The following is a 72089-nucleotide window of genomic DNA, read 5'->3' on the forward strand; positions in this document are numbered from 1 at the left end:
TTTCTAAATCAAACCGCGGAAATAAACCTCGTCAGACCAGATACCCGGTCGAGTATAGAGTATACTCGGTCGAGTATTTCCATACTCGGCTGTTTTGTGTGGATTTTACGCAAGGCAAGATCAGGTCAGGGTTGATTTAGGTAGGGTTAACTAGCTCTATATGGTTTATTAGTTAGATTATCAAGGCAGAATATAAAGATATAAAGATGATAAAAATAACAATAACAAGACAAAGAATTTTATACGTGGAAAACCCTTAAATGGGAAAAAACCACGGGCAACAAGCCAGGAGAGGATTTCACTATTGTATTATATGTTTAGCACAATGGGACGTAAGTATGTAAGATTTGTATATGAATATTGTCTGCTATTTCTCGTCTTGTATATCTCCTCAAATGATTTCGAAATGCTCTTTATATAGGCACTAGCTGAATGGCTGCTTGATCCTGGCATTAATGCGGAATATTCTACTTAATGACCCACAGTAATTCTCAATATTACGTCCTTAATTGCTGCATTAATTACGAGATCTTCATATTCAATGCTGCGCGTATATTCCTCTTGTAATATAAGCTCCTGGTCTGATATCTTTCTGATATTTTGACCGTTATCCTCTCCATGGCCTGGCGCCTATCTTCATGTGTACTGATAGTCTGACACCCTGGCAGCCTGATAGTCAGGTTGAGGTGATACATTGATTCAGGGATATCTGCGGATTTCCAGGCCTAATAATTGCCCCCTTATTTCCTTATCTTCGATGTGTCAGGACAAAAGATAAGGATATAACTTTAATCTCTGGAAAATTACTCAACGGTTGAATCATGCCTAATCAGTTCCTGTAACGGCTACTTTCTTCAGTTTATGACGCGTGTAGTTTTTACTGCAACCTCTTCAATGATTATCCATCCACTTGCGGTTGAAACCCTAATTTAATCTACTATAAATACTTATTCACTTCATTAATTTAATCTCCATCAGAATAACCACCTTTCTTCTTTCTTAATAATCTTCCTCCTTAATCTTCAGTTTTTTAATCTTCAATTAACTTTTCATAATCTTTCAATAATGGCTGCGAAAAAGAAATCTACCTGGGCGGTGACTCCCTGGGACTCCTCCTCCCCAAAATCCTGAGGAAACCTCTTCTGAAAATTTGCCTCCTTCTTCTGTTGCACAATCTTCTGTGGCTGATAATCCAAGTGATTCTCCTCTGGAGATGATCTCAATTTTTCATGGCGATTTCTAGTTTAAGCCTACAAAGGCTTTGAAAGATGACCAGTCTCTTGCAAACCGTTTGAAGCTTGAGTTCGAGAAGGTGCTGAAGGATAAGGGGATCATCCCCGCTGATGGTGAAGTCTGGATCCCTGAGAATTCTCCTATCAGGGCTGACTGGGCGTGTCCTGGTTGGTTCTGTATTCATGACTGGGCTTTCAGGGCAGGTTGTAAGCTTCCTTTCTCCCCTATTATGGTTGAGGTTATCAAGGATATTAGTGTTCCGTCTTATCAGTTGATGCCCATGGTGTGGAAGGTGGTCTGTTCTGTTGAATACCTTTGTAAGAAACACAATATCTCATTTTCTCTTAATGATCTGAAGGCTTGTTATGCTGTCAAAACTAACAGCCCTGGCCGTATAAGTTTTAAAGACAGGGCTTCCACTACTCCCCTTTTGAGCAATCTGGATAGCGGCTATGATAAGAATTGGGCTGCTGGATACATGTTTGTCAGGACCAATTCTGTGGGTCCTGATCTGGCGTATTTAAATTACGAAGCTTGTGTTGCTGGTGAGTTTTTTTATCTTTGCTCTTATCCTGCATGTTTTTTTCGTTAGTAAAAATAAAATGAAATTTATAATAAGTCATACCTCTTACGCATGCAGTTGATGATTGGGTTACTGAAACTGAGTATCCCACTGCAAATATTTCTGCTTTCCTTGCTATTCCTCCTTTGGAGAGGTCTTGGCCTCTCTGTTGTGAGGCTAGCCATCTTCCTCGCTGTTTGAAGGCTGATGGTACTGCCAGGGTGGCTAAACCTTCAAGGGATGTTAGTGCTTTTACTTCAGGCAGTAAGTCCATCTTGTCTTCTTTTTTCTTCTTATTCTGGTTTCTTTGGTGATGCTTAGTTTATATTGCTAATGTAACACCCCCATACTCCAAGTGCCTTACCAGGACCACTCAGGTATGAAGACATTACCATCTCGGTTACCCGAGGCAATGATAATCAAATAAACAATGAAGAAACAACGTTTAAATATAAATACTTAGCGAAGAGTTACAATTCTCAAAACCAAACCAAATGTGTAATACATGTCCTCAAATCGATTGTTCTAATCGAAATGTAAATAACTAATAAGCTACAGCGGAAGACTCCTATCATCATGTCGTGGCAATCCCAGCTATCCCAGTACTCATCTCAATACCTACTCAATATCTGCTCACCATCCCCGAATGGATCACCGCAGGTTTACAAAACAACACCGAGGTCAGTACTAATCACACAATTCAATATATACTAACAATAAGATAAACAGACAGCTTAACTGTCACACACACACAATCACGCCAAATCCAATCATCTCAATCATCGATCCCTTTGGACCACCGCCAAATGGGGGACCGCAGCCGTACCCACAAAATCCCCGCTCCACATAGTGAGCGATAACCCTGTCCATTAATGTGCACATCCCTTATGTGGCGGGTTCCATGAGAAGCGAAACTAGGGCGTGAAGCCACCCGCAAGTGACCCCACTCGCCCCGAGGCCACGCCTCGCGAACCATAGGCAACGATCACAACCACAATCACAATACAATTACTATATTAAACAACCAAACACAACACATCAACCAATATCCCATTATGGGACTAATAGTGAGTAGGAAATCCTACCTGGTAAGCACACAATCAGACGGTCTCTACTGCTGAATCAAAAAGCTTCCTCTATGAACCCTCCTCCTATCATACAACATATAAAGGCTACCGAATCAAATACTACACATAAACCCCCAAATCTCTAAATTAGGGTTTAACCAAATCAAAGGAAAGACAATAAAAAGGGTACATAGATCTTACCCTCGACGCAAGGAACTCAACGGTATAACCAACGACGAGAACTTACCTTCCAAACTCCGGGGATTGCTAATTATGCGATTAGGATGATGAACTTGCTTGCTTTCTCTCTTAAACAGTAATTTAGGTTTTGCAAAAGTGATTTAGAATAATGACGATAAAGCTTATATACCTTACTCGCATAATTAACAAAACCCGAGAAAACTCCCCGTAAAACCGGACACTCGATCGAGTACCCGAGGTGCTCGATCGAGTACCCCCTTACTCGATCGAGTACCCTAGCTACTCGAACGAGTACCCAACAGGTCAGAAACTTTTCCAAAACGCAACTCACCCTTACTCGATAGAGTAAGGCCTACTCGATAGAGTACCCCAAGACTTATAAATACGGAGTATTACAGTCTTCCCTCTTTAAAAGGAACTTCGTCCCCGAAGTTCAAACCACTACTAAACAAAGGTACTCCCATAACATTCCCGACTCCACAACCAAAACAAAATTCAACATAAAACGTGTTACTAACCCAACTCATCCCGACACAACATACAAAAAGGGTATGAAACTCTTAAAAACTGTTCGCGATCATCTCCTACCCCCCTAAAAGAAACAAGGTTACGTCCCCGTAACCATACATACCTGATCAAAAAGGAAAGGGTAACGCTCTTTCATAGCCTCCTCTGGCTCCCATGTAGCTTCCTCGGTCTCGTGGTTAGACCAAAGGATCTTGAGCAGAACTGTCTCACCACTCCTAGTCTTTCTAACCTTTCGGTCAAGAATCTGCTTAGGCACCTCAAGATATGATAAGGACTCATCTAGCTCTAAGTTCTCGGCCTCTAATACATGTGACGGATCACTCACATACTTCCGCAGCTGCGATACATGAAACACATTATGCACTCTCTCTAATGCAGCTGGTAAAGCCAGACGATATGCAACTTCCCCAACTCGCTCTAAGATCTCATAAGGCCCGATAAACTTGTGACTTAACTTGCCTTTCTTCCCAAATCTCATAACCCCACGCATAGGAGACACTTTCAAAAGAACTTTGTCCCCCACTTGAAACTCTATGTCCCTGCGATGTAGGTCTGCATAACTCTTTTGCCTATCTGAGTCGCCCTCATCCGTTCCCTGATCATCTTAATCTGTTCCACCATCTCATGCACCATCTCTGGTCCTAAAACCACTGCCTCAGCACTATCGTCCCAACAGATTGGACTCCTACATCTCCTCCCATATAAAGCCTCAAACGGTGCCATACCAATACTAGTGTGATAGCTGTTATTATAAGAAAATTCTATCAAGTCCAACCTTTGTTCCCAGCTACCACCAAAGTCCATCACACAAGCTCGCAACATATCCTCAAGAGTCTTGATTGTTCTCTCAGTCTGTCCGTCTGTCGCAGGATAAAATGTTGTACTCATCTTAAAAGTTGTTCCCAACGATTCCTGCAACTCCTTCCAAAACCTCGATATAAACCTCGCATCTCTGTCAGACACTATGTCGTTAGGGACTCCATGTAACTTAAGCACGTTCTTTCGATAGGCCATAGCTTGATTGTGCCTTAGTCCATGTATCTTTCATTGGAACAAAGTGAGTCGACTTGGTCGGTCGATCCACTATTACCCGGATCATGTTGTTACCTTGTTGACTCTTTGGCAAACCCACAATGAAATCCATGGAAATGGATTCCCACTTCCACTCAGTCACCTCTAAAGACTGAATCTTCCCTTGTGGTCATCATTTGTTCCCCTTTAACTCTCGGCATGTCAAACAACGAGACACAAACTCAGCTGTCTCATTCTTCATCCCAGGCCACCAAAACGTTTTCTTCAAATCCTTGTACAGCTTGTCACCACCCGGATGTACTGAGTATGGTGTACAATGCGCCTCTGTCATGATAGTCTTTTTCAACTCCTCATCATTAGGGACACACCACCTACCATCGAACCTCAAACTACCATCTGTATGAATAGAAAATCGGGACACCTTTGTCCCTTTCTCTACTCCGACTCTCCACTCCACTATCTTAGGATCCAACGCTGTTTACCTCGAATGTCATCATAAAACTCAAGATGTACTGTCATATCACCCATGGCGTCTCCTTTCTGCATCATATGTATCCCAAACCTTGCTACCTCATCTCTCAGCCTCATCAAAGATAGAGTTGCACACAGAGAATGTACACTCTTCCTAATCAAAGCATCAGCAACAACATTAGCTTTCCCTTCATGGTAGATGATTTCCATGTCATAATCGCCAATCAACTCCATCCACCTCCTCTGTCTCATGTTCAACTCCTTTTGAGTGAAAATGTACTTGAGACTCTTGTGATCAGAAAATACCTTAAAGATTGCTCCATAAAGGTAATGTCTCCAAATCTTGAGAGCAAACACTACCGCACCCAACTCCAGATCATGAGTAGGGTAGTTCTCCTCATAAGGCTTCAATTGCCTAGAAGCATAGGCAATCACTTTACCGTTCTGCATCAACACACATCCCAACCCATTCTTTGAGGCATCTGTATAAACCTCAAAGTTCTCGGTCCCTTCAGGCAATGCTAAGACAGGAGTTGTGGTCAAACGCTCCTTTAATGTTTTGAACGCCGTCTCACAACTCTCATCCCAACGAAACCTGTTCTCTTTCCTCATCAACGCTGTCATAGGTCTAGCTATCTTGGAAAAATCTTTCACGAACCGTCTGTAGTATCCAGCTAAACCCAAGAAACTCCTAACCTCAGCAACATTCTTTGGTGCTTCCCACTTTGTCACTGCTTCTATCTTTGCGGATCCACTGACTACCCCATCTTTAGAGATCACATGCCCTTTTTAAAAGCAACTTTCTCTAACCGGAACTCACACTTGGATAGCTTAGCATACAACTCATGGTCCCTCAAAGTTTGCAACACGATCCTTAGATGCTCCTCATGCTCCTCCCTAGTCTTGGAGTAGATTAAGATATCGTCGATAAACACCACTACGAACTTATCCAAAAACTGTCTAAAGATCCTATTCATCAAATCCATAAACACTGCCGGTGCATTAGACAACCCAAACGGCATCACCACATACTCATAATGACCATACCTTGACGTGAAAGCCGTCTTTGGTATGTCCACTTCTCTAATCTTCACCTGATGGTACCCGACCTCAAATCAATCTTAGAAAAGACTGATGCACCACTCAACCGATCAAACAGGTCATCTATCCTTGGCAAAGGATACTTGTTCTTCACCGTCACTCGGTTCGACTCCCGTAATCTATGCACAACCTCGGACTCCCATCTTTCTTCTTCACGAAAAGAATTGGTGCTCCCCACGGCGATACACTAGGTCTAATGTATCCCTTCTCTATCAGATCATCCAACTGCTTTCTAAGCTCCTCCATCTCCTTAGGACCCATGCGGTACGGTGCCTTAGAGATTAGCCCGTCCCCTGGTTTCAACTCTACCGTGAAATCTATCTCTTCCGGCGGCAACCCGGAATCTCCTCTGGAAAAACATCGGCAAACTCTCCAACCACTGGTATCTCATCCACTGCCGGACTCTCTATCCGGTCATCTCTCACATGGCACAAGATCAAAGGACATCCCTTCCTCAGATAAGACTTCAAGGTGACAGCTGCAATCAACTTAACTTTGGGTTTGACTAGAAACCCACGATAAGACACACTAACGCCCTTAGGACCTCTTAAAGACACTTTTTTTGATGACAATCTATCTTAGCTTTATACTTTCCTAACCAATCCATCCCGACTATCATCTCAAACCCGTCAAAAGGAAACTCTAGCAAGTCTACAGGTAGATCAACTTGCCCAACTATCATAGATACATCTCTAAACAACCTCCCACATGATACAGACTCACCCGAAGATATAAAAACTTGCTCACTAACAGACTCATATACCCTCAAACCCAACCGCTTAACATGACTTGAAGATACAAACGACTGAGAAGCCCCCGAATCAAACAAAACAAAGGTATGAACACCATTAACAAGAAAAGTACCGGTGATAACGTGAGCATCCTCCTCAGCTGCTTTCTTCTCCATCATGAATAACTTTCCACTCGTCTTCTGTCCACCTCCCTGGACAGTACTGGCTGAGGTGGTCGGCTTAGCACCTGACCCTTGATTGTTGTTGTTGTTCGTCGGTGGTTTCTAATAAGAATTACCGCCGTTGCGGTTGCCTCCACTGTAACTCGACTTCCCGGTTTGGCCATGATCCGGTAGTCTGGTTGCATTTGCTCGCATAGCTCTGCGCAGGTCTCTGGAAAGATCCCGGTGCACTTGTGCACTCATGCCTCTTGTGGCCCACACCACCACAGCTATAGCAGGTCACACCCCAACTACCACTAACACTTCCACGGCCACGCCCAAAGGAAGCCCCAAAGATCGAACCCCGACCTTAAGAAAACCCCTTATCGATTGTGGTTGCCTTTCTTGTGATTAGATTGGACACCACCCTCGCTCTCAGACTTCCTCTTCTCACCACCTGACCTATCCTAAGCCATCTCCACCAACCTCTCAGCTTTCCCAGCCCTCTCATAGGCTTCCTTAACATCAGTAAGGACTCCCACGGGTAACTTATCCATAATCTTAGAGGTCAACCCTCTCTCAAACCTCAATGCCAAATTCTCTTCACTCAAACCCATATCCTCAGCATACCTGGACTTATCATTGAACTGCCTGTAGTACTCGGCCACAGACATCTCAGCGGTCATCTTAAAACTGTCAAACTCTTCTCTCAACTTACTCCTCACATGCTCCGGTACAAACTCCTTTCTCACAGCCCTACGAAACTCCTCCCAAGGTATAGCAGGTAAACCTTGGTTTGTATATATCTCCTTAGCACTCACTTTCACTGTATCCCACCACTTGCCACCGCCTCCCTCGGATAGAACGCGCACTGTCCACTCTCATCTCATCAGGACAGTGAACCAAATCTAGTATGTTCTCCATCTCTCTAAGCCAACTATCGAGAAGGTTAGGCTCCCCAACTCCCTTATACTCTTTCGGGTTAAACCTCGCTATATAGAGGCTGATTTTAGAATGATCAACCTCCTTCTCCTTATCCTTATCCTTATCTTTCCTCACAGTCTTTAAAGCCTCAGTGAGAGCATCCTGATGCTCCAACATCTTAACGATGTCATCGATGTTCATAAGCTCAGCTCTCGCATACAAAGCGGTCTTCTTGGGCGGCATCTTGAAACTATATATAAGAAAGGGCAGACATAAACACACGTACTAAACCTCAAAACACGAAAACACGCTGCCCAGAACCTACTCGATCGAGTTCCCATACACACTCGATCGAGTAACGGGCTACTCAATCGAGTTCCCAACATACTCGATCGAGTACCCAAACATCAGACCCCAAACAGACCTTCTGATCTCTAACATACTCGACCGAGTAGCTAGGCTACTCGATCGAGTGACCCCCTACTCAATCGATTACCCCTAGTTACTCGATCGAATACCCAAAAACACGATTCTGGACTCAAAATCGTCAAAAACCCACCCGATCGAGTCAGTCCCACTTGATCGAGTCATGCTAACTCATAAAAGCTACCCGCATGCTATATCATATGCTAACATGCTAAAAACTTTATAAAACCACATATTATATCATAACTAAGCATATAATGCTACGCATCCTTTCGTACGATCTACGAGATCACTATATCATGTTATTAAATGCCACTTTATAAACATCCAACCTGTTATCACTCCAACAACAAGTCTACATATTTCATTAACCTTTCTTTCACATTCTCAACCTTCTACTTCAAACATCCAACAAGGAACACACTTCATCACATTCTTACACAAGCTGACCAAGCAACACATACGACCTTGACATACACCCCTCCATGTGACCGGTTCAAAATTGTAGGGCAAGTTCGCGACTTTAGGACGTCTCCCAAGCCTTTGCATTAGCTCCTACAACTTTTACCCCGGATTCATTTTAATTGACTCCCTATGTTCATTAGGTTCATTGGTTACAGGTTTCAGGATCGTCGCTCTGATACCATTCGTAACACCCCCATACTCCAAGTGCCTTACCAGGACCACTCAGGTATGAAGACATTACCATCTCGGTTACCCGAGGCAATGATAATCAAATAAACAATGAAGAAACAACGTTTAAATATAAATACTTAGCGAAGAGTTACAATTTTCAAAACCAAACCAAATGTGTAATACATGTCCTCAAACCGATCGTATTCTAACTGAAATGTAAATAACTAATAAGCTACAATGGAAGACTCCTATCATCATGTCGTGGCAATCCCGGCTATCCCAAGACTCATCTCAATACTCGCTCAATATCCGCTCACCATCCCGAATGGATCACCGCAGTTTACAAAACAACACCGGGGTCGACTAATCACATAATTCAATATATACTAACAATAAGTTAAAGATGACTTAAGCGTCACACACACACAATCACGCCAAATCCAATCATCTCAATCACCGATCGTCCACTGGACTAGCCCCCGATGGGGGACCGCAGCCGTACCCACCAAATCCCCGCTCCACATAGTGAGCGATAACCCTGTCCATTAATGTGCACATCCCTTCTGTGGCGGGTTCCACAGAAGGCGAAACTAGGGCGTGAAGCCACTCCCGCAAGTGACCCCACTCAGCCGAGGCCACGCCTCGCGAACCATAGACAACGATCACAACCACAATCACAATACAATTACTATATCAAACAACCAAACACAACACATCAACCAATATCCCATTATGGGACTAATACTGAGTAGGAAATCCTACCTGGTAAGCACACAATCGACGGTCTCTCTCTTTGAATCAAAAGCTTCCTCTATGAACCCTCTTCCTATCATACAACATATAAAGGCTACCAAATCACATACTACACATAAACCCCCAAATCTCTAAATTAGGGTTTAACCAAATCAAAGGAAAGACAATAAAAAGGGTACATAGATCTTACCCTCGACACAAGGAACTCAACGGTATAACCAACGACGAGAACTGACTTTCCAAACTCCGGGGATTGCTAATTATGCGATTAGGATGAAGAACTTGCTTGCTTTCTCTCTTAAACAGTAATTTAGGTTTTGCAAAAGTGATTTAGAATAATGACGATAAAGCTTATATACCTTAATCGCATAATTAACAAAACCCGAGAAAACTCCCCGTAAAACCGGACACTCGATCGAGTACCCGAGGTGCTCGATCGAGTACCCCCTTACTCGATCGAGTACCCTAGCTACTCGATCGAGTACCCAACAGGTCAGAAACTTTTCCAAAATGCAACTCACCCTTACTCGACAAAGTAAGGCCTACTCGATAGAGTACCCCAAGACTTATAAATACGGAGTATTACAGCTAATGTAGTGTTTCATGTTGTAGCTACTAGGTCATCTACTCGCCTTGCCAGGTTTGGTATGGCTGACCTCTCAGCCAGGTTGCCTAAGATTAAGGAAGAAAGCTCCCAGAAAGTGGAGATGCTGAGCCTGTTATTGATCTGACCGAACAGCCTGATGCTTCTAAGGTTACTGCCATTCCTGCTGCCTCTGCTGAAACAGGTTCAGTAGCCCAGAAAAGAAAAATTGAAGACGTTGATGTATCTGCCCTAGTCAGGGAAGTGAAGGCCAGGGTGGATAATATGGAGGCTGCTAGGGTGAAGATCAGGGATTATGCTGCTTCCAACTCAGACATTATGCTTACTCTTGACCCTGTTGAAGCTGCTACTGAGGCGGTTGTTTTGGTGGATCACTCAGTCAGCCTTTTGGCGGGTGCCTTGGCTGCTGTGAAGGAGGTACGCTATCTTTATTTTTATGAGTATTTTGTTTATTTTGTTTGGTAATTTTATTATTGGGGTATAATATTCATGTTATTTTTTCAGTTTTTGGTCAGGGCGCTACGCCCTGTCTCCATAACGCCTATCAGGCTACTTCTTTGGTAGCCAGGATTGATTTGATGAGATCAGATTATGATAGGCTGAAGTCTGAACTGGATTTCACATGGGTGATCCGTCGCCAAAGTGCGACTTGGTGAGGGTGCAGGCTGAGAAGGATGCTGCTAAGGCTGAGGCAGATTCGAGTAAGCGGCTCTTGGAGGAAGCTTTGGACAGGAATGAAGAGCTCACCCAGGAGAGGGATGACCTAGACTTCAAGCTAGATGATGCTTCCCTTTATTTCTATATTAAGGGGAAGGTTGCTGCCATGTCAGAGCCTGTCGAGGCCAGGGCAAAATGGAACCCTGAAGTTGAGATGGCTTTTGCTGCTTCAAAGTATCCTGGCCTGCATAACATGGGAAATGAATAGGAGGTCGATTCTCCAGGGGAGCAGGACGTTTGGTCGTGTTCCCTCGTGGGGTTTAGTTTTCAGTACTTGTCGTTAGGAGCACCTAGACCAAAACACAATTTATAACTTTACCAACAACTCTACAATTAGTAAAGAGGCAAGTAAAGGTCGGATCCCAAGGGACGGGAATTGAGATGAGATTTCTATTGCAACTAGCGGTGTCCAAGGGTGTCACAATTGGGGTTTGAAGTAGAAGATCACTAAACTAAAAAGCAATGAAAGTAAACAAGCAAGATGAATAAAAAGGGATGTAAACAATTGATAAAAAGGCACTAGGGTGTCATGGGGTCATAGGGGATTCTTGGGAATTGATCAAACAAACATATTCTCAAGTTAAAAGCAAGAAATTATTGTTGTGATGGATCGAGTTGGTTTATATCTTACAATCCTAGGAAAGTTTGGGTCCCGGAGACGAATCGATTAGATTGTACAACACCTACAAGTCGACTTAATATTCCCTACTCAACAATATGCATGGTCTAATGAGACTCGAGTTGGTTTATGTCTTACAAGTCTCATTGAAAAGATAGATGATGGGTAAAAAACGCAAGGATTCATAGGCTCACATTTCATCAAACATAACATGTGCATAAGTTGAGATCACAACAAGCAAGCAAATAAACTATGAAAGCATACTAATTTAAGCATGAATCATTCCCCATGTTGGTTTCCCCTAATTACTCATTAACCCTAGCTAAGGAAACTACTCACTCATTATCATGTTGAACATGCTAGCAAGGTTGTCAATCATACCAACAAAGTGAAACATGATGAATAAATGAAAGTGATTAACAATAATTAAAAAGGGATTAAGAGAATTATACCTACGAATGATTCCAATAATAAGGCAAAGAATAAAAGAAGTACTTGATGCTTGATTGGAAGGTTGTCAATCTCCCAATAATAACCCAAATAATCTTCAATTACCCAAAATAAAGGATGAACAAGAGAGAGATTATGTTAATAAAACTTGTATTAAAACTTGATTAAACGTTGATTACAAGATAAAAGAGAGATTTGATTGATATTAACTACACTAAAGATTGCTAAGAAGAACATGCTCTTCTAATTAGACTAATGGGGTATTTATAGTGGGGATTAGGTGCATGAACTAGGGTTAACTAAGGGCTTAAATGAGGATTAAGTCCCTTGTTGAGGAATCGCCGGTCTCTTAGGGAGACTTCGGTCTCTAGGGAGACTCCGGTCTCTAGAAAAAGATGTGCATCCTTCCTTGAAGCTTGTAGAAGACGAAATGGGACTGTCTGGGAATCCGGGCGTCTTTAGCACGGGACGGGCGGATTTGGCAGCATCTGGACGGGCGTCCAGAAGGGAAAGACGGGCGTCTTTGGGTGGTTTTGCCCGGGCGTCCAGCTAAGCAAGACGCTCGAATTGTGGGGTGGTGGACGGGCGTCTTCTAGGCAATCCGCACGGATTGTCAGGCAGTCTCGATCCTTCTTCTTTTCTTCCTTTTTCTTCATAAAATCCTTGAGGATTTCCCCGGGGATGCAAGGATCTTTTCTTATCATTGCCCATCTACTATAGTATGTATAAAGGCCTTTTAATCTTGTCTCTCCTTGATACTTGGTCATTGAATTCAATCAATTTAGCCTCATTTTGCCATGAAAATGCAAGGTTTGCACTCCTTTCCTACCAAGGACACAAAACCTCAAAGAATATGCAAAACAAAGAACTAAAGACAATAAATGACCCAACTATGCACTAAAAAGCATGGGAACAAGGCTAATTCAGGGACTAAATATGCTCTAATTATGGTCACATCAAATATCCCCAAACCAAACCTTTGCTCGTCCCGAGTAAAGAGGTGACAAAGACTAGGACCATTATTTAAACTAACCTAATAACATAGCCGATATGAGACAATTAGCGGGTCTCACTCCGCCCTTTCAACTCACAACAAGACAACCATGAGGTAGGATGCCTTATTGCAAAGCAAGGTGGGTCTTGCCAAAATGGCTACACATCCAAACATTAAGCACACAAAATCAAGTAATGGATGCATCTAAAAAAGAATAGCCACTTTCCTCATCTATGTGGCGGAAATTATCTACAAGGGAAGCAATTCAAGGGTACACATTCCTTCATAGATGCAATTTCTTCAAACTACTAAGCCTAGAAGGATACCAATAAATCACCTCCAAGTTGTGTCAAGCTAGGGTACCTTTATCCTCAATCGTTAAATGTTTTTGTCAAGAGTAGACTCCCTATGGCATTAGAAACACTGAAGGATCACGGAATTCCCCCTCTTGCCTAGACAAGAAGAAGGGTCGCCCCCCCTCTACCATGCACAAAAATGGATACGATGGATAAAGGGATCGATAGTAATTGAGTTTCATTTGGGAGTTTGCTTTTGTTGTTGTTTTTCCCCCCAATTTCTTGTGGCATTTGACATTTGAGAACACTTTCATACCATTTCTTTTTTATTTTTGGCATTTCAACACTTGACAACTTTCAACTTTTCTTTGCATTTCTTTTGAACATTTTCAAAGTCACCCCATATATAGTGAGGGTGCCTTATATTTGAAGCTTTAGGAGTTCTATTTTTGCTCCTCTTTTCATTTGATGCATTTTTTTGCAAACTTTCTTTCACTTTTCATTTCATTGAACTCAAATTGATTTCTTTTTGTGGCCATTCCCTTTGATGACAAAAATGTGGTAGAACATGGATGATGGATGGATGCATGGTTTCAAGGGTCACCTTGGAATAAACGGTAGCCAAGGAGTTATCACACCACAAGGTACTCTTGACAAGGCCTTAATCCATGGGTCAAAGGATACTAGCATGACACATCCTCGGGTGTTTTACAAGTATTCTAACAAGCAAAGTCTTAAGAAGAAAAAGCATCTACTAGGGCCTATATACACTTGTCAAGCTTCCCAAGTAGACGGTTTCACAAAATTTTTCTAACATGCAAACTACATGCCATGATGCAACTAACATATATACATCCTAATGCAAATGATTCTACCAACTAATATGACATATAAACTAAATGCAAGTCCTAAGTTCACATCGTTATACCGCATCAATCAAAATAAAGCCACATAGTCATTAACATAAAGAGGAAAAAGGAGATTGGAAAGATCATACCATGCGGTCTTCAATATCCTCATGTCTTGGATGTGGCGTAGTCGATCAATATGAACAAGGATAAAACAAACACAATATATACAACAATATATACATGACTACACTACAAAGGAAATGAACTTGTTTTTGGATTTTCAAAATTTTCAAATTTTTATGGTTTTTCGAAATTTTTTTGATTTTTTTGGATTTTTGAATAGAAGCTAAGTTATAATTTCCCATCCCCACACTAATATGGTCATTGTCCTCAATGGCCAAAATGATGGGAAATTATGCAAACATGATGCATGATTTCTATACTAAATGCAAGCTACACTAATCTATACTACATGATGCATGTGTTTTTGTTTATGACGGAGAGCGTAATTTAGATTACCTCGCGTTGCGTATGCATGTACTTCCCCAAACCGAGATAGACATTATTTCTAATGTCCTAAAGTTGGGGTAGTTCATGCACACAAGATGCAATGCATGAAACTAAATTTGTCATTTTGGATTTTCAAAAGTGGGAACAATGAAATAAGAACACCTCAATGGGGCCGAGGTGTTAGTCCTCTATGTTGCTATGACTCTCCAACCATGATCAAGATAAATAAATAAAATAAAGAAAGAAGTAGACAAACCTCAAGAGGATAGGAGCCTCCAAAGCTTGCTAGTCTTCCACCATATCATCATTGTCATCATCTTCCTCAATAGAAGTTGACTCATCACCACTTCCTTCTTCACTTCCTTGCTCACTTCCTTCATCATCCTCTTCTTCTTCATCAATGCTATCATCAACAACCTCATCACCGACAACCTCATTGTCACCCGGAATCTCACCCCTAGATGCACTTGGAAAGAAGACTTCCCTATCCGCCCAACTAGGCAAAGGACATGAAGGATCAAGTAGTCCTTGCCTAGCTAAATGAAGGAGGGGTGGATATTGGGCTAAATATGCATCTTCCCGATCCTTAAAAGCTTGTTTATGCATCTCTTGCATAAGTAGAGTCATGTAGTCATTACTAGCCTTAACACCTTCGGGTTTGAACTCTTGATACTTGAATGGATAGGGTGGTGTGACAATGGAAGAGGAGGGCATTTCAATTTCACCCCTTTGTTGACGGATGATGTATTCGGCTTCTTTTGAGAGGGGAAGAAGGTAGTTGGTCCGATGGACACTCAAACGACATATCTTGGAAGGCAAAGTAAAAGATCTAGCCTCATTGGTGAGCCACCCATATTTGGTGTCAAGAGGGTTATGAGTGACCCACTTGTACTTGTTAATCATGGCATCCATGTCAATGAGATGACCCCCTTTTTTCGCCACATACTTGCTATCCTTTTTGAAATTCGGAGCAATGTACTTAGCCAAAAGAGTGACTAGACCTCCATTTACAATAAAAGTGGTGCCTTGCTTTCCACAATCAACATTTAGCCATCTTTCCACCAAAAGCCTTAGAGAATTGTAAAGCTTGGTGAATTCCCTTCCAATATTTAAGGCCGACTCAAGTAGAACACAATCGAGCTTGGTAAAGTGGTTAGTGTCTTTTCTTGCAATGATAGTATTCCCGATGACCTTGTGCCACACTCTAATGCCCGGATGGTGGACTAATAGAGCGCGGCTAGCATGATAGTTCTCAAATTTCCTCCCGGAAATCGCCTCCCAAAGAGGAGCGGGGTCATACTTTTCGGGATTCTTGTAATAACTAGGTGAATCACTAAGACCCAATGCTTTACCCAATTCATCAAAGGTGATGCGCCTACTCACATTAGCAAGGCGGAACTCGATGTTTTCTCTAGTCTCTACCTTAGTAACTTTCAAAGAACTCAAGAATTCTATGGTAAGGGAGGGGTATGTCAATTCTCTTGTAGCAAACAATTTTCCCAACCCCATGGCTTCAAAGAAGGCTTTTGTTTGTTCAAGGACATCCAATTTTTTCAAGGCATCTGCACATATGAATTTGGTGGATAGAAAGGATTTTCTAGCATACTTGGCAAATGTATCCCTATGGGAGTAAGAAATGAAAATTACCTCCGGATAGTTTGATAATTGAGCAATTTCCGGAGTCGTTGATGTTGTTGCTTCCAAGGGAGGTTGTTGTTGTTGAACTTCCAAGTTTGAACTAGCTACCACAATAGCCAATAAGGCTTTCTTTGCTTGAAGACTCTTTTGTCTTGTTGAGAGTGCCTTTGCCTTAGGTGCCTTTGTTGATCCTTTTGTTCTTGCCATTGATGATTTAACGGAGAAATGAGTGAAAATCTTCAATTTCCAAGTATACCCAAATCAATTTTAAGATGAAAGGCTCTGCCTTTATAATTTCAAAAATCGACTCAAAAGTTGAAGATTTTGGTGCTTGGTTTGATTTTTGTTGGAAGATGAGTGATTAATTGTTGTTAAAAGGAAGTTTGGATTTGATTTTGTTGAATTTGGTTGAGGAAATCTTGTTTTGGTGATGGAGAGGATGAGGGTTTTGAGTTTTGGGGTTTATGGGTAGTGTTTTGAATGAAGGAATGAAGAAATGAATGTGGGATGGGTATTTAAAATACCCGAAAATTTCAAAAACTGCAGGGGAAGACGAGGGTCTTTCCTTCGGGACGCTCGGATTCTGCCTTTTTTTGGTTCAGGATTCTCGCCTAATGACGGCCGTCTTTCAGCAAAGACGCTCGGATTCTTTGATTGCAGGACGAGCGTCTTCTGCTGAAGACGGGCGGATTCTCAGACAGTGAGCTTTCTTGTTTTTCACAGGTAAAAAGACGGGCGTCTTTCCTTCCAAGACGGGCGGATTTCTGAAGACGAGCGTCTTCTCTACCAGGACGCTCGTGAAAGAAATGTAGATCTTTATACATACTAACATACTCATATATGTCTAAATTAATTTGTCATAAAATTAAATACGGATTTTATGCATGCAAACAATATGATAAAATAGAGGAGAAATCATGTTCTTACATTGGTGATTTCGGTTTTATTGGGCACAAAAGAAATATCCTTTTCTTTTGTTCTTGAGCTTTCCTAAGATGGAAGAACAAGATCCAAGTGTAGGATCTCTCCTTAGGATTAATACCCAAAGCTTTCTCTTAATTAAGATTAATATTATGAGAACTAGTACAATATTAATCTAGTAAAATTGACCCAAAAATATTATAATACTCTTAATATTTTCGGTTTATAGAGAGAAGAAGAAGAGATTTATTTTTCTCTCTAGAATACTAATTTTTGGATGAGTGAATGAATGAATGATAATTTACAACATTTTGTATATTATTAGGTAAAAATTATAGAAAAACCATGATGGGTTTTTGTCTTCTCAAAACCGTGTAAGAGGAGGGATTTTGGGGAGCCAATGCATGGAAACATTGTTCTTCACAATAAACAATAGGGTTGCATGGCTAGTGACTAGGGTAATCATCATGCCCTCCACTAATTACAATCAACATATAATTAGCTTAAAAACCCTCTAATTTTCGGCCCACTTGATAATATGGATTCCATATTATTTTTGTCAATTGTCAATATGTCACATGTCATATGTGACATAAATTTGTTATGTATTTTTAACATATTAAAAATCAACGTATTAATAAAAATACGTCACATACAAAAATCGACTTAGTAATTTCACAATTACTTGTGCCAAAATATTTTACCATTTATAAATCACAACAGATTGTATTTATAATAATTCATTCAATTTCGATTGTTTCTTTAAACAAAAAATTCATCCGAGTAATGATACAATTCAATTACTCAGACCGTATCTCATTTAATCACATTTCAATTTGATACGTAAATTTTACTTCCAAAATCGTCCGTCAATTTTCAAGTAATTTAATTAACTCGTAACATTATACGATTAATTAAATAATCAATTAAGAGTGTTGCCCTATAGGTATGACCTAGGGGGTCAACTGATCACCACCGTCGCACGACAGTAATGTCAAACTCTAGTCAGCCAATCATTACCGATATATGTTGACCAGTTGACAGTAACAATATTACTTCCCAATTGTATTCTTTATAATGAGATTTAAACATGTGATCATCATGATCAACAGTCGTGATCGCATTATTGTCGGAGGACACATATTCCAACAATCTCCCACTTGTCCTCGACAAGTGTGCGTCACCAATTCTCTTGTCCTATTACTATCTCCCACTCAATGCAAGGTGTCTTTCAGGTCGTACTTGCAAGTGATCATATCGAGAGTGGTTTCCTCGATCTGGAGAATAACTGATTGACCGGACTTATCTATCATAGATACTTTCCGAGCGTGGCCACGCATTTCCAGTTCATTACTCCTCGAGTGGCCCTGAGATATTGTTATAACCTGACTAGGGGTGGACAATTCCTATCGCACTCATTCCCTTCGACTAGCCACAGCCATCATAACCCAAAATATGCCCATTTGACCCCATTTACGAAGGTCGTAGTAACACAAATCAAAGTTAATCTGAAACTGTGCCATCTTAGGTGAATAGTCTTTAGTCAAAAGAATCGACTCATTCGAATACTATAGTAGCTCTCGCCACGACCAAGCTATATAAATTTGCCAGAACTCTATAAGCGGTCATTAGGCCCGACAAAATGTTCCTAACAGTCTGCCTATGTGATCGACTAGTCATCTCACATGACTCTATGGCACTTGAACTTGCCATCAATCGCATCACACTCTAGTCACTTCGAGACGTCACCTCATACAAGTAACTATGGGCAAATACAATGTTAATCCATGTTCACTTTAACGGGGTTCAATTGTCTCCACAACCCGTTTGGATATAACAATGTACAAGGTGAGTTAATAATAACTCAAACGACAAATGTCGACATCACACTCGGGTAGTCAATATCATATTACAACCTTGTGATGTATATCATAAGTGTAAACACTTATTGATTGCAATAGAAGTTTAACATCCCATGTGTCCATGTGTTCAAACTTCTTACACTTGCAATCTCCTTCACATTCATGTTCCCTCTCATAGCATGAATCTTACCAAGTACACATCAAGGTTCCCGACCTTGGTTTCGGTTCTTTAACTTGAAAGAACTTTCTTATCGACTATCACATAACGACTAAATTTGTGATGAATGATACAACTTGTACCGATCAAGTATTCCATCCACACACAATGCACTAGGTATATGTTTTGTAGAATCTTGTAACAATTGACAAGATTATTAGCTTAGCACTTCTCACAAGTCCTAGCTTAACTAGGAAAGATTATTTTTGAATAACCTCTTATTCAACCAAGCATCTTTCCAAAACTTCTCATTTCTCTTTCTGGGCTTGAAAGAATTGGGATTCTCATAAATCCTCATATGTGCTCGGATTTTCTTTAATATGTGCAACTTCTTGACACACAATGGAACATTCCGTCAAACACTGAAATCGCTCATCGGATTCTTCTTGAGAATTCATGACGTTTCTATTATGGCTTACCATCCATCATCATGCTCTTATGCATATGATTCATAATTGGACATGTACATGATTATTCTAATGGCGGAAACATTAGTTACAAATAATCATGAGATCAACCGTTCATAGGTTCAATGAACGACCATGACTGCTAATGGCAATTCCATTTTCTTCTACATGAATAACCTATGTGAATGTTGATACGATGTGTATCTCTTAATACTAATCCAACATCCCTTGATGTAATTGGATTCATCATAGTCCATGTTCATCCAGAATTGAAAACTCAAATGCTTCTTTGTGAAGAAGATATTGGCTCGTCATTCCTTAATGAGTAATGAGTTTTATACATTCAAGGATGATAGCTCCCACTAAATTACATGTCTTCACATGAGAATTTCCTAACTCCCACTCAATTCTACATATTTCGAAATTGACTTCTCAATCGAAACTTTTATTAAGAATTGAAATATAAATTGCATTGCCAAGTTATTAGGATAAAACCATATATGTTCCATCATATCCTTTCAAAATACCTATTTTGAAGTGGTCTCATCTCAACCTTATGTAAAGAGATTTTAAATCTCCAACACACTCATGTCATAATGATGTGTAGTAATGTCATTATTCAAATATAAACAATGTCTAGAATACGTCCTTCGCAAATACCCTTTTGGAAAGAGGTTTAACCATTCCATAGTGAGGTTAAGCAATGACATTTGCGTGGTTAAAACTTTGGTCATTGAAGATATCGGTATATCAATCTTTGCAACTCGATCATAACTAGTATGTTACTATGATTCATTTAGGCTCTTAAGTAAATCTCAAGGTTGAAACTATTGGTCAAATGTTTCATAAACTTAGTCAAAAACTTGTTAAGACTTTACATTAGTCATTTTTCTTCCAAAACTTTCTTTTGGTCTCCTCGTGTAGTTATCTTGAGAATATTCTCTTATGATTATTACACTTGGTCTCTTTAGTCATATAGAACTAACTTGAGACCATAGATCTCATCTATTCGGCATAAGTTATAAGAATAAATATACCTTCATTCAAATCATTCTCTCTTGCGTAGATCTTCATATACACAAGTACACAATTTTATCTTGCCTTGTGTGTTGTGTCCTCATTTTTCTCATCTATTCAGCATAAGTTATAAGAATAAATATACCTTCATTCAAATCATTCTCTCTTGCGTAGATCTTCATATACACAAGTACACAATTTTATCTTGCCTTGTGTGTTGTGTCCTCATTTTTCTCCTACTCTATCTTTAGAATAAATACACTAAACATTCAAAGATAGCATATGAGACACAAATTAATGATGTTGAAGTATAAGGAGAACTATCTCATAGATAGACTAATGGTTATTGATTTATATATGTGTACTTGGTGATTGACATACCTTTAAGAGAGTTCATAGACTCAAAATCGCTTCATAAATGATCATACACAAGCCTTAAGCATGTGGACATATAATGAAACCCGTCATTATATTTGTCTATTAGATCACTTTAAGTGACTAATCTTATGTTTCAAAGTGCAAGCATTTAAAGATGAATTTTAGAACATAAAGGATAAATGATAAAACGGGTGACTTGGGTTGCAAACCAAGTCACCATCATCCAAAATACAAACCATTATCCAAAATACCTTTCCATGTCAAACATGGAAACTTAAAGTTCTAAAAAACCAAAACATAATCTTAAATTAAGACAATGAAAAGCAAAGCTCCATAAAAGCTATCCTTAGCTTCTCCATGGTTTCTTATGCTTGCTTTTCCTTTCCCTTGTCTTTGCTTGGTGGAGGCCCTATTTACAATAAAAAGGGAGATACATTATCACAACTTTGCATCATAATACCATAGTTGAATTTAGAAACATAAAAGAAGGTTAGTCATTTACCTACTGGAGTGATCTTTCCAGCTTTGATATCACCAAGGTATTTGGAACAATTTCTTTTCAAATGTCCCATGCCATTACAATAATGGCATTTATCAAGAGGACCCTTCTTGACTTTTGAGGTGCTAGCTTCATTAGGCTTAGCTTTGGTGAATGTGGGAGCTAGCTTCTTGCCCTTTCTCCCATTCTTCTTGAACTTCCCTTTACTCTTAGTGCTTATGTTAAGCACATCCTTGGGAGGGTTCACATTTAACTCCATGTCCCTCTCGGCTTGCACAAGTAACTTGTGCAACTCCTCAAGAGACACATCCTTGTCTTGCATGTTGAAATTCACCCGGAATTGCACATATGCCTTGACTTTGGACAAGGAGTGTAGAATCCTATCTACGATGAGTTCTTTGGGGATTTCAACCTTTTGAATTTTCAAGGTCTCGACAAGCTCCATGAGTTTGAGCACATGAGGGCTAACCTTTTGGCCCTCTTTGAAGTCGAGATCAAAGAATGCCACGGCCGCCTCATATTGGACGATCCGCGGAGTTTGTGAAAACATGGTCACAAGTTTGGAGTAAATCTCATTAGCATTGCCCATTTTAAAGGCTCTCCTTTGGAGGTCCGCCTCCATCGCAAATATTAAGACATTTTTCATTGCGGCGGACTCCTTTTGGTAAGCCTCATATGCTTCCCTAGTGGCCGCGGTGGACCTAGTGGATGGTTCGGGTGGAGAGGCCTCGGTAAGGTAACGAAGCTTGTCGTCACCTTCGGCGGCTAATTTGAGTTGGGCATCCCATTCGGAGAAATTTGACCCATTCTTTTCAAGTTTACATCGATCCATAAAGGATCGGAGCCATGACGAACTAGCGAGAGGTGTGGCATTAGGAGTTGGTGTTGGTGTTGCCATTTGTTATGAAAAAGAAGTGGTCTACAAAACAAAATATAAGGAGTAAAACAATTGTCGTTTTAATAATAATACTCGTAAAATGTATGATTTAAACAAGTTTTATGCATTTTTCTAGTGACCTCTACCCAACTAGATAAATGATTCCAAGACCCAAATTCATATCGACTTAGGCACGGTGGGGCCGATTCATCCTTTATCAATACAACTTGGTGGATTAACGTTTAATCGATTCTACTTTTAGAACTCTTGGTCGATAATATTACATTAACAATTATCTTTAGCCCAAAACACATCCGACAAGGGCACGGTGGGGCCGATACATCCCTTATCAAAAACTTTTGTTGAGTTCAATCCAAATTTCGAATAAATGTGTCCATGATCCAAACCCATATTAACTTGGGCACGGTGTGGCCGATACATCCCTTATCAACATGAATTCGGTGGATTAACATTCATCACCCACTTCCCCTACGTAACAAGGTTTGTACCCCGGTGGGGCCGAGCGCACTCCCTCGCGAAATAGGTTTTCATGGTTTCTACTATTTGGTAAGGCTATGTCTCAATTAATTGTTTTAGCGAGAGGCCATGTCAATTTATTATCTATCACGTTTTAAGTGAACTAAAGCGGTGAACTACGATAATTCGAATTGAGACGGTCGATAAACTCGATAAAATAAGGATGCATGTTTTAGTTATGGCGATTTAGCGATGCATGTGACATAAAATAAAATGCAAGCATAAAAATAAATAAATCCTAGTATGGCCTTTCCTAAAATAGAAAAACTATTTAACTATTACATATTCGGAAACCAACTCCATTGATCCCTTGAACTTCGGTTGTGGCACGCATCTCGAGGTAACACCGTCTTTATGTATCGCCATTCTTGAAGAAATCCGTCTTTGGGAACTCCGGAATGAATAAAATTACATAATAAATTACATAATTTCCTATTATACATTTGTAACTAAAATAAAATAAATCTATTAAATTACAAAACGGTGATACGAGATCACAATAAAAATTACAACCGAATCGATATTCCCATACATTTCGGGAAATACCAATTAAAAACTAAGGCCATACTAAGTAAAATTACATAATTCAAAATTACATAAATTAAAATTATGACAATCATAAAGGAAAATGCAGCATTATAATATGTATGAACATGCCCAATTTTATGCTAAATCGCCTTTAATTAGCCAATATCGTATATTACCTTCGGTTTTTACGATTTGCGTGATTTCAACATTTTTATAATCACAAAAATACATAAACTCATATTTATGCATAAGTTAATTACCCTAACCTCTTAGGACTCAAAATTTAGTCTTCACTAATTATTTGACCATAATTAACCCATATTTTATAAAATTGTTCATAAATGGACCAAAAATTACAAAAATAAGCTATTAAACTTCAAATAAATCACAAAATTTCAAATAAATTCAAAATTTGAAATTTAAACTCATGAACATTCTGGAAAAATACCATGACACTCATAATATTCAAAATCTTAGGTTAAAAATTTCGAAATTTTTCCGGAAAAACAATGTTGCGGTTTATCGATTTTTAATAAAATAATCATAAAAACATGGAAAAATTATTTTCATTAACTTTTCAATTTTAGATCTGAAAAAGATAATAAAATCCAACATTAGACGTTTTTCCTAAGTCATAGATTATGTTATATTAATTTTTCACTAATAATGTCACTATTTATGCTATTTTTCTTCAAAAATCCATAAATCATGCAAAAAGACTTCTTTATAGCCAATTATTTTACACACATCTTCTAAAATTGCATGTGACGATATATTAATTTTCTATGACCATATTCGAAATTTAACTCATATTAACCTATTTTTCACCTAAATCCGAATTTAATAATGAAAAATTCATTTTTCGAGCATAACAAGTCCACAAATTATGAAAATTTACAGGTTATCTCAAAATAATATATGTGACAACATATCCAAAAATCAACTGAAAATTCGAAGTATAGCTAATTTTAGACCAAAAATTACATTTTTACTCATAAAATCATATTTAAATGCCATTATTGTATAATATGAACAATAAAAATCCGAAAAATTAACCAAAATATCCTAAAACATTTTAGGACCAGAAATATTAACATGCATGGATTAATTTCGTGATATCTCATAATAACACAAATTTTACAAGTTTTATTTGTTATTCTTATAACTCGGAAAAACTTTTAACCGATTTGCATGCAAACAACCGTGGCTCTTGATACCGATTGATAGAAATGTAGATCTTTATACATACTAACATACTCATATATGTCTAAATTAATTTGTCATAAAATTAAATACGGATTTTATGCATGCAAACAATATGATAAAATAGAGGAGAAATCATGTTCTTACATTGGTGATTTCGGTTTTATTGGGCACAAAAGAAATCTCCTTTTCTTTTGTTCTTGAGCTTTCCTAAGATGGAAGAACAAGATCCAAGTGTAGGATCTCTCCTTAGGATTAATACCCAAAGCTTTCTCTTAATTAAGATTAATATTATGAGAACTAGTACAATATTAATCTAGTAAAATTGACCCAAAAATATTATAATACTCTTAATATTTTCGGTTTATAGAGAGAAGAAGAAGAGATTTATTTTTCTCTCTAGAATACTAATTTTTGGATGAGTGAATGAATGAATGATAATTTACAACATTTTGTATATTATTAGGTAAAAATTATAGAAAAACCATGATGGGTTTTTGTCTTCTCAAAACCGTGTAAGAGGAGGGATTTTGGGGAGCCAATGCATGGAAAAATTGTTCTTCACAATAAACAATAGGGTTGCATGGCTAGTGACTAGGGTAATCATCATGCCCTCCACTAATTACAATCAACATATAATTAGCTTAAAAACCCTCTAATTATCTTTAGCCCAAAACACATCTGACAAGGGCACGGTGGGGCCGATACATCCCTTATCAAAAACTTTTGTTGAGTTCAATCCAAATTTCGAATAAATGTGTCCATGATCCAAACCCATATTAACTTGGGCACGGTGTGGCCGATACATCCCTTATCAACATGAATTCGGTGGATTAACATTCATCACCCACTTTCCCTACGTAACAAGGTTTGTACCCCGGTGGGGCCGAGCGCACTCCCTCGCGAAATAGGTTTTCATGGTTTCTACTATTTGGTAAGGCTATGTCTCAATTAATTGTTTTAGCGAGAGGTCATGTCAATTTATTATCTATCACGTTTTAAGTGAACTAAAGCGGTGAACTACGATAATTCGAATTGACACGGTCGATAAACTCGATAAAATAAGGATGCATGTTTTAGTTATGGCGATTTAGCGATGCATGTGACATAAAATAAAATGCAAGCATAAAAATAAATAAATCCTAGTATGGCCTTTCCTAAAATAGAAAAACTATTTAACTATTACATATTCGGAAACCAACTCCATTGGTCCCTTGAACTTCGGTTGTGGCACGCATCTCGAGGTAACACCGTCTTTATGTATCGCCATTTTTGAAGAAATCCATCTTTGGGAACTCCGGAATGAATAAAATTACATAATAAATTACATAATTTCCTATTATACATTTGTAACTAAAATAAAATAAATCTATTAAATTACAAAACGGTGATACGAGATCACAATAAAAATTACAACCGAATCGATATTCCCATACATTTCGGGAAATACCAATTAAAAACTAAGGCCATACTAAGTAAAATTACATAATTCAAAATTACATAAATTAAAATTATGACAATCATAAAGGAAAATGCAGCATTATAATATGTATGAACATGCCCAATTTTATGCTAAATCGCCTTTAATTAGCTAATATCGTATATTGTTGGAATATGTGTCCTCCGACAATAATGCGATCACGACTGTTGATCATAATGATCACATGTTTAAGTCTCATTAAAATGAATACAATTGGGAAGTAATATTGTTACTGTCAACTGGTCAACATATATCGGTAATGATTGGTCGACTAGAGTTTGACATTCTTGTCGTGTGACGGTGGTGATCGATTGACCCCCTGGGTCATACCTAAAGGGCAATACTCTTAATTGATTATTTAATTAATCGTATAATGTTGCGAGTTAATTAAATTACTTGAAAATTGACGGACGATTTTGGAAGTAAAATTTACGTATCATATTGAAATATGATTGAATAAGATACTGATCCGAGTAATTGAATTGTATCATTACTCGGATGAAATAATTGTTTAATGTAACAATTAAATTGAATGAATTGTTATAAATACAATCAGTTGTAATTTATAAAAGGTAAAATATTTTGGCACAAGTAATTGTAAAATTACCAAGCCGATTTTTGTGTGTGACGTATTTTTGATAATACGTTGATTTTTAATATGTTAAAAATACATAACAAATATATGTCACATGTGACATGTGACATATTTACAATTGACAAAAATAAAATGGATCACTTGTTAATCCATGAATGCCGAAATAAAGGGGTAGTGGAAGCTAATATTGTGTTTGTTTAATTATTATAAGAACACAATGATTACCTACATTCCTAGCCATGCAACCCTAATATTCTTGTGAAGACAAAAGTGTTCATGCATTGGCTCCCCTAAAAGCCCCCCATTCCACCCGGTTTTTTATGTGAAAACCATCATTGGTTTTTCACATAATTTTACCTATTATTACACTAAAATGTGTTAGTGATATTCATTCAACTTATTATCCAAAAATTAGTATTCTAGAGAGATAAAAAGCTCTCTACATCTCCCTCCATAATACCGAAATATTTATGTGTTTATAAATATTTTGGGTCAATTTTCTACCTTGATTAATATTATAACTAGTATTTGTAATATTAATTATATTAAGAGGAGCCTTGGGTATATTAAGGATGTGCTTAACATAAGCACAAAGAGTAAGGGGAAGTTCAAGAAGAGTGGAAAGAAGGGTAAAAAGCAAGCTCCCACATTCACCAAAGCTAAGTCTTGTGAAGCTAGCACCTCCAAAGTCAAGAAGGGTCCTCTTGATAAGTGCCATTATTGTAATGGCATGGGACATTGGAAAAGAAATTGTTCCAAGTACCTTGGTGATATCAAAGCTGGAAAGATCACTCCAGTAGGTAAATGACTAACCTTCTTTTATGTTTCTAAATTCAACTATGGTATTATGATGCAAAGTTGTGATAATGTATCTCCCTTTTTATTGTAAATAGGGCCTCCACCAAGCAAAGACAAGGGAAAAGAAAAACAAGCATAAGAAACCATGGAGAAGCTAAGGATAGCTTTTATGGAGCTTTGTTTTTCATTGTCTTATTTTAAGTTATGTTTTGAATTTTTAGAACTTTAAGTTTCCGTGTTCGACATGGAAAGGTATTTTGGATAATGGTTTGTATTTTGGATGATGGTGACTTGGTTTGCAACCCAAGTCACCCGTTTTATCATTTATCCTTTTAATGTTCTAAATTTCATCTTTAAAATGGTTGCGTTTTGAAACATAAGATCATTCACTTAAAGTGATCTAATAGACAAATATAATGACGGGTTTCATTATATGTCCACATGCTTAAGGCGTGTGTATGATCACTTATAAAGTGATTTTGAGTCTATGAACTCTCCTAAAGGTATGTCAATCACCAAGTACACATATGAAAACAATAACTATTAGTCTATCTATGAGATAGTTCTCCTTATACTTCAACGTCATTAATTTGTGTCTCATATGCTATCTTTGAATATATAGTGTATTTATTCTAAAGATAGAGTGGGAGAAAAATGAGGACACATCACACAAGGCAAGATAAAATTGTGTACTTGTGTAAATGTAGATCTACGCAAGAGAAAATGATTTGAATAAAGGTATATCTATTTACATAGTATGCCGAATAGATGAGATCTATGGTCTCAAGTTAGTTCTATATGACTAAAAAGACCAAGTGTAGTAATCATAAGAGTATTTTCTCAAGATAACTACACGAGGAGACCAAAAGAAAGTTTTGGAAGAAAAATAACTAATGTATAGTCTTAACAAGTTTTTGACTAAGTTTATGAAACAATTGACCATTAGGTTCAACCATGAGTTTTACTTAAGAGCCTAAATGAATCAAAGTAACATACTAGTTATGATATTAATCAAGATTAAGTTGCAAAGATTGATATTCCGATATCTTCAATAGCCAACGTTTTAACCACGCAAATGTCATTGCTTAACCTCGCTAGGAAATGGTTAATCCTCCTTCCGAAAGAGTATTCCGAAGGACGTATTCTAGATATTGTTTATATTTGAATAATGACATTGCTACACATCATTATGACATGAGTGTGTTAGAGATTTAAAAATCTCTTTCCGTAAGGTTGAGATGAGACCACTTCAAAATAGGCATTTTTGAAAGGATATGATGGGAACATATATGGTTTTATCCTAGTAACTTGGCAAAGCAATTTATATTTATATCCTTGACAAATTTCGATTGAGAAGTCAATTTCGAAATATGTTGAATTGAGTGGGAGTTAGGAAATTCTCATGTGAAGACATGGAATTTAGTGGGAGCTATCATCCTTGAATGTATAAAACTCATTACTCATTAAGGAATGACGAGCTAAATACCTTCTTTCATAAAGAAGCTTTTGAGTTTTCAATTCTGGATGAAAATGGACAATGATGAATCCAATTACATCATGGGATGTTGGATTAGTATTAAGAGATATACATCGTGTCAACATTAACGTAGGTTATTCATATGAATGAAAATGGAATTACCATTAGCAGTCATGGTAGTTCATTGAACTTGAGAACGGTTGATCTCATGATTATTAGTAACTAATGTTTCCGCCGTTAAAATAATCACATACATGTCCAATTATGAATCATATGCATAAGAGCATGATGATTGATTTGTGAGCCATAACAGAAACGTCATGAATTCTCAAGTAGAATCCGATGAGCGATTTCAGTGCTTGACGGAATATTCCATTATGTGATAAGAGGTTGCACATTTTGTAGAAGATCCGAGCACATATAAGGATTTATGAGAATCCCAAATCTTTCAAACTTGAAAAGAGAAATGAGAAGTTTTGGAAAGATGCTTGGTTGAATAAGAGGTTTTCAAAAACAATCTTTCCTAGTTAAGCTAGGACTTGTGAGAAGTACTAAGCTAATAATCTTGTCAACTATTACAAGATTCTACAAAACATATACCTAGTGCATTGTGTGTGGATGGAATACTTGATCGGTACAAGTTGTATTATTCATCGCAAATTCGTTCGTTATGAGATGATCGATAAGAAAGTTCTTTCAAGTTAAAGAACCAAAACCAAGGTCGAGAACCTTGATGTGTACTTGGTAAAATTCATGGTATGAGAACATGAATGTGAAGGAAATTGCAAGTGTAAGAAGTTTGAACACATGGACACATGAGATGTTAAACTTCTATTGCGATCGATAAGTGTTTACACTTATGATAAACATCACAAGGTTGTAATATGATTTTGACTACCCGAGTGTGATGTCGACATTTGTCGTTTGAGTTATTATTAACTCACTTTGAACATTGTTATATCCAAACGGGTTGTAGAGACAATTGAACCCCGTTAAAGTGAACATGGATTAACATTGTTTTGCCCATAGTTACTTATATGAGGTGACGTCTCGAAGTGACTAGAGTGTGAGGCGATTGATGGCAAGTTCAGTGCCATACGGTCATGTGAGATGACTAGTCGATCACATAGGCAGACTGTTAGGAACATTTTGTCGGGCCTTATGACCGCTTATAGAGTTCGGGCAAATTTATATAGCCTGGTCGTGGCGAGAGCTACTATAGTATTCAAATGAGTCGATTCTTTTGACTAAAGACTATTCGCCTAAGATGGCACGATTTCAGATTAACTTTGATTTGTGTTACTACGACCTTCGTAAATGGGGTCAAATGGGCATATTTTGGGTTATGATGGTTGTGGCTAGTCGAAGGAATGAGTGCGATAGGAATTGTCCACCCCTTGTCGGGTTATAACAATATCTCGGGGCCACTCGAGGAGTAATGAATTGGAAATGCGTGGCCACGCTCGGATGGTATCCGAGTGGATAAATCCGGTCAATCGCTTATTCTCCGGATCGAGGAAACCACTCTCGATATGATCACTTGCAAGCACGACCTGAAAGACACCTTGCATTGAGTGGGAGATAGTAATAGGACAAGAGAATTGGTGACGACACTTGTCGAGGACAAGTGGGAGATTGTTGGAATATGTGTCCTCCGACAATAATGCGATCACGACTGTTGATCATAATGATCACATGTTTAAGTCTCATTAAAATGAATACAATTGGGAAGTAATATTGTTACTGTCAACTGGTCAACATATATCGGTAATGATTGGCTGACTAGAGTTTGACATTACTGTCGTGTGACGGTGGTGATGATTGACCCCTAGGTCATACCTAAAGGGCAATACTCTTAATTGATTATTTAATTAATCGTATAATGTTGCGAGTTAATTAAATTACTTGAAAATTGACGGACGATTTTGGAAGTAAAATTTACGTATCATATTGAAATATGATTGAATAAGATACGGTCTGAGTAATTGAATTGTATCATTACTCGGATGAAATAATTGTTTAATGTAACAATTAAATTGAATGAATTGTTATAAATACAATCAGTTGTAATTTATAAAAGGTAAAATATTTTGGCACAAGTAATTGTAAAATTACCAAGTCGATTTTTGTGTGTGACGTATTTTTGATAATACGTTGATTTTTAATATGTTAAAAATACATAACAAATATATGTCACATGTGACATGTGACATATTTACAATTGACAAAAATAAAATGGATCACTTGTTAATCCATGAATGCCGAAATAAAGGGGTAGTGGAAGCTAATATTGTGTTTGTTTAATTATTATAAGAACACAATGATTACCTACATTCCTAGCCATGCAACCCTAATATTCTTGTGAAGACAAAAGTGTTCATGCATTGGCTCCCCTAAAAGCCCCCCATTCCACCCGGTTTTTATGTGAAAACCATCATTGGTTTTTCACATAATTTTACCTATTATTACACTAAAATGTGTTAGTGATATTCATTCAACTTATTATCCAAAAATTAGTATTCTAGAGAGATAAAAAGCTCTCTACATCTCCCTCCATAATACCGAAATATTTATGTGTTTATAAATATTTTGGGTCAATTTTCTACCTTGATTAATATTATAACTAGTATTTGTAATATTAATTATATTAAGAGGAGCCTTGGGTATAAAGCATAGGGAGAGATCTTACACTTAGATCTTTATTCTTCCATTGGAAAAGCTCAAGAACAAGAGAGATAGGTGATCTCTCTTGTGCCCTAATAGCCGAAATCTACAATGTAAGGACATGATTTCTCCTCTATTTATCTTATTGTTTGCATGCATAAGATCCGTTTTAATTTTATGACAAATTAGTTTAGACATATATGAGTATGTTAATATGTATATGAATCTACATTTCCTTCAATCGGTATCAAGAGCCACGGTTGTTTGCATGCAAATTGGTTAAAAGTTTTTCCGAGTTATATGAATAACAAATAAAACTTGTAAAATTTGTGTTATTATGATATATCACGAAATTATTACATGCATGTTAATATTTCTGGTCCTAAAGTGTTTTAGGATATTTTGGTTAATTTTTCGGATTTTTATTGTTCATATTTTATAATAATGACATTTAAATGTGATTTTATGAGTAAAAATGTCATTTTTGGTCTAAAAATAGCTATACTTCGAATTTTCACTTGGTTTTTGGATCTGTGGTCACATATATTATTTTGAGATAACCTGTAAATTTTCATAATTTTTGGACTTGTTATGCTCGAAAAATGAATTTTTCTTTATTAAATTCGGATTTAAGTGAAAAATAGGTTAATATGAGTTAAATTTCGAATCTGGTCATAGAAAATTAATATGTTGTCACATGAAATTTTACAAGATGTGTGTAAAATAATTGGCTATAAAGAAGTCTTTTTGTATGATTTATGAATTTTTGAAGAAAAATGGCATAAATAGTGACATTATTAGTGAAAATTAATAAAAACATAATCTATGACTTAGGAAAAACGTCTAATGTTGCATCTTATCATATTTTTCAGATCTAAAATTGAAAAGTTAATGAAAATAATTTTTCCATGTTTTTATGATTATTTTATTAAAATTGATAAACCGCAACATTGTTTTTACGGAAAATTTTCGAAATTTTTAACCTAAGATTTTGAACATTATGAGTGTCATGGATTTTTTCCAGAATGTTCATGAATTTAAATTTTTAATTTTGAATTTATTTGAAATTTTTGGATTTATTTGAAGTTTAATAGCTTATTTTTGTAATTTTTGGTCCATTTATGAACAATTTTGTGAATAAAAGTTAATTATGGTCAAAATTATTAGTGAAGACTAAATTTTGAGTCCTAAAAGGTTAGGGTAATTAACTTATGCATAAATATGAGTTTATGCATTTTTGTGATTATAAAATGTTGAAATCACGCAAATCCGTAAAAACCGAGTAATATACGATATTGGCTAATTAAAGGCGATTTAGCATAAAAATTGAGCATGTTCATACATATTATAATGCTGCATTTTCTTTATGATTGTCATAATTTTAATTTATGTAATTTTTGAATTATGTATTTTACTTAGTATGGCCTTAGATTTTAATTGGTATTTCCCGAAATGTATGGGAATATCGATTCGGTTGTAATTTTTATTGTGATCTCGTATCACCGTTTTGTAATTTAATAGATTTATTTTATTTTAGTTACAAATGTATAATAGGAAATTATGTAATTTATTATGTAATTTTATTCATTCCGGAGTTCCTAAAGACGGATTTCTTCAAGAATGGCGATACATAAAGACGGTGTTACCTCGAGATGCGTGCCACAACCGAAGTTCAAGGGACCAATGGAGTTGGTTTCCGAATATGTAATAGATTAATAGTTTTTCTATTTTAGGAAAGGCCATACTAGGATTTATTTATTTTATGCTTGCATTTTATTTTATGTCACATGCATCGCTAAATCGCCATAACTAAACATGCATTGTCTTTTTATCGAGTATATCGACCGTGTCAATTAAAATTATCATAGTTCACCGCTTTAGTTCACTTAAAACGTGATAGATAATAAATTGACATGACCTCTCGCTAAAACTATCAATTGAGACATAGCCTTACCAAATAGTAGAAACCATGAAAACCTATTTCGTGAGGGAGTGCACTCGGCCACACCGGGGTACAAACCTTGTTACGTAGGGGAAGTGGGTGATGAATGTTAATCCACCGAATTCATGTTGATGAGGGATGTATCGGCCCCACCGTGCCCAAGTTAATGTGGGTTTGGATCATGGACACATTTATTCGAAATTTGGATTGAACTCAACAAAAGTATTTGATAAGGGATGTATCGGCCCCACCGTGCCCTTGTCGATGTGTTTTGGGCTATAGATAATTGTTAATGTAATATTATCGACCAAGAGTTCTAAAAGTAGAATCGATTAAACGTTAATCCACCGAGTTATATTGATAAAGGATGTATCGGCCCCACCGTGCCTAAGTCGATATGAATTTGGGTCTTGGAATCATTTATCTAGTTGGGTAGAGGTCACTAGAAAAATGCAAATAACTTGTTTAAATCATACATTTTTACGAGTATTATTAAAACGACAATTGTTTTACTCCTTATATTTTGTTTTGTAGACCACTTCTTTTTCATAACAAATGGCAACACCAACTCCTAATGCTACACCACTCGCTACTTCATCTTGGCTCCGATCTTTTATGGATCGATGTAAACTTGAAAAGAATGGGTCAAATTTCTCCGAATGGGATGCCCAACTCAAATTAGCCGCCGAAGGTGACGACAAGCTTCGTTACCTTACCGAGGCCTCTCCACCCGAACCCTCCACTAGGTCCACCGCGGCCACTAGGGAAGCCTATGAGGCTTACCAAAAGGAGTCCGCCGCAATGAAAAATGTCTTAATATTTGCGATGGAGGCGGACCTCCAAAGGAGAGCCTTCAAAATGGGCAATGCTAATGAGATTTACTCCAAACTTGTGACCATGTTTTCACAAACTCCGCGGATCGTCCAATATGAGGCGGCCGCGGCATTCTTTGATCTCGACTTCAAAGAGGGCCAAAAGGTTAGCCCTCATGTGCTCAAACTCATGGAGCTTGTCGAGACCTTGAAAATTCAAAAGGTTGAAATCCCCAAAGAACTCATCGTAGATAAGATTCTACACTCCTTGTCTAAAGTCAAAGCATATGTGCAAATCCGGGTGAATTTCAACATGCAAGACAAGGACGTGTCTCTTGAGGAGTTGCACAAGTTACTTGTGCAAGCCGAGAGGGACATGGGGTTAAATGTGAACCCTCCCAAGGATGTGCTTAACATAAGCACAAAGAGTAAGGGGAAGTTCAAGAAGAGTGGAAAGAAGGGTAAAAAGCAAGCTCCCACATTCACCAAAGCTAAGTCTTGTGAAGCTAGCACCTCCAAAGTCAAGAAGGGTCCTCTTGATAAGTGCCATTATTGTAATGGCATGGGACATTGGAAAAGAAATTGTTCCAAGTACCTTGGTGATATCAAAGCTGGAAAGATCACTCCAAAGAGGTAAATGACTAACCTTCTTTTATGTTTCTAAATTCAACTATGGTATTATGATGCAAAGTTGTGATAATGTATCTCCCTTTTTATTGTAAATAGGGCCTCCACCAAGCAAAGACAAGGGAAAAGAAAAACAAGCATAAGAAACCATGGAGAAGCTAAGGATAGCTTTTATGGAGCTTTGTTTTTCATTGTCTTATTTTAAGTTATGTTTTGAATTTTTAGAACTTTAAGTTTCCGTGTTCGACATGGAAAGGTATTTTGGATAATGGTTTGTATTTTGGATGATGGTGACTTGGTTTGCAACCCAAGTCACCCGTTTTATCATTTATCCTTTTAATGTTCTAAATTTCATCTTTAAAATGGTTGCGTTTTGAAACATAAGATCATTCACTTAAAGTGATCTAATAGACAAATATAATGACGGGTTTCATTATATGTCCACATGCTTAAGGCGTGTGTATGATCACTTATAAAGTGATTTTGAGTCTATGAACTCTCCTAAAGGTATGTCAATCACCAAGTACACATATGAAAACAATAACTATTAGTCTATCTATGAGATAGTTCTCCTTATACTTCAACGTCATTAATTTGTGTCTCATATGCTATCTTTGAATATATAGTGTATTTATTCTAAAGATAGAGTGGGAGAAAAATGAGGACACATCACACAAGGCAAGATAAAATTGTGTACTTGTGTAAATGTAGATCTACGCAAGAGAAAATGATTTGAATAAAGGTATATCTATTTACATAGTATGCCGAATAGATGAGATCTATGGTCTCAAGTTAGTTCTATATGACTAAAAAGACCAAGTGTAGTAATCATAAGAGTATTTTCTCAAGATAACTACACGAGGAGACCAAAAGAAAGTTTTGGAAGAAAAATAACTAATGTATAGTCTTAACAAGTTTTTGACTAAGTTTATGAAACAATTGACCATTAGTTTCAACCATGAGTTTTACTTAAGAGCCTAAATGAATCAAAGTAACATACTAGTTATGATATTAATCAAGATTAAGTTGCAAAGATTGATATTCTGATATCTTCAATAGCCAACGTTTTAACCACGCAAATGTCATTGCTTAACCTCGCTAGGAAATGGTTAATCCTCCTTCCGAAAGAGTATTCCGAAGGACGTATTCTAGATATTGTTTATATTTGAATAATGACATTGCTACACATCATTATGACATGAGTGTGTTAGAGATTTAAAAATCTCTTTCCGTAAGGTTGAGATGAGACCACTTCAAAATAGGCATTTTTGAAAGGATATGATGGGAACATATATGGTTTTATCCTAGTAACTTGGCAAAGCAATTTATATTTATATCCTTGACAAATTTCGATTGAGAAGTCAATTTCGAAATATGTTGAATTGAGTGGGAGTTAGGAAATTCTCATGTGAAGACATGGAATTTAGTGGGAGCTATCATCCTTGAATGTATAAAACTCATTACTCATTAAGGAATGACGAGCTAAATACCTTCTTTCATAAAGAAGCTTTTGAGTTTTCAATTCTGGATGAAAATGGACAATGATGAATCCAATTACATCATGGGATGTTGGATTAGTATTAAGAGATATACATCGTGTCAACATTCACGTAGGTTATTCATATGAATGAAAATGGAATTACCATTAGCAGTCATGGTAGTTCATTGAACCTGAGAACGGTTGATCTCATGATTATTAGTAACTAATGTTTCCGCCGTTAAAATAATCACATACATGTCTAATTATGAATCATATGCATAAGAGCATGATGATTGATTTGTGAGCCATAATGTAAAACGTCATGAATTCTCAAGTAGAATCCGATGAGCGATTTCAGTGCTTGACGGAATATTCCATTATGTGATAAGAGGTTGCACATTTTGTAGAAGATCCGAGCACATATAAGGATTTATGAGAATCCCAAATCTTTCAAACTTGAAAAGAGAAATGAGAAGTTTTGGAAAGATGCTTGGTTGAATAAGAGGTTTTCAAAAACAATCTTTCCTAGTTAAGCTAGGACTTGTGAGAAGTACTAAGCTAATAATCTTGTCAACTATTACAAGATTCTACAAAACATATACCTAGTGCATTGTGTGTGGATGGAATACTTGATCGGTACAAGTTGTATTATTCATCGCAAATTCGTTCGTTATGAGATGATCGATAAGAAAGTTCTTTCAAGTTAAAGAACCAAAACCAAGGTCGAGAACCTTGATGTGTACTTGGTAAAATTCATGGTATGAGAACATGAATGTGAAGGAAATTGCAAGTGTAAGAAGTTTGAACACATGGACACATGAGATGTTAAACTTCTATTGCAGTCAATAAGTGTTTACACTTATGATAAACATCACAAGGTTGTAATATGATTTTGACTACCCGAGTGTGATGTCGACATTTGTCGTTTGAGTTATTATTAACTCACTTTGAACATTGTTATATCCAAACGGGTTGTAGAGACAATTGAACCCCGTTAAAGTGAACATGGATTAACATTGTTTTGCCCATAGTTACTTATATGAGGTGACGTCTCGAAGTGACTAGAGTGTGAGGCGATTGATGGCAAGTTCAAGTGCCATACAGTCATGTGAGATGACTAGTCGATCACATAGGCAGACTGTTAGGAACATTTTGTCGGGCCTTATGACCGCTTATAGAGTTCTGGCAAATTTATACAGCCTGGTCGTGGCGAGAGCTACTATAGTATTCAAATGAGTCGATTCTTTTGACTAAAGACTATTCGCCTAAGATGGCACAGTTTCAGATTAACTTTGATTTGTGTTACTACGACCTTCGTAAATGGGGTCAAATGGGCATATTTTGGGTTATGATGGTTGTGGCTAGTCGAAGGGAATGAGTGCGATAGGAATTGTCCACCCCTTGTCAGGGTTATAACAATATCTCAGGGCCACTCGAGGAGTAATGAACTGGAAATGCGTGGCCACGCTCGGATGGTATCCAGAGTGGATAAATCCGGTCAATCAGTTATTCTCCAGATCGAGGAAACCACTCTCGATATGATCACTTGCAAGTACGACCTGAAAGACACCTTGCATTGAGTGGGAGATAGTAATAGGACAAGAGAATTGGTGACGCACACTTGTCGAGGACAAGTGGGAGATTGTTGGAATATGTGTCCTCCGACAATAATGCGATCACGACTGTTGATCATAATGATCACATGTTTAAGTCTCATTAAAATGAATACAATTGGGAAGTAATATTGTTACTGTCAACTGGTCAACATATATCGGTAATGATTGGCTGACTAGAGTTTGACATTGTCGTGCGACGGTGGTGATCGATTGACCCCTAGGTCATACCTAAAGGGCAATACTCTTAATTGATTATTTAATTAATCGTATAATGTTGCGAGTTAATTAAATTACTTGAAAATTGACGGACGATTTTGGAAGTAAAATTTACGTATCATATTGAAATATGATTGAATAAGATACGGTCTGAGTAATTGAATTGTATCATTACTCGGATGAAATAATTGTTTAATGTAACAATTAAATTGAATGAATTGTTATAAATACAATCAGTTGTAATTTATAAAAGGTAAAATATTTTGGCACAAGTAATTGTAAAATTACCAAGTCGATTTTTGTGTGTGACGTATTTTTGATAATACGTTGATTTTTAATATGTTAAAAATACATAACAAATATATGTCACATGTGACATGTGACATATTTACAATTGACAAAAATAAAATGGATCACTTGTTAATCCATGAATGCCGAAATAAAGGGGTAGTGGAAGCTAATATTGTGTTTGTTTAATTATTATAAGAACACAATGATTACCTACATTCCTAGCCATGCAACCCTAATATTCTTGTGAAGACAAAAGTGTTCATGCATTGGCTCCCCTAAAAGCCCCCCATTCCACCCGGTTTTTTATGTGAAAACCATCATTGGTTTTTCACATAATTTTACCTATTATTACACTAAAATGTGTTAGTGATATTCATTCAACTTATTATCCAAAAATTAGTATTCTAGAGAGATAAAAAGCTCTCTACATCTCCCTCCATAATACCGAAATATTTATGTGTTTATAAATATTTTGGGTCAATTTTCTACCTTGATTAATATTATAACTAGTATTTGTAATATTAATTATATTAAGAGGAGCCTTGGGTATAAAGCATAGGGAGAGATCTTACACTTAGATCTTTATTCTTCCATTGGAAAAGCTCAAGAACAAGAGAGATAGGTGATCTCTCTTGTGCCCTAATAGCCGAAATCTACAATGTAAGGACATGATTTCTCCTCTATTTATCTTATTGTTTGCATGCATAAGATCCGTTTTAATTTTATGACAAATTAGTTTAGACATATATGAGTATGTTAATATGTATATGAATCTACATTTCCTTCATATATTACTCGGTTTTTACGGATTTGCGTGATTTCAACATTTTTATAATCACAAAAATACATAAAATCATATTTATGCATAAGTTAATTACCCCTAACCTCTTAGGACTCAAAATTTAGTCTTCACTAATTATTTGACCATAATTAACCCATATTTTATAAAATTGTTCATAAATGGACCAAAAATTAAAAAAATAAGCTATTAAACTTCAAATAAATCACAAAATTTCAAATAAATTTGAAATTTGAAATTTAAACTCATGAACATTCTGGAAAAATACCATGACACTCATAATATTCAAAATCTTAGGTTAAAAATTTCGAAAGTTTCCCGGAAAAACAATGTTGCGGTTTATCGATTTTTAATAAAATAATCATAAAAACATGGAAAAATTATTTTCATTAACTTTTCAATTTTAGATCTGAAAAAGATAATAAAATGCAACATTAGACGTTTTTCCTAAGTCATAGATTATGTTATATTAATTTTTCACTAATAATGTCACTATTTATGCTATTTTTCTTCAAAAATCCATAAATCATGCAAAAAGACTTCTTTATAGCCAATTATTTTACACACATCTTGCAAAATTGCATGTGACAATATATTAATTTTCTATGACTAGATTCGAAATTTAACTCATATTAACCTATTTTTCACCTAAATCCGAATTTAATAATGAAAAATTCATTTTTCGAGCATAACAAGTCCAAAAATTATGCAAATTTACAGGTTATCTCAAAATAATATATGTGACAACATATCCAAAAATCAACTGAAAATTCGAAGTATAGCTAATTTTAGACCAAAAATGACATTTTTACACATAAAATCATATTTAAATGCCATTATTGTATAATATGAACAATAAAAATCCGAAAAATTAACCAAAATATCCTAAAATATTTTAGGACCAGAAATATTAACATGCATGGATTAATTTCGTGATATCTCATAATAACACAAATTTTACAAGTTTTATTTGTTATTCTTATAACTCGGAAAAACTTTTAACCGATTTGCATGCAAACAACCGTGGCTCTTGATACCGATTGATAGAAATGTAGATCTTTATACATACTAACATACTCATATATGTCTAAATTAATTTGTCATAAAATTAAATACGGATTTTATGCATGCAAACAATATGATAAAATAGAGGAGAAATCATGTTCTTACATTGGTGATTTTGGTTTTATTGGGCACAAAAGAAATCTCCTTTTCTTTTGTTCTTGAGCTTTCCTAAGATGGAAGAACAAGATCCAAGTGTAGGATCTCTCCTTAGGATTAATACCCAAAGCTTTCTCTTAATTAAGATTAATATTATGAGAACTAGTACAATATTAATCTAGTAAAATTGACCCAAAAATATTATAATACTCTTAATATTTTCGGTTTATAGAGAGAAGAAGAAGAGATTTATTTTTCTCTCTAGAATACTAATTTTTGGATGAGTGAATGAATGAATGATAATTTACAACATTTTGTATATTATTAGGTAAAAATTATAGAAAAACCATGATGGGTTTTTGTCTTCTCAAAACCGTGTAAGAGGAGGGATTTTGGGGAGCCAATGCATGGAAAAATTGTTCTTCACAATAAACAATAGGGTTGCATGGCTAGTGACTAGAGTAATCATCATGCCCTCCACTAATTACAATCAACATATAATTAGCTTAAAAACCCTCTAATTTTCGGCCCACTTGATAATATGGATTCCATATTATTTTTGTCAATTGTCAATATGTCACACGTCATATGTGACATAAATTTGTTATGTATTTTTAACATATTAAAAATCAACGTATTAATAAAAATACGTCACATACAAAAATCGACTTAGTAATTTCACAATTACTTGTGCCAAAATATTTTACCATTTATAAATCACAACAGATTGTATTTATAATAATTCATTCAATTTCGATTGTTTCTTTAAACAATAATTTCATCCGAGTAATGATACAATTCAATTACTCAGACCGTATCTCATTTAATCACATTTCAATTTGATACGTAAATTTTACTTCCAAAAATCGTCCGTCAATTTTCAAGTAATTTAATTAACTCATAACATTATACGATTAATTAAATAATCAATTAAGAGTGTTGCCCTATAGGTATGACCTAGGGGTTCAACTGATCACCACCGTCGCATGACAGTAATGTCAAACTCTAGTCAGCCAATCATTACCGATATATATTGACCAGTTGACAGTAACAATATTACTTCCCAATTGTATTCTTTATAATGAGATTTAAACATGTGATCATCATGATCAACAGTCGTGATCGCATTATTGTCGGAGGACACATATTCCAACAGCTCGGATTCTTCAACAGTCCCAAAATTTCAAATTTTCAGTTAAAATGGACGGGCGGATTCTGGCAAACACGGGCGTCTTTCCTGAAGACGAGCGGATTCCCATGAAGACGCTCAGATTCTCCCTGTTCTACCTGGATTCAGTTCCATCTGTGCACTTGCATATCCCTTGTCATTTTTCATTTTTCAAATCCCGTGTTCTTCATTGTAGGGGCACTACAAAGGCATGAATAGCCTAGGCAATTGCTATCCCCACACTAAGCTAAAGCACTACACATCAATTGAATCATTAGTCCCTCCCTCACTTCTCTCAAAAATGATAATTATCTTGATCAAAGCACAAAAATCCAAAAATGACAAAAATGCAATGTGAGAATTAAAATGCGAGTTAGGGGTTAGAAATATTTACAAATGGTGGTTTAGGGAGGACTCCACCAAACTCTCATCCTTAGTGAGATGTCATGGGGGCATGTCCAAGGTGTTGTTGATGTTGCTCAACACCTTGAAAAAGTAGTCAAAAGCTTGTTCATTATCATGATAAAGATATTCAATAGACCTTTGCCCTTGTTGTCCTTCATGTCGGTCGATCGATAGCATTACCAATGTAGGGATTGAAAATCCCTTCAAACTCATCGTCCCAAAGACCACAAACTTCATCTACTTGATCACTAAAGATCTCTTGAGTTGATAGAGACAACTCTCCGACTTTCTTGTCTTGGCCAATGAGGCCATCCTCTTCATTGCTTGACTTTGGTGAGCTTTTCAAGCTCTCTTTGTTACAATTCACTTTCTCTTTGAATGGAGCATCTTCAATTTTCTTCTTCCATTGGAGTTCCGACTTCTTCCTATCATCCTTCCGGCTATAATGATCAACCATAAAACATGGTTCATGCAAACGGGGAGCTCTCATGGTCTTGTCAAGATTGAAAGTTATGCTTTCATCTCCCACTTCTAGAGTGAGCTCTCCATGCTTCACATCTATCACCGCAACCGCGGTGTGTAAGAAAGGTCTTCCTAGAATGATTTGAATATTGGAGTCTTCTTCCATGTCAACAATGACAAAGTCCACCGGGATGAAAAATTTCCGAACTCTAACGGAAACATCATCCCATATCCCTAATGGTGTCTTCGTCGATCTATCGGCCATTTGGAGTGTGATATTGGTGCATTTAAGCTCTCCCATCCCTAACCTTTTACTCACCGAGTACGGCATAACACTCACACTAGCCCCTAGATCACATAAGGATTTGTTGATCGTGGTGTCGCCAATGGTACACTGTATTGAGAAGCTTCCCGGATCTTTAAGTTTTGGAGGTGAACTCCCTTGAAGTATTGCACTACTCACCTTAGTGAAGGTGATAGTATCAAGCTTCCGGATCGACTTTTTCTTTGTGAGGATGTCTTTCATGTATTTTGCATAGGCCGGCACGTGATTGATTAATTCCGTGAAAGGAATCGAGACTTCCAAATTCTTCACAATCTCCATAAATTTTCCAAGTTGGTCATCAAATTTGGGCTTGCCTTGACGACTTGGAAAAGGAAGTATAATCACAATGGGCTCCTTCTCCTTGGCCTTGCCTTTATTTTTCTTTGAAATTTCTTATTTTGATGGTTCTCCATCCTTGGAGTTTTGCACAACTTCTTCTTTGTCCCTAGCTTCCACAACTTCATCCTCAACTTGCTTCTCCGGTGCTTCATACCTCGTACCACTTCTCAAGTGAATGGCACTAACCGTTTCATGTCTTGGGGGATTACTTTGAGGTGGTAATTGCCCCTTTTGTCTTTGTGAGCTTGAAGATGCTAGTTGAGTCAATTGGGTTTCCAACATTTTGGTGTGAGCTAGGATGTTGTTGATGGTGATTTCCTTTGCTTGACTATCCTTTTGCATTTGAGTGAAAAACTCTTGTTGATTCTTTTGCATTTGGAGGACCGCTTTTTGAACATCAAAACCTTGGTCATTTTATTCATTGTATGGAGTTTGATTTTGGTAACCTTGGTTTTGGTTGTAAAAGGGTCTTTGATTTTGGTTTCTCATGGGAGGTGGGGTGTATGTTGGTTGAGGGTTTTGAACATTTTGGCTTTTGTATGAGAGATTTGGGTGGAATTTGGTGTTTTCATTGTAATAGTTTGAATAAGGGGTACCACTCTTGTATGCTTGGAAAGCATTCACTTATTCATTTGTTCCCCTACATTCACTTTGGTCATGTTCCAAAGTTCCAAAATTCTCACATATCCCACTTGGGATTTATGAAGATGCCGTCATGGCATTAACATGTTGCTTTGGTGATTTTGAGGCTTCTTCAAGTCTAGCCATAGCTTTTTCAAACTTCAAATTGATGGTATCAATGTGAGCACTAAGTTGAGCACCCAATTGAGTAATGGAGTCCACTTCATGCTTTCCTCCTCTAGTAGCCTTGCGAGGTCTACTATATTGTGAGTTATGGACCGCCATTTCCTCAATTTTATTCCAAGTTTGATTGTCATAAACTTCGGTGAACATTCCATTTGATCCCATGCTGAGAATGTTCCTTGAATCTTCATAAAGACCGTTCCAAAATTTTTGTACCAAGAACCACTCGCTAAGTCCATGATGAGGACATGAGCGACAAATTCCCTTGAATCGCTCCCAAGCTTCATACAAAGATTCTTCATCCCTTTGATTAAAGCCCGTAATTTGAGCTCTTAGCATGTTAGTCTTTTCCGGTGGATAAAACTTTTTGTAGAAAGCTAGAGCCAACTTTTTCCAAGAATTAATTCCGAGCGTAGCCTTATCAAGGCCTTTTAACCATTGTTTCGCGGTGCCAATTAGAGAAAAAGGAAATAAGACCCATCGAATTTGGTCTTGAGTTACACCGGTTTGAGAAATCGCATCACAATAGTGGCAAAAAGTCTCCATATGAGAATGAGGGTCTTCACTAGGCATACCCCCAAATTGGCTTTTTTCGACTAATTGGATAAATGCGGATTTGGCAATGAAGTTTCCGGTTAAGTGTTGTGGTGTGGGAGTACCATTGGGTAGGTTCTCCTCGGTTGGTACGGAATGTGATGAAAATTTAGGCATTGTGGGTTGATTTTGTGTTGGATTTTGTGTTGGGTTCTCCTCACCTTCTCTTGCAAAAGGGTTGACGAACTCAATAGTGTTTGGTTGAATATCTACAACCTCACCAATACCTCTCAAAGTTCTCCTAGCAAGTCTTCTATTGTTTGTCAAAGTCCTTTCAATTTCGTGATCAAAGGGTAACAAGTTACCTTGTGATCTTCTAGACATGCAAAATATCAAACAACTCGAAAATAATTAGAACAAACCTTGAGGAGTTTTACTTCCCCAAGGCAAAGAAAGACACAAGTAATAACAATTTAAGATAATTTAAATCAAGTTAACACCATCCCGGGCAACTGTGCCATTTTTGGTCGGACTCACTTGGGGGTTTAGTTTTCAGTACTTGTCGTTAGGAGCACCTAGACCAAAACACAATTATAGCTCCACAAACAACTCTACAATAAGTAAAGAGGTAAGTAAAGGTCGGATCCCAAGGGACGGGAATTGAGATGAGATTTTCAATTGCAACTAGTGGTGTCTAGGGGGTGTCACAATTTGGGGTTTGAAGTAGAAGATCACTAAACTAAATAGCAATAAAAGTAAACAAGCAAGATGACTAAAAAGGGATGTAAACAATTGATAAAAGGCACTAGGGTGTCATGGGGTCATAGGGGATTCATGGGAATTGATCATACAAACATATTCTCAAATTATAAGCAAGCAATTATTGTTGTGATGGATCGAGTTGGTTTATATTTTACAATCCTAGGAAAGTTTGGGTCCCGGAGCCGAATCGATTAGATTGTACAACACCTACAAGTCAACTTAATCTTCCCTACTCAACTATATGCATGGTTTAATGAGACTCGAGTTGGTTTATGTCTTACAAGTCTCATTGAAAAGATAGGTGATGGGTAAAAAATGCAAGGATTCATAGGCTCGCATTTCATCAAACATAACATGTGCATATGTTGAGATCACAACAAGCAAGCAAATAAACTATGAAAACATATTAATTTAAGCATGAATCATCCCCCATGTTGGTTTCCCCTAATTACCTATTAACCCTAGCTAACGAAACTACTCACTCATTATCATGTTGAACATGCTAGCAAGGTTGTCAATCATACCAACAAAGTGAAACATGATGAATAAATGAAGATAATTAACAATAATTAAAGAGGGATTAAGAGAATTATACCTACTAATGATTCTAATAATAAAGCAAAGAATAATAGAAGTACTTGATGATTGATTGGAAGGTTGTCAATCTCCCAATAATAACCCAAATAATCTTCAATTACCCAAAATGAAAGATGAACAAAAGAGAGATTAAAGAAATGCGATTTGTATTATAACTTGATTAAATTTTGGTTACAAGATCAAATAGAGATTTGATTGATATAAACTACACTACAGATTGCTTAAAAGAACATGATAATCTAATTAGCCTAATGGGGTATTTATAGTGGAGATTAGGTACATAAATTAGGGTTTACTAAGGGCTTAAATGACTATTAAGTCCTTGAGCAATCGCCGGTCTCAAGGGAGACTCCGGTCTCCTTTTCGCCGGTCTTAGAAAAATATGCGCATCCTTCATAAAACATGTAGAAGACAAAATAGCTGTCACACAATCCGAGCGTCCAGGGCACGGGACGGGCGGATTGCCTTCTTGCTGGACGAGCGGACTCCAGGGAAGACGGGCGGATTGTGGTGTTTCTGGACGGGCGTCCAGCTGGGGAAGACGCTCGGATTGCCTTGTCGGACGGGCGGATTGTGAGCAATCCGCTCGGATTGTCTTACAGCTTCTTCCTTTCTTCTTTTCTTCCTTTCTCTTCATAAAATCCTTGAGGATTTCCTCCGGGATGCAAGGATCTTTTCTCATCATTGCCCATCTACTATAGTATGTACAAAGGCCTTCTAGTCTTGTCTTCTCTTTGATGCTTGGTCATTGAATTCAATCAATTTAGCTTCATTTTGCCATGAAAATGCAAGGTTTGCACTCCTTTCCTACCAAGGAAACAAAACCTCAAAGAATATGCAAAACAAAGGACTAAAGACAATAATTGACCCAAATATGCACTAAAAAGCATGGGAACAAGGCTAATTCGGGGATTAAATATGCTCTAATTATGGTCACATCAGCATTTTGAAGAATATTCCAGGCAATCGGCCCTCAGTGTAGGCCAGTAATAGCCTGTCCTGAGTACTTTACTTGCCAGGCTTTTTCCTCCTTTGTGGTTACCACAGTGTCGATCGTGTATTTCTTGAAGTACTAGTTTGGCTTCGTCAGGCTCCAAGCATCTCAGGTATGGTCCAGCCTGCGATCTCTTGAATAAAGTGTTATTGATAATAGCATAAGTTGAAGCTCTAATTTTAAAAGCCCTTGCTTCGTGTCTTCCCTGGGGTAGTATTCCTCGGAGAAACCAATCATAATAGGGTTTGGTCCAAGAACTACTATCCTGATTGATAGGGTTGACTTGTTCAGGTTTGCTGATGGTAGGCTCTAATAAATGAACAGTTGGTATTTTGTCAAAAACTGTAGGGGTAAAATTTGAACCTAGGCTGGCCAAAGCGTCAGCCTGCGTGTTCAGGTCTCTTGATATTTGATCTATATCAAATACAGCAAATTTGGCGGTAAGGTTTTTTGCATATTCTAAATATGAAATCATTTTTGCATCCTTAGTCGTATAAATTCCCTTTATTTGATTAGCAATTAGAAGTGAATCAGTTTTTACCTTTACGTTTTGAACACCGAGGTCTAGACATACATTTAAGCCTGCTATTAGAGCTTCATATTCCGCTTCATTGTTTGTAGCTTTGAATTCACAACTTATAGCCTGTGCTATCATTTCTCCCTGTGGTGATTTAAGCACTAATCCTAAGCCTGTCCCCCTAGCGTTGGATGCCCCATCTATGAACAAGGTCCATTCTTGGTCTGGGGGTTTATTTTCTAATTGGTTGACCTCTTCTTTCAAGTCGGGTTCCAGGTTAGGGCTAAAGTCGGCCACATAGTCTGCTAGGGCCTGCGATTTGATCGCTGCCCTGGGTTCAAAAGAGATATCATATGTGCTAATCTGAACTGGCCATCTTGCCTGATAATTCAGGTTTACGTAGGACATATTTTATGGGTAAGTTGGTCCTGACTATAATGGGATGGCTTTCAAAATAAGGTCGTAATTTAGTACATGACATAATCAAAGCTAAAACATATTTCTCAAGTAATCCATACCTCATCTCAGCATCCAGCAGGCTTTTACTTACATAATAAACCAGGTGTTGTTGGCCATCCAGTTCTTTTACTAGGACTGCGCTGACTGCTGTGTCAGTGACGGATAAGTATACTGACAAGGGTTCTCCCTTCTTTGGTTTAGCCAGTAAGGGTGGAGATGATAGGTAGGATTTTAAATCTTGAAAGGCTGTCTCATGTTCATTCGTCCATTGAAACTGTTTATTCTTTCTGAGGAGGTTGTAAAATGTTTTTCACCTTTCAGAGGACCTAGATATGAAACGGTTCAGGGCAGCTACCCGGCCTGTCAATTTTTGGATATCTTTGACAGATTTGGATGACTGTAATTCCAGGATAGCTTTTATCTGTTCGGGGCTGGCTTCTATGCCTCTCTTCATGACCATGTTGATGTGAACATTATTTGCGCACATTTAGTCCCCTAATTGAGCCTATTTTGCATACTATTATAACATTCCATAGCCATTTTATCCATCAAATGCTTTCTATTTTGCTTTCCTAGTGCATTTCGAATGTTTTGTAGGAAAGAAGATAATTAGGCGGAAATTCCCGTCTTTCGTGCATATTTGGAAGCTTGTTGACGATATTTGATGGACTAGTATGAAGAGAAGGCAAGAACTAAAGACTAATCTTACAATAATGAGGAGTAATCGAAGAGAAGGATTCTGAAACAGAATCCGAGCGGCCAAAGAGATAAGACGTCCGTCCAAGAAGCATAATCCGAGCGTCCAAGCCTCGAAGACGCTCGAATTCCCTTGCTACAATCCGAGCGAATTTGCCTAAAGACGTTCGTCCACCTCTACAACAATCCGAGCGAATTCCCCTTCTGGACGAACGGATCGTAGCGTCTTCAGCTGAGATGCTCATCTCTCCGAAAAGACTAGCAATTCCCTGCTTAGAACTCACAAATGTTAATTACTAATTTAGCCTTAGTTAACCTAATGAAGATCTACTATATATACCCCACTTGTAAATAATCAAAGTATGAAGTTTTTAGAGTAGAAAGCTCTCTTAGTAGGAAATTCTCTTAGATTAGATTAGGAGTAGATTAGAATAGATTACTCTTTAATCTTTCCAGAAATTACACATTAATCTTTCCTTAATTATTGTTCAAGTTTATTATTCAAGTTTATTATTGGGTAATTGAAGATTATTGGGTTATTATTGGAGGATTGACAACCCTTCATCAATCAATCAAGTTTCTTCCTTTATTCTTTGCTTTACTATTTGGAATCATCTCAAGTTTGGTATAATTCCTTTACTCTTTACTCTTTATTGTTCATTTCATCATTCTATTATCATGTTTTCACTTGTTGTGATGATTGACACCATTAATGACATGTTTCCCATGATAATGAGTGAGTAGTCTCTTAGCTAGGATTAGTGGGTAATTAGAGGAAACCAACATGGGATTAGTCATGCTTAATCTAATATGTTATTATAATCAAATTGCTTGCTTGTTGTGATGTCAAATTTATGCACATTTTATGTTGAGATGCACAAATTTCACATTAATCTTTCCTTAATAATTGTTCAAGTTTGTTACTTTTGGGTAATTGAAGATTATTGGGTTATTATTAGAGGATTGACAACCCTTTATTAATGAATCAAGTTTCTTCTATTATTCTTTGCATTATTATTTTGGAATCTCCATAGGTATAATTCTTTAAATCCTTGTTTTAATTATTGTTAATGTTTCTTACTTGTTCATCATGTTTTACCTTGTTAATATGATCGACAACCTTGTTAGCATGTTAAACTTGATAATGAGTGAGTAGTCTCTTCGCTAGGATTAGTGGGTAATTAGGGAAACCAACATGGGGATTGATTCATGCTTAATCTAATATGTTTTCATAATTAAATTGCTTGCTTGTTGTGATGTCAACTTTATGCACATGTTATGTTTGATAAAATGCTAAGCCTATGAATCCTTGCATTTTTACCATCTCTTATCTACTCAACTTGACTTGTAAGATATAAGCCAACTCGAGTCTTGTTAGACCATGTATAGAAGTTGAATAGGAGGAAAGTAAGTCGACTTGTAGGTGTTGTACAATCTAATCGATTCGGCTCCGGGACCCAACTCTTCCTATGAACTGTAAGACGTAAACCAACTCGGTTCCTGCACAATATTAATTGCTTGCAACTTTGTAAACATGTTTGTATGATCAACACCATGAATCCCCTATGACCCCATGACATCCTAGTGCTTTTAGTCATTTGTTTACATCTTCCATTTCATTGCTTGCTTTACTTTATTGCTTGCATTAGTCTAGGACACAACTACAAACCCAAACAAATTGTAACACTAGCATAAATTGAGATAGATAGACTTAGAACCCAAAGCACACCGTCCCATGGATCGACCTCGACTTACCACTAACTAGTTGTTTGTGGAGTATTATAAATGTGTTTGATTGGATGTGTGATGACCAACTCTTTGTCCATCAAAATGGTGCCGTTGCCGGAGATGGTGCTATGTGATTAAGTTCCTACTTGTTTGTCTATTTTGATTTTGCTTTCACCTTGAGGGACTTGTTCCTCAAGGATTGTTCTTACCATTTTTGTGTAGTTTCCATGCTTGTAGTTGTTTCTTTATCTTGGCTATAATGATGGCTCAAGACTTGACATATGGAGTATGTGGTGGATCTTTTGAGTATGATTATGGGTATGGGGAGTTTGAGGAGCAAGTCAACACAAACCTACCTTAAACCTCATAAAATGAAAATCCTAACTACTACCCCAAATTTTCCCACCAAAATCCCCACACCCAATATCCACAACAACCACCCACCCAATACTCACTTCACAATGAATTTCAATTGCCACAATACAACCACTTTCACACCCACCCACAACAAGAAGATGAACTCATTCAAAATGTGATTCTCCAAATGATGGGAGACCAACATAATTTCTTCACACAAATTCTAGAGGAGAGCCAAAATAGGAACAATGTTCTCCAAAGCATTATTACCCATGGTGAGGAGTTGGCAATTCGAATTGCCTAAATGAAAGCAACCCAAACAAACACTCGCCACCAATCCTTGAGCATTGAACATGAATGTGAATTTGAGGCAATGACCTTTGATGAAGAATATGTGAAGTGGAAAGAGCCAATCTTCTTGAGCTCTTGTGAGTATGAAAGTGTAGTGTTTGATGAAGAAGATATGAGGTTGAGTGAGCCAAGTACTCTTAGCCTTTTTTAGTATGATGGTGTGTCATTTGAAGTGGATGTTGAGGTGTTGAAGAAAGAGTTAGTGAAGAAGAGTGAAGCCCCCATTTATGATTCATATGAAGATAGTGATGATGACAAGCTTATGGAAGAAGCTTATGCGGGATATAAGTCATGGAATGAAGAAGAGGAATGGACTTGTGAGATTGCCTCACTTGAGGAGCCTATCCTTGAGAAGTTTGAGGTATGCTTCCATGAAGAAGATGAATTCCTCTCTCCTATTGACCATGAAGATATTTTTGCACCCACCATGGAACCTATGATTGTTGGAGATGATATGGTGGATCTTCTCCAAAAAGTCAAATCATCATATAAAGGGTACTTGGTGGAAAAGCTCAAGAAAAAACTTGCAAATGAACTTACTTGTGGAGATTTGGCATCCACAATTTCAACGCCTAAGGTATCCGGTCATCAATGTTATGAAAATTCTCCTTCTACCTTGGAAGGATTGACAAATCAAAGTGCTATCATCATCACCGAACTTAGAAGAGAAGGTGGCAAGTGGAAGTCTCCGGATGAAAATAAGCCATACTTCATACCTAGTGTTGACAAGAATCATGAGCCTATCGGTTTGAAGCATTGCAAAGGCTCAAGTACTAAGGGTAAGGTGAAGAAGAGAATGGATGACAAGCTCCCTTGGCCAAGCTTCATATTTAATTGGAACAAACCGTATTCATGCTTGTTTGAAGATTGTGCTCAAGCATTTGACCTGTTATTGAGAGCATTGAGCAACATGGACAACACCAATAACCATGGCAACAAGGAATGAGTTTGGTGGAGTCCTCCCTCAAACCACCATTTGTAAGATATCCTTTCATTTGACTTTGCATTACATTTACACTTGCATTAGTTATATCCATATACATTTAGCTTGCATTTGTATTATATTGCATTTACATTAGTTAGTTCATATAGTATAGTTGCATTGTAATATATCACACATGATTCATGTAGATAGTTGCATATAGACTAGAATTCATGCATAGTCACTAATGACCAAACCTATTCATTTCTACACTAGAATTAGTATTTAAATCGGTTTGGGGAGGTTTGATCATAGGTGACCATAGTTTACTAGAAATCATGCATCATATAATATAGTTCAAAGTTGCATTCATTTGTTATATATGTCATATAGAATTACATTTAGTTAGAGCATGCATTCATTCATATCATATTGCATTTGTACTTTATTTCAAAAAAATCAAAAATCCAAAAACATGTATTTCTTTTCATTCCTACTCCTACGTGTACATTGAAGGCAATGTCCAAAATAAAGTGGGGGATGGGAATTTATATTCCAAAACACATAAAAATTGAAAATTTTTGAAAAATACAAAAACATGTCTTTTTGTTTCATAAACATAAAAACCATAAAAATTTAAAAAATTTAAAAATCCAAGAACATGTTCATTTCCTTTGTAGTGTAGTCTTGTATATATTTTGTATATATTATGTTTGTCTATCCTTGTTCACATTGATCGACTACGCCACATCCGAGACATGAGGATATTGAAGACCGCTTGGTATGATCGTTCTAATCTCTATTTCCCTTCCATTTCTTTTTCATTATTCATATGAGAAGGATGGGCTTACATGTCAAGGAGAATGTGGTGTATTTTGTTGTTACAGTTTGTGTATCCATGTGTTGTTAGGAGTGACATTTAGCTTATTTGGCATATTAGTTGGTATAATCATATGCATTAGGATGTATATATGTTAGTTGCATCATGACATGTAGTTTGCATGTTAGAAAAATTTTGTGAAACCGTCTATTTTTGAAGCTTGACAAGTGTATATAGGCCCTAGTAGATGCTTTTTCTTCTTAAGACTTTGCTTGTTAGAATACGTGTAAAACACCCTAGGATGTGTCATGCTAGTATCCTTTAACCCATGGATTAAGGCCTAGTCAAGCGTACCTTGTGGTGTGATAACTCCTTGGCTACCGTTTATTCCAAGCTGACCCTTGAAACCATGCAACCATCATCCATATTCTACCACATACTTTGTCATCAAAAGGGAATGGGCACAAAAATTATTCAAATTTGAGTTCAAGAAAAGAAAAGAAAAGAAAAAGTTTGCAATTGCATCAAAAGAAAAGAGGAGTAACAAAAATGAGACCTCCTATGCTTCAAATATAAGCACCCTCGTTACTAATTGGGGTGACTTTGAAAAAGTTCAAAAGAAAATGCAAAAAGTTGAAAATTGTCAAGTATTGAAATGCCAAGAATCAAAAGAAATGGCAAGAAATTGTTCTCAAATGTCATATACCACAAGAAATTGGGGGGAAAAACAAACAGCAAAAGCAAACTCCCAAATGAAACTCAAATACTATCGATCCCTTTATCCATCGTATCCATTTTTGTGCATGGTAGAGAGGGGACGACCCTTCTTCTTGTCTAGGCAAGAAGGGGAATTCCGCAATCCTCCAGTGTTTCTAACACCATAGGGAGTCTATTGTTGACAAAAGCATTTAACGATTGAGGACAAAGGTACCTTAGCTTGACACAACTTGGAGGTGATTTATTGGTATCTTTCTAGGCTTAGTAGTTTGAAGAAATTGCATCTATGAAGGAGTGTGTACCCTTGAATTGCTTCCCCTTTAGATAATTTCCTCCACTTAGATGAGGAAAGTGGCTATTCTTTTGTAGATGCATCCATTACTTGATTTTGTGTGCTTTAATGCTTGGATGTGTCGCCATTTTGGCAAGACCCACCTTGCCTAGCAAGAAGGCATCCTACCTCATGGTTGTCTTGTTGTGAGTTGAAGGGGCGGAATGAGACCCGCTAATTGTCTCACATCGGCTATGTTATTAGGATAGTTTAAATAAAGGTCTAGTTTTTGTCACCTCTTTACTCAGGACGAGTAAAGGTTCGGTTTGGGGATATTTAATGTGAACATTATTTGCGCACATTTAGTCCCCTAATTGAGCCTATTTTGCATACTATTATAACATTCCATAGCCATATTATCCATCAAATGCTTTATATTTTGCTTTCCTAGTGCATTTCGTATGTTTTGTAGGAAATAAGATAATTAGGCGGAAATTCCCATCTTTCGTGCATATTTGGAAGCTTGTTGACGATATTTGATGGACTAGTATGAAGAGAAGGCAAGAACTAAAGACTAATCTTACAATAATGAGAAGTAATCGAAGAGAAGGATTCTGAAGCAGAATCCGAGCGGCCAAAGAGACAAGACTCCCGTCCAAGAAGCATAATCCGAGCGTCCAAGCCTCGAAGACGCTCGGATTCCCTTGCTACAATCCGAGCGGATTTGCCCAAAGACGCTCGTCCACCTCTGCAACAATCCGAGCGGATTCCCCTCCTGGACGAACGGATCGTGGCGTCTTCAGCTGAGATGCTCATCTCTCCGAAAATACTGGCAATTCCCTGCTTAGAACTCACAAATGTTCGTTACTAATTTAGCCTTAGTTAACCTAATGAAGCTCTACTATAGATACCCCACTTGTAAATAATCAAAGCATGAAGTTTTTAGAGTAGAAAGCCTCCACATTAGAAATGCTTCTTAGATTAGATTATGAGTATAATAGAATAGATTACTCTTTGATCGTTCCACAAATTTCACATTAATCTCTCCTTAATAATTGTTCAAGTTTGTTACTTTTGGGTAATTGAAGATTATTGGGTTATTATTGGAGGATTGAAAACCCTTCATCAATCAATCAAGTTTCTTCTATTATTCTTTGCATTATTATTTTAGAATCTCCATAGGTATAATTCTCTTAATCCTTGTTTTAATTATTGTTAATCTTTATTACTTGTTTATCATGTTTTAACTTGTTAATATGATTGACAACCTTGTTAGCATGTTAAACTTGATAATGAGTGAGTAGTCTCTTAGCTAGGATTAGTGGGTAATTAAGGAAACCAACATGGGGATTAATTCATGCTTAATCTAATATGTTTTCATAATTAAATTGCTTTCTTGTTGTGATGTCAACTTTATGCACATGTTATGTTTGATGAAATGGTAAGCCTATGAATCCTTGCATTTTTACCATCTCTTATCTACTCAACTTGACTTGTAAGATATAAACCAACTCGAGTCTTGTTAGACCATGTATAGAAGTTGAATAGGAGGAAAGTAAGTCGACTTGTAGGTGTTGTACAATCTAATAGATTCGGCTCCGGGACCCAACTCTTCCTTTGAACCGTAAGACATAAACCAACTCGGTTCCTCCACAACATTAATTGCTTGCAACTTTGTAAACATGTTTGTATGATCAACACCATGAATCCCTTATGACCCCATGACATCCTAGTGCTTTTAGTCATTTGTTTACATCTCTTAGTTCATTGCTTGCATTAGTCTAGGACACAACTACAAACCCAAACAAATTGTGACACTAGCATAAATTGAGATAGATAGACTTAGAACCCAAAGCACACCGTCCCATGGATCGACCTCGACTTACCACTAACTAGTTGTTTGTTGAGTATTAAAAATGTGTTTGATTGGATGTGTGACGACCAACTCTTTGTCCATCAAAATGGCGCCGTTGCCGGGGATGGTGCTATGTGATTAAGTTCTTACATGTTTGTCTATTTTGATTTAGCTTTTACCTTTTGGGACTTGTTCCTCAAGGATTGTTCTTACCATTTTTGTGTAGTTTCCATGCTTGTAGTTGTTTCCTTGTCTTAGTTATGATGGCTCAAGACTTGACATATGGAGTATGTGTTGGATCTTTTGAGTATGACTATGGGCATGGAGAGTTTGAGGAGCAAGTCAACACAAACCTACCTTATTATTCATACAATAAAAATCCTAACTACTATCCCAATTTTTCTCACCAAAATCACCACATCCAATGTCCACAAGAACCACCCACTCAATACCCACTTCACAATGAATTTCAATTGCCACAATACAACCATTTTCACACCCACCCGCAACTAGAAGATGAGCCCATTCAAAATGTGATTCTCCAAATGATGGGAGATCAACAAATCTTCTTCAAACAAATGCTAGAAGAGAGCCAAAAAAGGGACAATGTTCTTCAAGACATTGTTACCCAAGGTAAGGAGTTGGAGATTCAAATTGCCCAAATGAAGGAAGCCCAAATAACTACCCCTCACCATTCCTTTGATTATGAATGCGAGTTTAAAGGAGTTACCTTTGATGAAAGGCGGGGAGAGCCAATCTCATTGAGCTCTTGTGAGTATGAAAGTGTGGTATTTGATGAGGAAGATATGTGGTTGAGTAAGCCAAATACTCTTAACCTTTGTGAGTATGAGGGTGTATCATTTGATGTGAACATTGAGGTGTTGGAGAAAGAGTTAATGAAGAGGAGTGAAGCTCCTATCTATGATTCGTATGGAGATAGCGATGATGACAAGCCTATGGAAGAAGCTTATGCGGGATATGTGTCTTGCAATGAAGAAGAGGAATGGAGTTGTGAGATTGCCTTACTTGAGGAGCTCATCCTTGAGAAGTTTGAGGTATGCTTCCATGAAGAAGATGAATTCCTCTTCACTATTGACCATGAAGACCTTTTCGCACCCACCATGGAACCTATGATTGTTGGAGATGATATGGTGGACCTTCTCCAAAAAGTCAAATTATCATATAAAGGGTACTTGGTGGAAAAGCTCAAGAACAAACTTGCAAATGAATGTACTTGTGGAGATTTGGCACCCACAATTTCAAAGGTACCCCGTCATCAATGCCATGAGAATTCTCCTTCTACTCTTGAAGGATTGGCAAATTCAAATGCTATCAACATCTCCAAAAGTGAAAGAGAAGGTGGTAAGTGGAAGTCTCCGGACGAAAATAAACCATACTTCATACCTAGTGTTGATAAGAATCATGGGCTTATTGTTTTGAAGCATTGGGAAAGCTCTAGTACCAAGGACAAGGTGAAAGAAAGAACTTATAGAAAGCTTCCTTGGCCTAATTTCACGTTTAAATGGAGCAACCCATACTTATGCTTGTATGGAGATTGTTCACAAGCTTTTGATCTTCTTCTAAGAGCCTTGAGCTCTATGGATAAAACAAAGGATCTCAACAAGGAATGAGTTTGGTGGAGTCCTCCCTCAAACCACCATTTGTAAGATACCCTTTCCCTTGACCTTGCATATACATTTAGCTTGCATTTGTCTTATATTTCATATTGCATTTGCATTAGTTAGTTCATATTGTATAGTTTGCATTGTGATATATACCCCATGTAGATAGTTGCATATAGACTAGAATCCATGCATAGTCATTAATGACCAATCCTATTCTCTTCTGCACTAGAAATAGTGTTTAAATCGGTTTGGGGAGGTTTGATCATAGGTGACTTAAGCATTTAGCATGCATCATATAATATAGTTTAGATTGCATTCATTTGTTATATATGTCATATAGAATTGCATTTAGTTAGAGCATGCATGCATTCATATCATTACATTTATTCAAAAATCCAAAAACATGTATTTCCTTTTTATTCCTACTCCTACATGTACATTGAGGACAATGTCCAAAATCAAGTGGGGGATGGGAATTTATATTCCAAAAATGCATAAAAAATGAAAAGTTTCGAAAAATCACAAAAATATGTCTTTTAATTTCATAAAAACAAAATCCATAAAAATTTGAAAATTTCAAAAACCAAAAACATGTTCTTTAATTTAGTAGTGTAGAATTGTATATACTTGTGCTTTTGTTCTCTTCTCACATAGATACAACACTACATTTGAGGAATTAGCAAGGAAAAATGAAGACCGCTTGGTATGATCGTTCTAATCTCTATTTCCCTTCCATTTCTTTTTCATTATTCATATGAGGAGGATGGGCTTACATGTCAAGGAGAATGTGGTGTATTTTGTTGTTGCAGTTTGTGTATCCATGTGTTGTTAGGAGTTGCATTTAGCTTATTTGGCATATTAGTTGGTAGAATCATATGCATTAGGATGTATATATGTTAGTTGCATCATGGCATGTAGTTTGCATGTTAGAAAAATTTTGTGAAACCGTCTATTTGGGAAGCTTGACAAGTGTATATAGGCCCTAGTAGATGCTTTTTCTTCTTAATACTTTGCTTGTTAGAATACTTGTAAAACACCCTAGGATGTGTCATGCTAGTATCCTTTGACACATGGATTAAGGCCTAGTCAAGAGTACCTTGTGGTGTGATAACTCCTTGGCTAACGTTTATTCCAAGGTGACCCTTGAAACCATGCAACCATCATCCATATTCTACCACATACTTTGTCATCAAAAGAAAATGGGCACAAAAATTGTTCAAGTTTGAGTTCAAGAAAAGAAAAGAAAAGAAAAAGTTTGCAAAATGCATCAAAAGAAAAGAGGAGTAACAAAAATGGAGACTCCTAATGCTTCAAATATAAGCACCCTCACTACAAATGGGGTGGCTTTGAAAATGTTCAAAAGAGAATGCAAAGAAAAGTTGAAAAGTTGTCAAGTATTGAAATCCCAAACATCAAAAGAAATGGCAAAAGAAAGTGTTCTCAAATGTTATATGCCACAAGAAATTGGGGGGAAAAACAACAACAAAGCAAACTCCCAAATGAAACTCAAATACTATTGATCCCTTTATCCATCGTATCCACTTTTATGCATGGTAGAGAGGGGACGACCCTTCTTCTTGTCTAGGCAAGAGGGGGAATTCCGCGAGCTTCCAGTGTTTCTAACACCATAGGGAGTCTATTCCTGACAAAAGCATTTAACGATTGAGGACAAAGGTACCCTAGCTTGACACAACTTGGAGGTGATTTATTGGTATCCTCCTAGGCTTAGTAGTTTGAAGAAATTGCATCTATGAAGGAGTGTGTACCCTTAAATTGCTTCCCCTTTAGATAATTTCCGCCACTTAGATGAGGAAAGTGGCTATTCTTTTGTAGATGCATCCATTACTTGATTTTGTGTGCTTTAATGCTTGGATGTGTCGCCATTTTGGCAAGACCCACCTTGCCTTGCAAGAAGGCATCCTACCTCATGGTTGTCTTGTTGTGAGTTGAAGGGGCGGAATGAGACCCGCTAATTGTCTCACATCGGCTATGTTATTAGGATAGTTTAAATAAAGGTCTAGTTTTTGTCACCTCTTTACTCAGGATGAGTAAAGGTTCGGTTTGGGGATATTTAATGTGAACATTATTTGCGCACATTTAGTCCCCTAATTGAGCCTATTTTGCATACTATTATAACATTCCATAGCCATATTATCCGTCAAATGCTTTCTATTTTGCTTTCCTAGTGCATTTCGTATGTTTTGTAGGAAAGAAGATAATTAGGCGGAAATTCCCATCTTTCGTGCATATTTGGAAGCTTGTTGACGATATTTGATGGACTAGTATGAAGAGAAGGCAAGAACTAAAGACTAATCTTACAATAATGAGAAGTAATCGAAGAGAAGGATTCTGAAGCACAATCCGAGCGGCCAAAGAGACAAGACGCCTGTCCAAGAAGCATAATCCGAGCGTCCAAGCCTCGAAGACGCTCGGATTCCCTTGCTATAATCCGGGCGGATTTGCCCAAAGACGCTCGTCCACCTCTGCAACAATCCGAGCGGATTCCCCTCCTGGACGAACAGATCGTGGCATCTTCAACTGAGATGCTCATCTCTCCGAAAAGACTAGCAATTCCCTGCTTAGAACTCACAAATATTAGTTACTAATTTAGCCTTAGTTAACCTAATGAAGCTCTACTATATATACCCCACTTGTAAATAATCAAAGCATGAAGTTTTTAGAGTAGAAAGCCTCCACATTAAAAATGCTTTTTAGATTAGATTAGTAGTAGATTAGAATAGATTACTCTTTAATCTTTCCACAAATTTCACATTAATCTCTCCTTAATAATTGTTCAAGTTTGTTACTTTTGGGTAATTGAAGATTATTGGGTTATTATTGGAAGATTGACAACCCTTCATCAATCAATCAAGTTTCTTCTATTATTCTTTGCATTATTATTTTAGAATCTCCATAGGTATAATTCTCTTAATCCTTGTTTTAATTATTGTTAATCTTTATTACTTGTTCATCATGTTTTACCTTGTTAATATGATTGACAACCTTGTTAGCATGTTAAACTTGATAATGAGTGAGTAGTCTCTTAGCTAGGATTAGTGGGTAATTAGGAAAACCAACATGGGGATTAATTCATGCTTAATCTAATATGTTTTCATAATTAAATTGCTTACTTGTTGTGATGTCAACTTTATGCACATGTTATGTTTGATGAAATGCTAAGCCTATGAATCCTTGCATTTTTACCATCTCTTATCTACTCAACTTGACTTGTAAGATATAAACCAACTCGAGTCTTGTTAGACCATGTATAGAAGTTGAATAGGAGGAAAGTAAGTCGACTTGTAGGTGTTGTACAATCTAATAGATTCGGCTCCGGGACCTAACTCTTCCTATGAACCGTAAGACATAAACCAACTCGGTTCCTCCACAACATTAATTGCTTGCAACTTTGTAAACATGTTTGTATGATCAACACCATGAATCCCTTATGACCCCATGACATCCTAGTGCTTTTAGTCATTTGTTTACATCTCTTAGTTCATTGCTTGCTTTACTTTATTGCTTGCATTAGTCTAGGACACAACTACAAACCCAAACAAATTGTAACACTAGCATAAATTGAGATAGATAGACTTAGAACCCAAAGCACACCATCCCATAGATCGACCTCGACTTACCACTAACTAGTTGTTTGTTGAGTATTATAAATGTGTTTGATTGGATGTGTGACGACCAACTCTTTGTCCGTCAAAATGGCGCCGTTGCCGGGGATGGTGCTATGTGATTAAGTTCTTACATGTTTGTCTATTTTGATTTTGCTTTTACCTTGTGGGACGTGTTCCTCAAGGATTGTTCTTACCATTTTTGTGTAGTTTCTATGCTTGTAGTTGTTTCCTTGTCTTAGCTATGATGGCTCAAGACTTGACATATGGAGTATGTGTTGGATCGTTTGAGTATGACCATGGGTATGGAGAGTTTGAGGAGCAAGTCAACACAAACCTACCTTATTATTCATACAATAAAAATCCTAACTACTACCCCAATTTTTCCTACCAAAATCACCACATCCAATGTCCACAACAACCACCAACTCAATACCCACTTCACAATGAATTTCAATTGCCAGAATACAACCATTTTCACACCCACCCACAACTAGAAGATGAGCTTATTCAAAATGTGATGAGAACTAAAGACTAATATTACAATAATGAGAAGTAATCGAAGAGAAGGATTCTGAAGCAGAATCCGAGCGGCCAAAGAGATAAGACGCCCGTCCAAGAAGCATAATCCGAGCGTCCAAGCCTCGAAGACGCTCGGATTCCCTTGTTACAATCCGAGTGGATTTGCCCAAAGAACCTCGTCCACCTCTGCAACAATCCGAGCGGATTCCCCTCCTGGACGAACGGATCGTGGCGTCTTCAGCTGAGATGCTCATCTCTCCGAAAAGACTAGCAATTCCCTGCTTAGAATTCACAAATGTTAATTACTAACTTAGCCTTAGTTAACCTAATGAAGCTCTTAGTCGGTTTCTAAATCTTTCGTTTACTTGTCGTTAGGAGCACCTAGACCAAAACACAATTTATAACTTTACAAACAACTCTACAATTATTAAAGAGGCAAGTAAAGGTCGGATCCCAAGGGACGGGAATTGAGATGAGATTTCTATTGCAACTAGTGGTGTCTTAAGGGGTGTCATAATTGGGGTTTAATGTAGAAGATCACTAAACTAAATAGCAATGAAAGTAAGTAAGCAAGATGAATTAAAAGGGATGTAAACAATTGATAAAAGGCACTAGGGTGTCATGGGGTCATAGGGGATTCATGGGAATTGATCATAAAAACATATTCTCAAGTTATAAGCAAGCAATTATTGTTGTGATGGATTGAGTTGGTTTATATCTTACAATCCTAGGAAGGTTTAGGTCCCGGAGCCGAATCGATTAGATTGTACAACACCTACAAGTCGACTTAATATTACCTACTCAACAACATGCATGGTCTAATGAGACTCGAGTTGGTTTATGTCTTACAATTCTCATTGAAAGGATAGGTGATGGGTAAAAAATGCAAGGATTCATAGGCTCACATTTCATCAAACATAACATGTGCATGAGTTGAGATCACAACAAGCAAGTAAATAAACTATGAAAGCATATTAATTTAAGCATGAATCATTCCCCATGTTGGTTTCCCCTAATTACCCATTAACCCTAGCTAAGGTAACTACTCACTCATTATCATGTTGAACATGCTAGCAACGTTGTCAATCATACCAACAAAGTGAACCATGATGAATAAATGAAAGTGATTAACAATATTTAAAGAGGGATTAAGAGAATTATACCTACTAATGATTCCAATAATAAAGCAAAGAATAAAAGAAGTACTTGATGCTTGATTGAGAGGTTGTCAATCTCCCAATAATAACCCAAATAATCTTCAATTACCCAAAATAAAGGAAGAACAAGAGAGAGATTAAGGAAATAAAACTTATATTAAAACTTGATTAATCGTTGATTACAAGATTAAAGAGAGATTTGATTGATATTAACTACACCAAAGATTGCTAAGAAAAACATGCTCTTCTAATTCGACTAATGGGGTATTTATAGTGGGGATTAGGTAGATGAATTAGGGTTAACTAAGGGCTTAAATGACGATTAAGTCCCTTTTTGAGGAAACTCCGATCTTTTTGGAAAGACTCCGGTCTCTAGGGAGACTTCGGTCTCTAGAAAAAGATGTGCATCCTTCCTTGAAGCTTGAAGAAGGCGAAATGGGTCTGCCTGAGAATCCGCGCGTCTTTAGTACGGGACGTGCGGATTTGGTGGTTTCTGCCCGGGCGTCTTGGAGTGAAGACAGGCGTCTTCTGGGGTCTTTGCCCGGGCGTCTTGAGGAAAAGACGCACGGATTGTGGTAGTGGAGACGGGCGTCTTCTGGGGAACATGCACGGATTGCTGGGCAGTCTCGTTTCTTCTTCTTTTCTTCCTTTTTCTTCATAAAATCCTTGGGGATTTCCTCGGGGATGCAAGGATCTTTTCTCATCATTGCCCATCTACTATAGTATGTACAAAGGCCTTTTATTCTTGTCTCTCCTTGATGCTTGGTCATTGAATTCAATCAATTTAGCCTCATTTTGCCATGAAAATGCAAGGTTTGCACTCCTTTCCTACCAAGGGATCAAAACCTCAAAGAATATGCAAAACAAAGGACTAAAGACAATAAATGACCCAAATATGCACTAAAAAGCATGGGAACAAGGCTAATTCGGGGACTAAATGTGCTCTAATTATGGTCACATCAAATATCCCCAAACCGAACCTTTGCTCGTCCCGAGTAATGAGGTGACAAAGACTAGGACCATTATTTTAAACTAACCTAATAACATAGCCGATATGAGACAATTAGCGGGTCTCACTCCGCCCCTTCAACTCACAACAAGACAACCATGAGGTAGGATGCCTTCTTGTAAGGCAAGGTGGGTCTTGCAAAAATGGCGACACATCCAAACATTAAGCACACAAAATAAAATAATGGATGCATCTACAAAAGAATAGCCACTTTCCTCATCTAAGTGGCGGAAATTATCTACAAGGGAAGCAATTCAAGGGTACACACTCCTTCATAGATGCAATTTCTTCAAAATACTAAGCCTAGAAGGATACCAATAAATCACCTCCAAATTGTGTCAAGCTAGGGTACCTTTGTCCTCAATCATTAAATGCTTTTGTCAAGAGTAGACTCCCTATGGTATTAGAAACACTGTAGGATCGCGGAATTCTCCCTCTTGCCTAGACAAGAAGAAGGGTCGTCCCCTCTCTACCATGCACAAAAATGGATACGATGGATGAAGGGATCAATAGATATTTGAGTTTCACTTTGGGAGTTTGCTTTTGTTTTTGTTTTTCCCCCCAATTTCTTGTGGCATTTGACATTTGAGAACACTTCCTTGCCATTTCTTTTTTATTTTTGGCATTTCAATACTTGACAACTTTCAACTTTTCTTTGCATTTATTTTGAACATTTTCAAAGTCACCCCATATGTAGTGAGGGTGGCTTATATTTGAAGCTTTAGGAGTTCTATTTTTGCTCCTTTTTTCATTTGATGCATTTTTTTTGCAAACTTTCTTTCACTTTTCATTTCATTGAACTCAAATTGATTTCTTTTTGTGCCCATTCCCTTTGATGACAAAAATGTGGTAGAACATGGATGATGGATGGGTGCATGGTTTCAAGGGTCACCTTGGAATAAACGGTAGCCAAGGAGTTATCACACCACAAGGTACTCTTGACTAGGCCTTAATCCATGGGTCAAAGGATACTAGCATGACACATCGTAGGGTGTTTTACAAGTATTCTAACAAGCAAAGTCTTAAGAAGAAAAAGCATCTACTAGGGCCTATACACACTTGTCAAGCTTCCTAAGTAGACGGTTTCACAAAATTTTTCTAACATGCAAACTACATGCCATGATGCAACTAGCATATAAACATCCTAATGCAAATGATTCTACCAACTAATATACCATATAAACTAATTGCAAGTCTTAAGTTCACATTATTATACCGCATCAATCAAAATAAAGCCACATAGTCATTAACATAAAGAGGAAAAAGAAGATTGGAAAGATCATACCATGCGGTCTTCAATATCCTCATGTCTCGGATGTGGCATAGTCGATCAATGTGAACAAGGATAAAACAAACACAATATATACTTGACTACACTACAAAGGAAATGAACTTGTTTTTGGTTTTTCAATTTTTATGGTTTTTCGAAATTTTTCAATTTTTTTGGATTTTTCAATAAAAGTTAAGTTAGAATTCCCCATCCCCACACTAATATGGGCATTGTCCTCAATGGCCAAAATGATGGGAAATCATGCAAGCATGATGCATGAATTCTACTCTAAATGCAAGCTACACTAATCTAGACTACATGATGCATGGGTTTTTGTTTATGACGGAGAGCGTAATTTAGATTACCTCCCGTTGCGTATGCATGTACTTCCCCAAACCGAGTTAGACATTATTTCTAATGTCCTAAAGTTGGGGGTAGTTCATGCACACAAGATGCAATGTATGAAACTAAATTTGTCATTTTGGATTCTCAAAAGTGGGAACAATGAAATAAGAACACCTCAATGGGGCCGAGGTGTTAGTCCTCTATGTTGCTAGGACTACTCCAACCATAACAAAGTCAAATAATGTACAAGTTAACAAAACATAAAACTTCTTTCAAGAAAATTGAAACTAAAGAGAGGAGATGAGGAAACTTCACTTAAACTTAAGATTGGTGCGACACGCCCGCTTCATCTAGCTATGAAGAGATCCTCTAGAGATCGCCATCATCTCCCTCTAGATCACTATCCCATATTTATTTTGATGCATCACTCGTAGTCGGGTCCATGAACTCGTCATCTTCACTATCAAGCTCCACCGTATCCCCTCCACAAGAATTGTTGCTCCCTTCCTCTTGTCGCCCGTTTGCTCCTTCATTTGCCTTCTCCGAATTAGGGAAGAGTAAATCCATTTGTGCCCAAGAGGGAAATGCTCCCTCTTCACTAATCTTTCCCCTTTGAATCATATCGTGGTATTGAGGATAGAGTGCATAATAATTGTCCACGGTAGCTTCATATTGTCGGAAGTGCAAATCTTGTAGAATTCCCTGACAAAAAGTCATCACGGGGGAAGGATAAAGGGGTTGGGATGGTTGTACGGTTGATAAGGGAATGGGTAGGGAGGCACTTTGATTTTCTCATCTTGAGATTGTTGCTCTTGTTGTTGAGGATTTGGAGGTGGTGGTTCTTGTCTTGCTTGGTTCGGGATGAGGTAGGATGGGATTGGTGACGAAAGGTCCTCTTCTTGGAGAGATTCTTGGAAGTCCGGTCATTGGTAGGTAGATTGGGTCGCTTCCTTTTATAATCCACTTGACCCTTCTATCAACCCCCTCAAGGGTTATCCAATGATGATGAATAAGAAGAAGATCTTCGTTTATCCTTGTATTTCCGGAAAGAGGAGCATACTCATTATTCTCATTGAATTTCGGATTGAAATGCTTCGCAAGCTTTGTAATGAGCCCTCCATTTACAATGAGTTTCATCCCATCATCATCACCGTTCCTAAACTTTGCCCATTTTTCGAGTAGCACAAGAGGCGCATTGAAGTGGTACACACTCCTTCCTTGAATATTGAGGTAACATTCCATGAACACAAGATCGAGTTGATTCACGATTGCCGGGTCTCGGCGAGCAAGGAGGGTGCCGGAAAGGAACCGGTAAGTGAGTCTCAAAATAGGATTTTGAATGTGGAAAGCGAGACACTCCTTGGTGTGTATGAAATCTCGGCCGGTCATGGCTCTCCATAGGGGTTCAACACTATATTTCTTTGGTTTCAATGTCCGGGTAGGCGAGACATCAAGACCAAGCACATTTCCAAATTCCACTAGAGTCATCATTCTTGAAACATTCTCCAACCTAAACTCTATGCATATCGTTCTATTCAAGGTTGTGATTCTCAAAAAGCTCAAAAATTTCAGCACAAGGGGTCGGTAAGTTTGCTCATACATGTGGAAAAGGGTAGAGAGACCAAATACTTCAAAGAGAGCTTCCACTTGGTGATAAATCCCAAGTTTCCTTAAAGTATTATGACATAAAAACTTATTAGGGAGAATGTTCTTACTAAGAAGCCGGTGGAAAACTAGTCTTTGCACAACATTGTCGAATTCGACATTTAAGAAGTCAACAAGCCTTGTAAGATCCACAATTTCTTCATGCTCCTTTCTTAAGGTGTTGATGTGGGAGGTAGAAGAACTTCCTCTTACCCTTGGTTTTCTTCTTTCCCTAAAGGAAGATCCCCTTGGTGGCATTCTTGATTGTTGAGCTGGAATTTTTGGATTTGTTAAAGTGTAAAGATGCTCTTTGTGGATTGAATGTTGCTTTTGGAACCCTAGAAAATTGGGGCTTTTTTATTTTGTGGGGTAAAAGAGTGATTGGGATATGCTTTGGAGTCATAAGGAGGTGGGTTTTTATAATACAAGTGGAAAGAAGGGTGATGTGTCACAAATTGTGTGGTGGGGTGTAATATAATTTGGAAAATCGTGTTTGATTTACCGCAGGAAGACGGGCGGGTTCGAGCATAAGACGCTCGGATTCAAGCATCTCGGGACGAGCGGCTTTGTGGGAAGACGCCCGGATTCTGTCACAGTTAACTTTCCAAAAATATGACGCCACCAAGATGGGCGTCTCGAGCCCAAGACGCTCGAATTCTTCTGAAAGGAGACGGGCGGCTTTTCGAAAAGACGGGCGGATTCTGAGACAGTATCCTTTCTTGTTTTTCACAGGCAAAAAGACGGGCGTTTTTCTGCAAAGACGGGTGGATTTCTCAGGACGAGCGTCTTCTACGCCCGGACGCTCGGATTCTTCAACAGTCCCAAAATTTCAATTTCACAGCTTAAAAGGACGGACGGATTCCGCCAAACACGCCCGGATTGCAGAAGGACGGGCGGATTCCAATGAAGATGCTCGGGTTCAAGCTGCGAATTTTTCCTTTGATTTCCTTTCCTCTCATAAATGCTTCCCCACACTTGAAGATTGGTTCCTTCCTTCATTCAAAATTCGTTAGTGACCCTCCCTCACTTACTCTCATGGAAAGAGTTTATGTTTATGATTAAAGAAATGCAATAAAAATATAAATACAAGTTAGAGGCTTAGTATATTTACAAGTGGTGGTTTAGGGAGGACTCCACCAAACTCTCCCTTTGATGGTTCTTTCAAGGATGAGAGGGCCCAAGGTAGGTGACCTCGACCTCTCCAATAAACGCTCACTCATAGTATGGCTTCAATCTTTGACCATTGACTTTGAATTTGCTTCCATCTTCCGCCTTGATTTCAAAATCTCCATATTTTCCGACTTCGGTTATCACATAGGGACCCATCCATCTAGAGTTCAATTTTCCCGGAAAAAGTCGGTAGCGGGAATTGAATAGAAGGACTTTATCCCCTTTGTGCAAAGCTTTTTGTTTAATCCTCTTGTCATGGACCAACTTCGTCCTTTCTTTGTAAATCTTGGCATTCTCATAGGACTATAGTCGAAATTCTTCCAACTCTTGAATTTGAATCATCCTCTTTTGACCACTCAATTTGAGATCAAGGTTAAGTGCTCGGAATGCCCAAAAAGCTTTGTATTCCAATTCGATTGGCAAGTGACACGCTTTTTCATAGATAAGCTTGTAAGGGGAGGCTCCTATGGGAGTCTTATAGGCCGTCCTATAAGCCCAAAGAGCGTCATCAAGCTTCGTGCTACAATCTTTTCGGGTCTTGCTCACGACTTTCTCAAGGATTTGCTTGATCTCTCTATTCGAAACTTCAACTTGACCGCTTGTTTGAGGATGATATCCCAAGCCGGTCCTATGTTGAACACCATATTTGGTCAAAAGAGATGCAAGTTTCTTTTCATGAAAATGCGTTCCTCCATCACTTATGATTGCTATAGGAACTCCAAATCTTGGGAAGATTATTTTCTTGAAGAGTTTGGTGACCGTTTTTGCATCATCATTTGGAGTGGCAATTGCCTCCACCCACTTTGAGATGTAGTCTACGGCCACAAGGATGTACTTATTCCCATTGGATGTCACAAACGGACCTTGGTAGTCGATCCCCCAAACATCGAAGATCTCCACCTCTAGAATGCCCCTTTGTGGCATTTCGTTCCTCCAAGAGATATTCCCCGTTCTTTGACAAGCATCACAATGAATGATGAATTCCCTTGTGTCTTGAAACATTGTAGGCCAATAGAAGCCCGATTGAAGAATTTTTGCAATGGTCCTCCTTGCTCCATGGTGCCCACCGTAGGGTGATGAGTGACACCCTTCCAAGATTCCTTGGACTTCCTATTGAGGGATGCATCTCCGGTAGAGCCCATCACTACACTCCTTGTAGAGGTTTGGGTCATCCCAAAAGTACCTCGTTACTTCGAATAGGAACCTCTTTCTTTGGTTGTGGTTTAAATTTGGAGGGAGTACTCTTCCAACAATATAGTTGGCATAATCGGCAAACCATGGGGTGATGTGCCTCTCAAGTTGTGTTTGAATGGCCATCAAGATATCGTCGGGAAATGAGTCATTGATCGGTGTTTCTCCATGTTCATCATGAAACCGGATCCTTGACAAGTGATCCGCCACTACATTTTCGGCTCCCTTCTTGTCTCTTATTTCCAAGTCAAATTCTTGAAGAAGCAAAATCCATCTCAACAACCTTGGTTTTGCCTCCTTCTTTATCAAGAGATGTCGGAGAGCACGGTGATCCGAAAAGACAATCACCTTGGATCCAAGTAAGTAGGAACGGAATTTGTCTAAAGCATAGACAATGGCAAAAAGATCCTTCTCGGTGGTATCATAATTCACTTGGGAGGGATCAAGAGTCTTGCTTATATAATCGAAGGCTTGAAGAGCTCTTCCTACCCGTTGGCTAAGAACCGCTCCAACGGCGTAGTTACTAGCATCACACATAATCTCGAACGGTAGTTCCCAATTTGGAGGTTGAATGATCGGTGCCGAGATTAGTGGTTCCTTGATTCTATTAAAGTCTTCAACACACTCATCAGTGAAATGGAATTGGGCATCTTTAAGCAAGAGTTGAGTGAGGGGTTTCGCTATTTTTGAAAAATCTTTTATAAAACGGCGATAGAAACTCGCGTGACCGAGAAAAATTCTCACCCCTCTAACATTCACGGGAGGTGGGAGTTTCTCTATCACCTCAACTTTAGCTTTATCGACCTCGATGCCCTTTTCCGAAATTAAATGACCCAAAACAATTCCTTCATTGACCATGAAGTGACACTTTTCCCAATTTAAAACAAGACTAACATCTTCACATTTTTGCAATACAAGAGAAAGATTATGCAAACATGAGTCAAAGTCCTTTCCATAAACGCTAAAATCATCCATAAAAACTTCCATTATGGTCTCTAGGTAGTCGGAGAAGACACTCATCATGCATCTTTGGAAAGTGGCGGGGGCATTACATAAACCAAAAGGCATCCTCCTATATGCAAAAGTACCATAAGGGCATGTGAAGGTGGTCTTATGTTGGTCATCCGGGTGTATAGGGATTTGGAAGAATCCCGAAAACCCGTCAAGGTAACAAAAGAATTTGTTGGAGGCTAACCTCTCAAGCATTTGGTCAATGAATGGTAGGGGGAAATGATCCTTTCTTGTTGCGGAATTCAATTTTCGATAGTCAATACACATACGCCAACCGGTGATCTTCCTTGTGGGTATTAGCTCATTCATTTCGTTTGTCACCACCGTGGTACCTCCTTTCTTAGGTACCACTTGAACGGGGCTAACCCACAAAGAATCCGATATGGGATATATGATTCCCGCATCAAGTAATTTCATAACCTCTCCTTTGACAACTTCTTGCATGTGGGGGTTCAATCTTCTTTGAGGTTGAATGGTAGGTCTATGGTCCTCCTCTAGATGAATTCCTGCATGCAAAAGTTGGGACTTATCCCCTTAAGGTCATCTAGACTATAACTTATAGCCTTCTCATGTTGTTTCAATACATCAAGCAATTTTCCCAATTGGTTCTCATTAAGTCTATCATTAACAATCACGGGCTTGGTCTTTGATTCATCAAGGTAAGCATATTTCAAATTTGGGTAAGGGGTTTTAGAGTAGGGATTTGTACCTCACTTTCCTCCTTTGGAGTTTCATTGAGAATTTGCTCCATCTCCATTAGACATTCCATTCTCATGGCATATTCAACTTGTTCTTCATTCTCATCAATCTCGTCGCCTTCGAATTCCATGACGAATTCCTCTTGCCCTTGAGCTTGTAAGATGTCTTCTAGAATGGATTGCTCATCTTCTATAGGTTGACATGCTTCCACAAGGATGTTATGTACCAATTCGGATTGTGCATGAGTAAGTTCTTTGTTAGCTAGAGCGGCCTCAAAAAGATCTACCTCCAATTACCAATACATATTTTTAGCCTCACTTGCTTCCAAGGCTTCCAATGCTTGCATGGGATCTTTGAAGAAAGGTATACTTAAGTGGTCCTCTACAAAACAATCTATAAGGTCCATCTTGCAAAATATCGAACAACTTGAAAACAATTAGAACAAACCTTAAGGAGTTTTACTTCCTCAAGGCAAAGAAAGACACAACTAATAACAATATAAGAAAATCTAAATCAAGTTAACACCGTCCCCGGCAATGGCGCCATTTTTGGTCGGTTTCTAAATCTGTCGGTTACTTGTCGTTAGGAGCACCTAGACCAAAACACAATTTATAACTTCACAAACAACTCTGCAATTAGTAAAGAGGCAAGTAAAGGTCGGATCCCAAGGGACGGGAATTGAGATGATATTTCTATTGCAACTAGTGGTGTCTTAAGGGGTGTCACAATTGGGGTTTGATGTAGAAGATCACTAAACTAAATAGCAATGAAAGTAAACAAGCAAGATGAATTAAAAGGGATGTAAACAATTGATAAAAGGCACTAGGGTGT

General features: G+C 37.6%; 1 non-coding gene across 1 annotated transcript; it reads left to right on the forward strand.

Moving 5' to 3' along the window:
- The first annotated feature begins 44644 nt into the window (after positions 1–44644).
- Positions 44645–44751, forward strand: LOC141625761 (small nucleolar RNA R71). The gene has a single exon (XR_012535523.1). It is a non-coding gene; the product is annotated as a small nucleolar RNA R71 (small nucleolar RNA).
- Positions 44752–72089: the final 27338 nt, after the last annotated feature.

The sequence above is a fragment of the Silene latifolia genome, chromosome X (genome assembly GCF_048544455.1).
Source record: "Silene latifolia isolate original U9 population chromosome X, ASM4854445v1, whole genome shotgun sequence".
Classification (NCBI taxonomy): domain Eukaryota; kingdom Viridiplantae; phylum Streptophyta; class Magnoliopsida; order Caryophyllales; family Caryophyllaceae; genus Silene; species Silene latifolia.